The sequence below is a fragment of the Chanos chanos genome, chromosome 5 (assembly GCF_902362185.1).
Source record: "Chanos chanos chromosome 5, fChaCha1.1, whole genome shotgun sequence".
Classification (NCBI taxonomy): domain Eukaryota; kingdom Metazoa; phylum Chordata; class Actinopteri; order Gonorynchiformes; family Chanidae; genus Chanos; species Chanos chanos.
The window spans coordinates 53541666-53613754 of NC_044499.1; the positions used below are offsets into that span (position 1 = coordinate 53541666).

At 43.1% G+C, this 72089-nt stretch overlaps 3 protein-coding genes across 4 annotated transcripts in view; 1 reads left to right on the forward strand and 2 right to left on the reverse strand.

Annotated features, from left to right (window-relative positions):
• nrap (nebulin-related anchoring protein) overlaps positions 1 to 1035 on the forward strand; it is a 35102-nt gene extending 34067 nt beyond the window's left edge. For both annotated transcript variants that reach the window (XM_030773256.1, XM_030773257.1), the window contains 2 exons: positions 286 to 438; positions 748 to 1035. In XM_030773256.1, coding sequence (XP_030629116.1) covers positions 286 to 438; positions 748 to 1035 — 441 coding nt within the window. The remainder of the gene's footprint in view (positions 1 to 285; positions 439 to 747) is intronic.
• Positions 533 to 16604, reverse strand: habp2 (hyaluronan binding protein 2). Its single transcript, XM_030773258.1, has 14 exons — positions 16501 to 16604; positions 16013 to 16031; positions 15734 to 15820; positions 15323 to 15430; positions 15103 to 15219; positions 14539 to 14655; positions 14216 to 14369; positions 14037 to 14125; positions 5998 to 6265; positions 5563 to 5705; positions 5060 to 5194; positions 4360 to 4502; positions 1913 to 2081; positions 533 to 855 (listed from the first exon to the last, which is right to left on the reverse strand). Exons 1-13 carry the CDS (start codon positions 16564 to 16566, stop codon positions 1920 to 1922), a joined length of 1608 nt encoding a protein of 535 aa, XP_030629118.1. The 5' UTR covers positions 16567 to 16604; the 3' UTR covers positions 533 to 855; positions 1913 to 1919.
• A 3481-nt stretch (positions 16605 to 20085) lies between these two features.
• dnmbp (dynamin binding protein) lies at positions 20086 to 53288 on the reverse strand. The gene is made up of 16 exons (XM_030776043.1): positions 53144 to 53288; positions 52928 to 53050; positions 48416 to 50575; positions 30420 to 30616; positions 30217 to 30316; positions 29814 to 29961; positions 27817 to 27834; positions 26708 to 26907; positions 26399 to 26529; positions 25948 to 26052; positions 25590 to 25721; positions 24915 to 25247; positions 24509 to 24685; positions 24189 to 24387; positions 23366 to 24069; positions 20086 to 21614 (listed from the first exon to the last, which is right to left on the reverse strand). Exons 1-16 carry the CDS (start codon positions 53286 to 53288, stop codon positions 21429 to 21431), a joined length of 5058 nt encoding a protein of 1685 aa, XP_030631903.1. The 3' UTR covers positions 20086 to 21428.
• Positions 53289 to 72089: the final 18801 nt, after the last annotated feature.

Consider the following 72089-nt stretch of genomic DNA (forward strand, 5'->3'; position numbering starts at 1 on the left):
CAGCTATGCTGCACATCGAATGGACAGACAACCCAATGCTAGACAGCCAGCTGCCAAATGGGAATCAGTTTCAAGGCTACATTCAGCCCAGCTCTAAAATGTATTATGGTCTGTCTACCATGGTACATCTCTCTACCATGGTTAGGGAAAAATCTTAATGTCTCTTTTGTGACCCCATCTTTGTGGCCTAAAGCTAAACCGTTAGTGTGGTACACCTAGAGTTTTGAGCATTTGCAGTCTTCCTATGGCAGAGTGGAGGTCTTGACTCTGATTGTCTCCTCTCAGGTGAATTACAAGTCAGACTTGAACTGGATCAGGGGAGTGGGCTGGACCCCTCCAGGGTCCCATAAAGTGGAAATGGCTCGCAGGGCTGCGGAGCTAGGCCTTGCTGATGGAGTGGACACAGAGGAAGCTATTGCTCAGTACCAGCAGATGATGGTGAGACACAACAGACCAGACTGAAAAATGATTTGTATATGAAAATCAATAACATGATCATGAACATAGCTTAGACAATTTGCATACACAGAGCTTTAGTAAATCAGACTGAGATACTTTAATAGTGTAAACAGCATTCTAGAAATACCACTGACCATAAACAACCACAGGTGAAAAGATAATGTAAATGCATAGTGTAACTGAGTTGTTGATGTGTTTCGTAATGGCCTCACTAATATTACTGATCTTTGCTTTTTCTGTTTTTGCTAATCCAGCGTCTGCCTGTTCTTCTTCTTTATTCTGTCTCAGATGCTGCAGCGAGAGCAGCAAATGCAGGGGCAGGAGTCATCTTCAGATCACAAGGAGACCCGGGAGGAGGTCCAGCAGCCCGGGGTCAATCCAGATGCCATGGAAATCCTCCAAGTGAAGAGGAAAAAGACAATCCACACTACATTCAAACAGGCCAAAACCACCAAATCCATGATTACTCAATCTACTGTATCTCGATCAACAACAAATCAATCCATTACAAATCAATCTACAGCACACCAGTCTATCACAAGCCAGTCCTCTGCAAATGAGTCTAAAACAATGTAAGCAAATCACTTTTTTATGATATGTGAGTGCCAGGTAGAGCCTGGTGTTTCTACAACAGGATTTCCAAATTTTTCTCATTGATCAAAAATGTGAGGACATGGAAAGGAAGATGAGAGAATTGTGCATGTGTAAAATGGCAAATGAAGGTGAAAGATAAGTGTATAACTGTGAGTGTTGCGAGCAAACATATGTGGCCAGATGGATGGAATTAACATTGTGAAAGCACAAAGAGAGTTTTATGCAGATGTGAGTGTCCTGCATGTGCAATGAGTGCTGAGTGCTGTTTGCTAATTTGGCTAGAACATTAGGTCTGATTAACTGAGTTATTAAACACATGGTAACATTAGGTCTGATTAACCGACTTATTAAACACATGGTAACATTAGGTCTGATTAACCGACTTATTAAACACATGGTAACATTAGGTCTGATTAACCGAGTTAGGGTTAGGGTTATGGTTATGGTTATGGTAACGTTTGTAGATTTTGCTGTAGCTGTGTCAGTGTTTGTTCAGAGTTTTTATAACTTGCCTGGGTTCTTCTTCCCTCTCTTTACTCTTTGGAAATAAATGTGGCAGTGATCCATAGCAATGACCCTGTGACTGGTTGCTTTATTCAGTGGCTGTGGTGATTTTCCCTCTGTTTCTCAAATAGTCTAGTCACGTATCAGAGATATTTATATGCTGTATGTCTGACAGGCTCAGCTTTGTGAGAACATGCTGAAGAGTAAAGGCTTGTCTGTGACGCCTGACCTTAAGATCTAAAAATAAAGGCTTTGTGAAAGTTACAGAGCTCTCTCTACTAGTCTCCTGCTCAGTGTTGACTTCTGTAAGATACTGTCTCACCAACACACAGTTGTTGATCAGTCACACACATACCAACAAGTTATGTAGAGCGTATTTTGGTTTGGATCCAGTCAGTGAACTGACTGACTTTGGTGTAGACTCCTGGTTTGTTCTTCTTCCCACAGCCATCACCCCAGCTCACCACACCATAGACATAATGAGTTCCATTCATATTACAGACCAGCGGGCCTCCAGAGTCACCCTGCAGATACAATATTCCATTACTTTATATTATCTCCAGCATACACTCCCATAAATGACTATCTCTGATGCTGTTCTATCCATGGCTACATTCATTCTGGAATATGCCAAAATTTCTGTCTGGAGATCCATCCCAGCCGGTATTTCAACGTTTACTCAAGGTTGAGTCAACGTCATGGACCAAGGTTGGATCACCGTTGAATTTTGTTTCAATTTTGAAAATCGAACCAACTTTGATATCGCGACGTTGTTTCAACAGCTTACTTTTCAACATTGGTGAATATAAGGTCTTGTGTTGACGCTGAATTACCATTAAATTAAGTATTGATTTTGAAAATCGAATCAACGTTGATATCGCGACGTTTTTTCATCGTTTTACTTTTCAACATGGGTGAAGGTGTTGCGTCAACATTGAATTAAGTGTTGGTACTGAAAATAGAATCAACATTGATATTGCGACGTTGTTTCAACATCTTTCTATTAAGCATTCATTATACTAGAGATTTAATTTTGTTTTCGTTCTGAATTAAACTCATTTGTATATCTAATTACATTGCAGTGTGATAATAACCACATACTCTTAAGAAACAATATAATACAACCTAGAATTCGACACATGAAATTTTACTTACAAGTCCACTGTGTTAGTTAAAAACAGAACAACCAGCCTGACACCTCTGGCTACACTTCACCAAAATGGTGACCTCCCAAATTACTATCTGTGACATAAACACTTAAAACATAGAGACAGATATCCCAAAAACACCAGTAAATATTCCCCATCACACATCTACTTCAAACACATTGTCTCACAACAAACAGTGAAACTTGTCCAGCAGAGCAAAAGGGACGGGGTCAACCACCACTCTCCGACGCTACAATATTATAACCTAGTTTGCAATTGGATCAACATGATAATACTGTCTGAATCACTGGAAAAAGATATTATGGCACTTTCCTGAATAAATATGAGGGAAAGCAGGCGTTACAATTTTCTTTTGCTTGTTGTTGAAGACATTATGTCGATTCAACGTACAGATCTTTCAACGTCGAAATTTCAACGTTGACTTATAAGTATCGAGTTAACATTTCTACAACCATTAGCATTAAACGTTGTTTCAACGTTTATTTTCATTAACATTATTGCAACCACATTTCAGTGTTGAAGGTTGGTCACGTGCCAGCCGGGATGTCTGTAAAATCACCTACAATCACAGATATGCATGCACACTGGTTTGAAAAGGCATACCCAGAAGAATAGCTGTGTTTCGTTAAAATGTCCCCCTAAGTTAGAAAAAACAGGGACGGAAGTACACGCACACAGAAGTATATTCATAAACACATGCAAATTCACACACAGAAATATATGTACAGACGTACAGATCTTTCAACGTCGAAATTTCAACGTTGACTTATAAGTATCGAGTTAACATTTCTACAACCATTAGCATTAAACGTTGTTTCAACGTTTATTTTCATTAACATTATTGCAACCACATTTCAGTGTTGAAGGTTGGTCACGTGCCAGCCGGGATGTCTGTAAAATCACCTACAATCACAGATATGCATGCACACTGGTTTGAAAAGGCATACCCAGAAGAATAGCTGTGTTTCGTTAAAATGTCCCCCTAAGTTAGAAAAAACAGGGACGGAAGTACACGCACACAGAAGTATATTCATAAACACATGCAAATTCACACACAGAAATATATGTATAAACACATGCAAATTCACACACAGAAATATAGACATAAACACATACAAATTCACACACAGAAATAAATAAATAAACACATGCAAATTCACACACAAAAATATATACATAAACACATGCAAATTCACACACAGAAATATATGCATAAACACATGCAAATTCACACACAGAAATATATACATAAACACATGCAAATTCACACACAGAAATAAATACATAAACACATGCAAATTCACATACAGAAATATAGACATAAACACATACAAATTCACATACAGAAATATATGCATAAACACATGCAAATTCACACACAGAAATATATACATAAACACATGCAAATTCACACACAGAAATGTATACATAAACACATGCAAATTCACACACAGAAATGTATACATAAACACATGCAAATTCACACACAGAAATAAATACATAAACACATGCAAATTCACATACAGAAATATATACATAAACACATGCAAATTCACACACAAAAATATATACATAAACACATGCAAATTCACACACAGAAATATATACACAATCCACACATGCTAGGACGCACCTGGCAGGAGTCGACTCCTTGTAGGTTTCCGGCACAGAACATACTGTGATCCAGTGCATTTCCATGGATGTGAGGAGCCATGCAAAGTTTTTGGGAAATCAGAACAACTTTGGCGTCCAGGAGGTGGTCTGAGCCGAACTGATCTGTAAAAGAGAGTTTTCTGTTTTTAAAACAAACTCCAGACTGAAGCCAAAATCGCGCCTTACGTATGAAATCATTATATGAGTCATGTCATTATATGAGTCATGGCATTATATGAGTCATGTCATTATATGACACTGGTGTTTGCATAGAATAGGAAACAACGTTACTCAGTTAAACAGCACTGAGCCAGACTGACTTAGTGGTGGCTCAGATACATGGAGCAAAAATAAAATTTCTTTGTTTAAATTGTCTGTGTGCCCTTTTTCTTCAGCTTTTGAGGAAGTAAACCAGGACTCGGCTCTAAGGTATATATGGATTATTGGTGTTACCGATACTATCAATATAAGAGGTGAAAAAAATATCATAGAACTGTAAAATAAAAAATAAAAAAAAAAATCAAGTGACAGTTTAAGGTTGTGCAGTTCAAGTTATTTAATGTTACTCAAGTTATGTAAATGTTACTTACTTCAGTAAATTACTTCCTTACTTAAATGACAATAAAATATTCTTGCCCATAAACACAGTAATTGTAAAATTAATTTAAGAAGGGGTAGACCTTTCTCTGTTGCTCCCCAGCCTGAGATGGTACACTGTGTGCCATCAGGGAAAGGGCCCATGGGCAGACAGGCCGTCTTCACAAATCTTGTTTCCTGGGCACACTGACCGCGCACAGCTTTAAGCTTCACCAGAGCTGTACACAACAAGAGAGTTAAAAGTAAGAGAAAAATACAATCTGGGAACTGGTTTCCCACCAAATCCAAAAGCCTCTTGTGAACTCAAGGCAGTTGATGACATTAAAGATGTCTGACTCTTTGACGGCAATTTTATCGAGAAATTATCATTTTTATTATAATATTTTATGTTTATCACTATTCACTGAGTTTGAATATGACTCACTGCACTGCTAAGATCAACCCTTATATTATATTAGAGGCTCTTGGTAAATTCTGTTATAGTTTTTGATACTGATGTTTCATCTCAGTGAGTGCTTTTTGTTTTGGTTTGAAAGGGTTAGGGTTAGGGTTAGCATGATGAGGAAAGTGAGAGGGAATAACTGACCGATGTCACTATAGATGGCGTCTGGTGTCAGACTGTAATTCTCATGAATGATAAAATCCTTCACTTCCAGTGTTTGTTCTGATTCTTCTGGCCTCTCTAGGCTTATCCCCCCAAGCACCACCTGCATGTCCTGCATCCTGTCACTGTCGACAAAAAAGGACACACACGTGAGAAGGATGTAACAGTTAACACTGTTTCTGTGAGTAATTGGGGTCCTAAAACCATTTCTCTGCTCTGCATAGTGAACCAATGCAAACAGAGAAAACACATGAAGTAGACTTTATTACACACAGTATAGATAATAGTGACTGAAAGTTTTAAATTGTTTTAAATGTATTATTTCAAATACTATCATCTATCAAACATTTTGAGTCATTTCCCTTAATCTTGTGTGATTCCAGTGCTGAGACAGCATCCCACAGAGGATAAACATACAAACAGTGAGCTGCTGTGAGGACCCAGCATGAGTCGATAAGAATTCCTCCACAGACGTGGCTAAAAGGCTCAGATGTGCGTTTGCGGCGGGCCTGTAGGGAAGCCTGCCAGGGATGGGCAGCTGGGATGGATTTCCGCCCACCAAAGATCTTAGGGAGGACACGGCCTGGCTGGGGCTTCCCACACGCTGCAAAGTGCTGCTTTGGAGGGGCTGCGCTGCCCATTGGAGTATCTGTTTCCCTAGAGACTTCTGCGGAGGTTGGAGCAACTGTGAGACGGGTTAGAAAAAAAGAACTAATAAGGTGAAAGAGACATTACTTAGAAAGAGGAACATGGAGAAAATATAACAATGCGTTGATGTGTTAAAAACAAAGCTTTCAGATGATGATGAAGCCAAAGCAAATGTTCAATACTTGTCTGAACCATCTCTCAGGCCCCTCACTGTTTTCAACTCAAAAAGCCATCCAAATTACTCTCCTTAGACATGCAAAGACTGGAACAAACTCTCCATTTTAAATGGCAGCTCCCGTATGTTTCTTTCTTATTGAGAACCCAGGGATAAGCACCTCCCCCTGATACCCTCAGCTCAATCCAAAGCCTCTCTACTTGGCCCTTTATAGCTGCTCCTTCTGCCTTTTGGGACACTGCAGCAACACACAGTAAGCTTTCTTACAGAATCTCTATCCTTGTGACTGGCTTTCTCAGAGCTTGCTCCTGCTCAAAACAGGATCTCCTCTCTTCTTATGGGACATAACCTTCCCCATGGCAGTGATACTACAAGGTCAACAGTTTATTTCTATCTTATTCCTTGCCACATCTTTCATATAATTTCTAATGGATAATGTAACTTTGGACCAGCATGGCCTTGTGTGCTACTGGCCTCCATTTCTCCAAAGCTTGTCTTTCTTTTACAAAGATTTATGTAGCAAGGTCTATGGACAATATCAGGATATAAAAGCAACGTTTCCTCTATGGTGAGCACTGATGCTTCTCTCCCTAACAATCTTAACTCTTTCTTTGCGTGGTTTGATGCTAATGATGCTAATGTTAGCGTAGAGACTAGTGCCTGGGAATCAAACCCTGCTGCAGGAAGTGAGCACGCACTCACTGTCTCAGAGCATGACGTCAGGAGAACTCTGAGACAGGTAAACACTAAGAAGGCTGCGGGTCCTAACAGCATTCCTGCATGTGTCCAAAAACTTGCGCAGATCAGCTAACCCCTTTGTTAACACCCATCTTCAACCTCTGCTTGGCCCAGTCCATAGTGCCCACATGTTCCAAAAGATCTGTTATTGTTCCTGTGCCCAAAAAGACTGCCCCAATGGAATTGAACGATTACTGCCCTGTAGCCCTCACATCTGAAATAATGGAGTGCTTTGAGAGGATTATGAAGAACTACATCTGCTCCTCTCTGCCATGCACTCTGGACCCCCTTTGGTTCGCTTACCGTCCCAACCGCTCAACTGATGATGCAGAGCCTTGCTGATGATTCATGTTGGCAGTGATGAAATGCCTTGGGTGTTGTGTCCTTTCAGTCAATACAGATAATATAATTGGTCTAATTACAAATAGACGAGTCGGAGTCGGTGGTATAATAAATTGAGGAGTTGGAGTTGAAGTCGGAGTCAGAGTCGAAGGTTTTGTGTACCGACTCCACAGCCCTGGAGGGAACTATGTTGGAATGCTGTTCACTGACTACAGTTCAGCTTTTAACAGTACAGTCCCCCCCTTACTAGTCAGTAGGCTTCTGGACCTTGGAACCGCATAGATCCTAAATTTCCTGACTGGTAGACCACAGGTGGTTAGGGTTGGCAGCCTCACTTCCACCTCTCTCACCCTCAGCACCGGTGCTCCTTAGGGGTGTGTCCTCAGTCCCCTGCTGTACTCTTTGTACACACATGACAAAGAGCAGCTCCAACACCATAATACAGTTTACAGATGATACTGTGGTGGCGGGCCTCATCACCAACAACAGCGAGAAAGCCTGTCTGGAAGAGGTGGAGGACCTGACAAAATGGTGCCACAGCAGCTACACAGGAGCTGGTAATGGACTTCTGCAAGATGTGACAGAGGAGCTACACCTCACTCTCCATCAACGGAGCCCCAGTGGAGAGGGTGACCAGCTTCCGATACCTCGGCGCACTGATCACCGAGGACCTGGCATGGACCACTCACACTACCACCCTGGTGAAAAAGGCACGGAAGCACCTCTATCACCTCAGACTGTTAAAGAAATTCAGAGTGCCAAAACAGATTTTAAAAACCCTCTTCTCTGGTGATGTCCCTGTACTCTAAATGGTATCTCAGTCATTTCTCCTGCAGTGTGGTATAATTCTGACCTAATTGTCTATGTAACTTTTCCCTTTTTGTTTCTTCCTTAAGTTATTTCTTTAAATTATTTCTACTTCTTTAGTGTGAGTTTTGCACAGTCATCATGGTGGGGCTACTGTACATCATACCTTGGCATGTGACAAATAAAACTTGAAACTTAAAACTTTGAAACTTGAAACCAGACCTGAGCCCTGAAATGGATATTCTGAAAGGTGGAACAGAAGTGATGAGTGACTGAATTGAAGGTATTTTATATTGCTTTCAAAGAAAGTCTCTTGGAATAAAGTCAGTACAGCTAGGTTATCATAACTGTCTAATCTGATTGAGCACAATCAGAATAACCCTAGGTACTTATTCAACACAGTGTCAGAACTAAGCAGGAATCAGATGACAGCTGAGCCTTTTGCTCCGTTTGGATTTAGCAGCAATGATTTTCTGGATTTTATTTATGTGAAAAAAGAGAAGAGAAAAAAGTCTTAGTTCTTCTTGTCAGTACTGCCTCAGGAACTTTGTGTTTTGTCTCCCCCTGTCTGCCAGTGTTGACACTGTGTTGTAGCTTTGTTTAGTTTTGTCATGTGCTCCTGACTCCACCCCTCAGTCAATACCCCTTACCTTACACACCTGTTCCATGTTTCCTGATTGCCTTCTGCCTATTTAGGAATGCCAGTTTTTCTCCCGTGTTTGTTAGTTTGTCTCACTGTTTTCTGTGCTGAGGTGTTTTGTAATAAACCTCCGTTGAAAGAGAAATTTGTACAAACTGACCAAGAAGATGGACTCAGCAGGTCCGGATCAGTTCAAGACCATCCTGGAGCATCAGGGAATAACGATTGGCAGGCAACAGGGCCAACTGAACTCTGTCCACAAGTCCCTGGAGGCTATGACAACCAGTTTAGCTGACATGGCAGCAAGATTACAACACCTCCAGTGGGTTCAGGAGAACCCACCTCCTCAGCCTGTCCAGCCAACCTTGCCTGTCTGTGAACCCCGTCTGCCAACTCCCGAAAGTTATGGAGGAGAACCGGGAACCTGCAAGTCTTTTCTGTCCCAGTGCTCCCTAGCGTTTGAGCTCCAGCCTTCCACCTTTCCAACAGATCGGTCCCGGGTTGCCTATGTGATAATTTTGTTGACTGGCCGTGCGAGAGAGTGGGGAACAGCAGTCTGGGATGCAGGATCCCTGGTCTGCAACACCTATGCGACCTTCGCCGAGGAGATGAGGAAGGTCTTCGACAGGTCGGTGCATGGGAGAGAGGCTGCTCGGGAGATGCTGCAGATTCGCTAGGGGGGTAGGTCAGTCTCTGATTTCGCCATTGAGTTCCGCACCCTCGCCACTACCAGTGGCTGGAATCAGGAGGCGCAATACGATGCCTTCCTCAACAGCCTATCTGAGGTCATCAAGGATGAGCTTTCCACCTGTGAGCTTCCGGCCACCTTTGATGCTCTAGTGGACCTAGCCATCCGCCTAGACAGCTGTCTGAGACTACGTCACAGAGAGCGAGGACTCTGCAAAAGACCAAGGTTCCTCAATGAGATCTCCCCTCTGACCTCACCAGCACCTGCATCTGCCAGCACCCCTGAGCCTATGGAGTTGGGTCGAGCCCACCTGTCCCCCGCAGAGAAACAAAGGAGGAGAGACTGTATTGTGGTCAACTTGGTCATTATGTCGCCCGTTGCCCAGTAAAAGGCAGCGCTCACCCGTAAAGGGGGAGTTATTGGTGAGCGTCACTCCTTTTTGTTCCTCCCCTACCTTAAGCACCCTTCTGCCTGCGATTCTCCTCACCGACAATCATCACCATGCTGTGTCTGTTCTGATTGACTCCGGGGCTGACGGGAACTTCATGGACACTTACCTAGCCTCCCAACTACATCTTTCCCCAACCGTGTTACAGAATCCCCTTGAAGCTAATGCCCTAACCGGAGTGAAGCTCGCTAGGATCACACACGTTACCCCATTGGTGAGTTTACTTATTTCCGGAAACCGTCGGGAGACCATAGTGTTTTATTTGCTAGATTCACCCCAAGCCCCAATCGTTCTTGGACACCCCTGGCTGGTTAAGCATAATCCCCACATAGACTGGGCTAATAACAAGATTCTAAGCTGGAGTCCATTCTGCCTTACTCACTGCCTCCGCAATGCCCTGGTTCCTTTGCCTGTAGGCCTTCCTGCTCAGGAGGAGCCTCTTGATCTGTCTGACGTTCCCTCCGAATACCTGGATTTCAAGGCGGTGTTCAGCAAGTCCCGGGCGACCTCCCTGCCTCCGCATCGCCCCTATGACTGTGCCATTGACCTCCTGCCTGGTACATCACCTCCTAGAGGTCGTCTGTTCTCCCTGTCCCCTCCTGAGACCGAGGCCATGAACAAGTACATTCAGGAATCCCTGGCTGCAGGCATCATTCGGCCCTCCTCATCTCCGGCTGGTGCTGGGTTTTTTTTCGTGGCAAAGAAGGACGGTTCGCTGTGCCCCTGTATTGACTATAGGGGTCTCAACGACATAACGGTGAAGAACAGATACCCTCTTCCCCTAATGTCCTCTGCCTTTGAGCTGTTGCAGGGTGCTAAGGTCTTTACAAAACTCAATCTCCGTAATGCCTACCATCTAGTCCGTATAAGGGAGGGCGACGAGTAGAAGATGGCCTTCAACACCCCCTCTGGTCATTATGAATATTTGGTTATGCCCTTCGGCCTTACTAACAGCCCTGCAGCATTCCAGTGTCTGATCAATGATGTTTTGAGAGATATGCTTAACAAGTTTGTGTTTGTCTACCTTGACGACATTTTAATTTTCTCTCGTTCTATCCCTGAGCACCGTGAGCATGTCCGCAGAGTCCTGCAGCGCCTTCTGGAGAATCAGCTGTTTGTTAAGGCAGAGAAGTGTGAGTTCCACCAGCATTCAGTGTCTTTCCTGGGCTATGTCATCACTACTGATGGCATACAAATGGATGACCAGAAGGTCAAGGCAGTCACTGATTGGCCGACGCCAGCCTCTCCCCGTGAACTTCAGCGATTCCTGGGCTTTGCAAACTTCTACCGGTGCTTCATTCGCAATTATGGTACTGTAGCGGCTCCCCTCACCTCTCTGACCTCTGTGAAAGTGAGATTTTCATGGTCTGCTGCTGCCGAGGAGGCGTTCTCTGAATTGAAGAGACGCTTCACTTCAGCCTCTGTTCTGCGCCGGCCTGATCCTGCACTCCAATTTGTTGTGGAAGTGGATGCTTCTGACGTAGGGGTGGGTGCAGTTCTTTCCCAGCGTTCTCCTGAGGATCAGAAACTTCACCCCTGCGCCTTCTTTTCTCACAGACTCATCCCTACTGAGTGTAATTATGACATTGGTGACCGAGAGCTGCTGGCGATCAAACTAGCCCTGGAAGAGTGGAGACATTGGCTTGAAGGAGCCAATACACCATTCTTAGTTTGGACAGACCACAAGAACTTAGAATATGTCCGCTCAGCTAAGCGTCTTAACTCCAGACAAGCCCGTTGGTCTCTGTTCTTTTCCCGATTTAATTTCAGTCTGTCCTACCGTCCCAGTTCTAAGAATGGAAAACCAGACGCTTTCTCTCGTCAGTTCTCTGCTTCTGATCCCGCTCCAGTACCTAGCGCCATCCTGCCCACTCGTTGTCCCAGCACCTGTCCTACTAACCTCCTTTTTGTGCCCCAGCCTGTGCGTTCACAGGTCCTGCAGTGGGGGCATTCCTCTAAGCTGTCTTGCCATCCTGGTGCTAGACGTACAGCCGCGTTCATCAGGCGGCGGTTCTGGTGGCCCTCCATGGACGATGACATCCGCAGCTTCGTGAGGGCCTGCTCAGTGTACGCCCAGAATAAGACCTCCAGTCAACCTCCTGCTGGCCTGTTGAGACCCTTACCAGTTCCCAAGAGACCCTGGTCCCACATAGCGCTGGACTTCGTTACTGGTCTGCCCCTCTCTCAGGGTAATACCACTATTCTCACTGTTGTTGATCGCTTTTCTAAGTCTGTTCACCTGATTCCACTGCCCAAGTTACCTACTGCTAAGGAGACTGCAGAATTACTGGTACAACATGTTTTCAGATTACATGGACTCCCAGTGGATGTAGTCTCTGACAGGGGTCCTCAATTCACCTCTCATTTTTGGCATGCATTCTGCAGACTTCTGGGTGCCAAGATCAGTCTTACTTCAGGTTTTCACCAACAGTCCAATGGCCAGTCAGAACGGGCAAACCAACAAATGAAGACAGTGCTGCGCTGTCTGACTTCTCAGGACCCCTCCTCCTGGAGTCAGCAGCTGTCAGTACTGCCTCAGGAACTTTGTGTTTTGTCTCCCCCTGTCTGCCAGTGTTGACACTGTGTTGTAGCTTTGTTTAGTTTTGTCATGTGCTCCTGACTCCACCCCTCAGTCAATACCCCTTACCTTACACACCTGTTCCATGTTTCCTGATTGCCCTCTGCCTATTTAGGAATGCCAGTTTTTCTCTTGTGTTTGTTAGTTTGTCTCACCGTTTTCTGTGCTGAGGTGTTTTGTAATAAACCTCGGTTGAAAGAGAAATTTGTCTGGATCTGCGTTTGAGTCCCTACCTGTGTCCTGACACTTCTGGATACCATCATGACTCTCTGCCTATTGAGTCATTGACAGAGTCTATTTGATTGTTTCTCTCAACTTAGTCTCACAGAATTTAGCAGACTGATCACATCCTCAAAGTCTTCAGTTTGTATCCTTGATCTCATCCTGACAAAACTATTAAAAAACTGCAACCATCAATTAGCAACAACCCATCACTGCATATGGTTAACTCATTCCCAGCCCTCGGGCATGTGCCCACAGTGCTTCAAGTGGCTGTTATTAAACCACTTATTAAGAAAGCAGATCTTGATCCACATCGTTTGTCTAGCTACAGGCCTATTTCTAACCTTCCTTTTGATTCTAAAATCTTAAAGGTTGAGGCCTACCAGATATGTTCATTCTTGCAGCAGAATAATGTTTACAATTTTTTTCAATCAGGTTATAGACCACACCATAGCACAGAAACTGCTCTAGTTTGCAAAACAGCCTGGAAAGCCTTGTTGGCACAAATGGACAAACACTCTCCTGGTTTATATCATTCCAAACTGATAATTACCAATTTCTTTATGTAAATGCTAAGTACTCTGAGCACATTCAAGCAAAATTTAATGTTCCTCAAGACTCGGTGCTTGGGCCGCTGCTTTTCTCACTGTATATGCTGTCTCTTGCTAACATTACATGCAGACATACAATAAATGTCCATTTTATGCTGATGACAAACAGCTGTATTGATCAGTCAAACCAAATGAAGTCTCTGAGTTCTCCAGGACAGAAAACTGCTTCAAGGATGTTAGAAGTTGGTTGACTTGTAACTTTCCCCTGTTAAATTCTTAAAATACAGAAGTACTGCTACTCAGTCTTAGGGCTATTGGAAGTAAAGAAACTTAACCTTGTTGGTTTCACTGTTATGCCTGCCACATCTGTTAAGGGCCCATTAAGAGATTCCAGATACTGCTTCCAGCACCTGCTTTGTAACCTCACTGGCCAAATTATTGCTACTAGAAAAACAACTTATTTAGCCACTCACTATATAATTTAATCAAATGCTGGAAGTGACTCATGACTGTAAATGTCCTTGACAAATGTAACATTGCTTTGTGGGGAGAGACCAAGTGGTGTTAACCTTGGATATACCACTTTTGAATTTTACTGGTGTTTGTATGTTCGTTGTACCAGAGCATCGTGTTACATTGCAGTGATTCCAGCGTAGCTTGCCCTTATGTTTGATAAAGCACCAAGGTCGGTCTTCGCCATCAGGGTTTCTGAAGTGAGAGAAGAGTCGAGAGTGACCACGTTATGTCTGATACAGATTTCTAGAAATGTTTCTTTGTCACACACACACACACACACACCTGCAGTAGTTATGAGGACCTATGCCACGATCTCCTTCATACTCAGCCAGAGGTATGAGGTGAGAGTTCCAAAACAGGCACTCATCTCCATCCTCTGTCTGACTCACAAAGCCACCATATGTCTCCCCATCACCCACATAACAATCACTAGGACCTGAACATACCATTAAACACACACAGAGAACACAGTGTTCATATGGCCAGTTTCACTGGCAGAGATAACAGCAGAGACATCTTAATTCTTCGACAAATCAGAGACAGTGCAATTAAACTCAGTTGGTGATGACTGCCATTGACTGAGTTTGCTGGCTGTGTGACTTTACCGACTTGACAGAACTTTCCACTATAGTTTTCAGGACAGACACACTGGAAGCTGGCTCTCGTACGGCCCTTAAGGCAGGTGGCTCCATTCAAACAGGGGCTGGGGTTACAGGCCGAAGCTACTTAGACAACAAAACATTTATCAAAGTTAAAATGCTATGGAGAGACTGAAGTTCCTTAAGGGAAATACACATCTACAGCCAATGGAATCAGTTCTAGATACAACTTGTTCTGCCAATGATATAGATAAATTCTAGTTAATGGTTGACCATTAGTACTAGAATGAACGCTAATATTATTCAGCTACAATGATACACTTACTTGATAATCTGAGCCCATTTAGTGAAACAATCAGGAAAAGTAAAGAAATAAATACATGTAAAAATTCTCTCTCCCAACTGCCTTCCGACAAGCTACAATTTTTTTGTTATGACAATCTCTAAAAGGATATTTTATGACCATCTCTAAAACAATATTTGGATACTGCATACAGTATATTCATTCTGTTGATGACCTTAATCAGTGCTGATGAGTCTAATCTCATGAGATCAGTGCTGGCTACTCACCTTGCTTGCAGTTGGGGGGTTGGTAGGGGGCTTTGCATTTGCATTCATAAAATGGATGAGTTTGGGTACGAACGCAGTCGCCATGACCACACTTGACTGTTTTACAGACATTCTTCACTAGGAAATAAAACAGAAACTAATACTGATGGGCTCTGTTTTCTGTTGATTTTTTATTTATTCGCTTTATTGATTTTATTTTGGACATGTTTCAGTACCTTACCATTTTGACACTTTCTGCCAGTATAAGGCTTAGGACATAAGCATCTGTAGTGACCATCTTCAATTTCACATACACCATTGTTGAGACAGGGGTTTGGCTCACACTCATCTAACAGAAGACTAAAATTAGACACGATCACCCTCTGCATGTATTCAGCACGACTATCATCAGCATTTTTAAGAATTATATATCAAGGACTGGTCTCACTGACAATGACTGAATCTAGTTCTGCAAATGTATTTGAATAGAAAATTTACCTCAGAATCCATAAGTTTCATTTAATCATTACTGTTGTAGATAGGCAGAGTCATCATTCTTGTATAACTGGACTGTGACCATTTGTGCTTTTCACTGAATTACATCAACGACACACATAGCAGAGAGAGTAATCTGTTTGCTCTAGGACCTTACTTGTCTCATCAATTAGGTCAAACAGCCAGTCAATGCTGTGGTAATAATCTGGTGTTGCCGTGTGCTCATCATAAGAAGCGTAAATTACTGTGAAATGAATAGATGCCAGTCATTGTTAGTCCGTGAGTTTGAATGGCTACAAAAAACAGCAGGCTCTATCTACAACAATGAGCAATGAGAAGAATAAATGCATCCATTGTTAGGGTTAGGGTTTGAAAGTAAACCATAAAAAAGAACCTATCCAAAACCACAACTGAGCTGACATGTGAAAGAGCCCACCTTCAGTATTTCCATAGTCCTGCAACAGTGTGGACAGATTTCATTGTCATCAGTCATCAGTTCACGTTAATCCATTACAATGGAAAGTACAGAAAAAACAGCTGATCAGTAAATCAGTAAGGACAGAAAAAGAAAATATCTATGGAGACACACACACACACACACACACTCACAGACACACACACACACACACACATTTCTGCCTAAAGCAGTTTCCAAAATATGTTTTATATAGAGGTTCAATTTATTGACAAATCTGAATCTCTAGGAGAGTTTGCTTACAGAGTTCTGTACTGACACTCGATTATCCAGAATCAACACACACTGCCTCAAGCCTAGGTTTAGTTTTAGTATCATTTATAACAGTTGCCCTTTGTCTATTAGGTGTAACCTGTTATTAATTGTGCAACTGATTACATTTCAGCATCAGTGTGATTCTAAATTGTTTTATACAGAGAGCAGAGGAAATAAATTAGATTCCTACTTACAAGCACTGCCAATGCTGGATGACTGAGACCACACAGGCCCAGGAGAAGCAGCACTTCTGAAACCATAACACAGGAAGCACTGGGAATGTGAAATGAGCAGCAAAACTCAGTGAGAAATCCATAATCTCTGATTAAACTCCTGAACTTTGTATCTGCCTTGTCTCTGACAATCATTACCTCCCAGCCTTCATCACTGCATTCGCAATTCACTCTGCCCTCTGACCATCTACAGTTCTCCAACCTCACTTTATAAACACAAACCAATGGACTTAGGATAGCAGAGACAGCACAACAACATGAATCCGTTTCTTTATGTCTTGTCCACTGTGTACAATTAAGACTGCTAAAACTTTCTGTAATGGGAAAGACTCACCATGTATTGTGAAGCCATCTTCATTAGTCTCTATATGTGTAAGTTTAGTACACCATACATGCTGCTATGTGCTGCATATATTAGAAACATTACTGGATGTCTGGATACTCTCACTCTGAAGTTATGAGACCTAAAACCTTATCCTTTGTTCCTCTGTGCAAGTGAAAAATATTTTTCTCCACATCCTGAGTGCAAGGAACCACATTCTGACGTGCTGTCTCTAACTACTCTTATAAAACAGCATCTCTAAAGGGGAAGCACACAGGACCTTTTAGTTTATTGTATGCTGAGATTGTATGCTTGCATATAGATCCGATTTTAGTGATCCAATCACAAGTGGACAGCTCTAAAGTACGTCTGTTTGGACCTGGCTTTATCCGATTCCACGTGTGTCTCGAGTGACCACTTGGGATCGGATCTCACTTCCCCGCTCTGTATGCAAATAAACACGTACATCATTTTTGTTTGCAGAGACCAAATGCGTTATTGTTTTTGACAGTTTTCGTATGAAATATGTGATGGCATGGAACATGCAGCATTTTCAAAGGAAATGCGTCAAAATATGTCGACAGTTACTAATGTAAACTATCACGTTCGGAGCCATCAAACTGTGAAACAGCTGCAAAAGATACTACGTACTTTTAAAAAAAGAAGGTAATGCAAGAATGAAAGAATGAAATTCCTGTTTTGTGGTGTAGCTAACCCCTCTACCTAAGTTTGGCTAACCAAGCCTAATAGAGATAAGGATGCCTTGTCCGTATACCTCGGCCCCATAAACTGATTGTAGTCCACATGATGATATGAGATGTATATTAAATTTCTATCCGAACAGAATTATTGTCGTAAATTTTTACTGTGGTGTACTAGCGATTTGGTATCATGTGTTTTTCAGGGGTGATTCATTTAAGAAGTGTTTTGTTTAACCCGTAGACTCGTAACATGATTTATTTACCTCAGCATCACTTGATTAGGTCGTTCAATGTGGTTGAGATCGCATTAGGATTTACACTGCTGAAAGAATGTGGTCGTATGCAGTCCAGACCACTTTCGAATGTGGTCTGAGCGATCGGATCTCGATGTGCATTGGATGCGTTTACACCTCTACTTTTGAGCTGTCCACTTGTGATCAGATCAAATTGGATGTTAATGCAAGGTGTAAACAGGGCCAATTACACATCAGACCACCTGCAGTGCACGTGCCTCCTTGAATGCCACCAGTTAACCTGCATGTCAGGTCCATATAAATACAGCAAATATAAATGACTATATGTAGTCAGGGATGAAAAGTCAGCATAATTATACCTTTCCTCACTGTAATGTGACATTACTGCTCATCTGTCCAGTTCTCCCTCTTTATTCTGTCTCAGATGCTGCAGCGAGAGCAGCAAATGCAGGAGCAGGAGTCGTCTTCAGATCACAAGGAGACCCGGGAGGAGGTCCAGCAGCCCGGGGTCAATCCAGATGCCATGGAAATCCTCCAAGTGAAGAGGAAAAAGACAATCCACACTACATTCAAACAGGCCAAAACCACCAAATCCATGATTACTCAATCTACTGTATCTCGATCAACAACAAATCAATCCATTACAAATCAATCTACAGCACACCAGTCTATCACAAGCCAGTCCTCTGCAAATAAGTCTAAAACAATGTAAGCAAATCACTTTTTTATGATATGTGAGTGCCAGGTAGAGCCTGGTGTTTCTACAACAGGATTTCCAAATTTTTCTCATTGATCAAAAATGTGAGGACATGGAAAGGAAGATGAGAGAATTGTGCATGTGTAAAATGGCAAATGAAGGTGAAAGATAAGTGCCAAACCATGGTGTGGAGATGCGCACTCTTGTGTCCACTCAGACCTGGCACCTCACTGAACCTGGATTGACATGCTATTTTACTGAATGGTCATATATGATTTTCTCATTTCTGTTTACAGGCTTTGCTACAGCCTGGCTGAATGAAGCTAAATGAAGCTTAATAAGCCCAGGAGTGGACCTTCCCTTTGGACATCTAAGTTCCTGCACTGATCGTGAAACAGCTGAAACGCCTGGACTTCTTGTCCCTCCTTTTCCCATCAATCATTAACTCCCAGCATCAGCTCTCATGCTCTTATCCAGTATCTGTGTGTCTGTGTGTGTTTCTTCAGACTGGAAGAGCTCACTGCATTCTGTGACATTTCCCAGGCACAGAGTGACAGCATGCCCTCATTCTGTAACCAATCAGTGAGAACATTAATGAAGCTTTCACTTTATACGAAGAACCGCATAAGATCAGATATCTCTGGATTTCAAACTCTCCCCTTCTGCAAGATGCAACTTTGGAGAGGAGGTGGCGATGGAATTTGTCCATGGTACACTGATATAAGGCTCTGTCAGTATCAAATCAGAGGATGAAGTTGTCAGATAGTATAAAATGTATATGCACCTGCCAAAAAAAGACCACCACTCACCTGTTTTCAAGAGAGGTATGAGGTACATTTCCATATATTGATGTATCCAGCAGTTCATAGACCTTATTATGTTTGCAGTAAATGTTTACTTTGGATCAGGATTTAGAAGTTAAAAACCATTTGTTTACTTTGTAGACTCGAACTAGGCATGTTTTTTGATATGTAATGGTGTCTTATTGTGATTTGTTTTATATGTATTTCAGATTTTCACACGACTAAAAAAGGGACCAAGTACTACCACAGTTGATGAAAACTGGGAGGACAAATAAGGAAACATTTATGTGAGCATGGCAGCACCTGGAACCTTAAAATTTAATCTGTAGCATTAATCTAGCTTTAATCTGCCCCCAGCCCAGCCTTAAAATGTAATCTCTTTAATCTCTCTGTTCCCATATAACTAATTTAGCTTCATTACTAGGATTTGAGGTTAAACAGTTAAAACGTAGACTAAAAGGTTAATTCATATAAATGTTAGACACTGCAAAACACAAACAAAAAAACAAACTAAAAACATAAACCAAAAACAAAACAATGATGTTTCATTAAGAATGTCTGCTACCCATATACATGCTACCCTATTATAAGTGTTCATTTAGAAGCCTGGATGTGTGTGTGTGTGTGAAAGAGAGAGACAGAGAAACAGAGGGAGAGAGAGAGAGAGAGAGAGAGAGATATTAATGAATCTTGGAATGGAAATTAAGTCAAAGAGTCAATGTGTTTTCAGCTCTGTCTGTTTTTTTATTCAAAGGAAAAAAAAAGAAAACAGATCACTTAACACAGGAGTGCAAAAACAGATCACTTAACACAGGAGTGCAAAAACACACTCTCGACAGATGAATGTGATCACAGAGAGATCACACTGTGGCACAGATGAATGTGATCACAGAGAGATCATACTGTAGCACAGATGAATGTGATCACAGAGAGATCATACTGTAGCACAGATGAATGTGATCACAGAGAGATCATACTGTAGCACAGATGAATGTGATCACAGAGAGATCATACTGTAGCACAGATGAATGTGATCACAGAGAGATCATACTGTAGCACAGATGAATGTGATCACAGAGAGATCATACTGTAGCACAGATGAATGTGATCACAGAGAGATCACACTGTGGCACTGGGTGGCCTTGTGAAACTGAAGAAACAATGCAATCAGAAAGTAAAAAAGTATAAACAAAAACAAAACATAGAAATATTGTAGTTAGAAATGTGTTCTGTTTAGTTTTTTAGGTAAATCAAATTGTGTCCAGTGGTAACAGGACTGCTTTGTTGCACAGTGGCTCAAAAAACATTACTCTCCTTTAATGTTCAGAATTTTCTGTAGGTAAACCTGTGTGTTTTAAACAATGTGACCAAGGCTGTTTGTGGGATTTACAGCTATCAAAAAACCAACAATTGGTCTCTCTAAAAAGATTGTCAAGGCAGGACATCACTTCTTCACCCCATTCAAACCCAATGCAGTTTCTGATCACACACACCTCCCTCACACGCGCCTCCCTCACACGCGCCTCCCTCACACACGCCTCCCTCACACGCGCCTCCCTCACACACGCCTCCCTCACACACGCCTCCCTCACACACGCCTCCCTCACACACGCCTCCCTCACACACGCCTCAAGATCCTTCATGTTTGAGGCTTCATCGCATACACTTCAACAACACTGTTCTCACTCTTGTTATTGACAGCAAGGGTCTTGTAGTTAAGCACATAGATAATCTGTCCTATCATGATACTCTAGTATATGAGTCAAACTCAGTGTTCACTCAGTCAAACACACTCTCTTCCTGCATAACTGTGAGAGTCACAAACAGAGCTGCTCCAATGCTCCCTGTCCTGCTTGGCAGTGCAGTAGCCATGTGCCGAACAGGAGAACAGCAAAAAGTCTATAAATACAGCCAAGTATAATAATGCTCCCTTTCAATCAGCTGCAATGAAGAACAGTTCCCAAACGTGTCTCTACCGAAGCTCAACACACCCGCACATCTCCCGTAAGGTTAAGGCACCGTTTTCTTCAGTCACTTGTGTGTCTCCTTTAGTTGACCTAACTGATGGGGTTTGAGTGGTGGAGGGTTACAGTGCCCCCTTGTGGTAGTGTCTCAGGTGTACTCAGACTTGCGAATGTAGTTGGAGGGGACGTAACCTCGACGACCTCCGGCCTCCCCCAGCCACCACTCTTGGTTTCCGTTCATGTCCTGGAACTCTAGGATCCTGACCCGCTGGTTGGCCATGATGCTGAGCTCATTAGCACAGCGTGCGTTGAATGAATACAGGGCGTAGTATATCTGAAACAAAGGAAAAAAGTCCCTCTTCTTCAGCAATTCAGGAGCTCATCAATGGGTATGTCTGTTTAACGTATTAATCAGCTCACTTCCTGCCCAATTTTTCATCAACTATGAGGTGAAAGGATGGGTGTTCGTGATGTGCCATGGTAAGTGAAAGAGGTCTGATTTTGACTGTATGTTCAAATGCATGTCGAATAGACTAGCTTTCTCAACACTTTTGCATATGCTGATTAAACTGATTATTAATCTGGTTCCTTTCTTTTCTCAAGCAACTGTTTTTCTCCATACTTTGCAATTTTTTTTCAATTTTGTATTTAAAAAGTTACCTCTCATACTCATATTCCCACATAAAGATTTTTGGAAGCACAGTTGTGGTTGAAATAGTTGTAGCATTGTGCTTTCTCATGTGTAATATTACCACACTCTCTGAATGTGACTCATATTTAGAAAAATTCATATAAAACTTCACAAATTTTACAAAAATCAGTCCCTCCAGGATTTCACGGGCCTTTTTTAGGATTGTCGCAGGCTTTTTTTAGGATTGTCGCGGGCTTTTTTTAGGATTGTCGCGTGCCTTTTTTGGGATTGTCGCGTGCCTTTTTTGGGATTGTCGCGTGCCTTTTTTGGGATTGTGGCGGGCCTTTTTTAGGATTGTGGCGGGCCTTTTTTAGGATTGTGGCGGGCCTTTTTTAGGATTGTGGCGGGCCTTTTTTAGGATTGTGGCGGGCCTTTTTTAGGATTGTGGCGGGGCCTAAAATGCCTGATTTTGCCACAGTTTTTTTTTAATTAAATTGCGGGAGCAAGTGAAAATTGCAAGTGAAAATTGCAAAAATAGTAGCGATTTTTTTTCTTTTGAATTATAATTGAATCTGTCACCAGAGTTTGCTCCCCTGAAGTAGGCTGCAACAGTGATACTTCCCGCTTGTAGCCACTGCTTATGTTTGGCCGTCTTTTGTGTCTGCATTTCGACCGTGCGCGACCAAGAATGTACTCCTGCAGTGTGTGCAGAACGCAGCATTTTCGTTCCCGGCTACTTCATGAAGACACGGGTGGCTTTCTGGAGGTCTTCAGAAAAGACTCACTTTCTCCTCTGCATGATGCCAACCGTTAGCGTACTGACAGATTCTGTCAGACAGAGCCACAAGCGTCATAGCAAAAACTTTGACACACATACAGACAAATCACTGCTGAATTCAAATAGGTGGCGCACTGTTGTTTGTGTTTTTTGATTGGGTTAGGTAATAAGGAGTGGGACAGAACATGATAAACGTCTATGTAAGTGCTGAAAACAAGTATAGTATTATAATTTGAATTGTGGTGAAAACCGGGACATTAGTGTTTTACAGATATTTGTCGGGACTCGGGCCACCCGGCTTAAAACCGGGACAATCCCTGACCCGGGGGCGTCTGGTTGCCGTACCTTTACTTATTTGTGTTGGTAAGTGTAAGACGTTCGTGACGCACCTGTCAGCATTTTCACAACATAAAACAAGTGAGTTTGGTGACGTATGGCTCAACGTTAGGGTTAGGGTTAGGCACTGCTATGGTTGGTGAAATTCACAGGAAAACTACTATGGTTGGTGAAATTCGCAGGAAAACTACTATGGTTGGTCAAATTTGCAGAAAAGTTGCGATGATTGGACAAAATTGCAAGGGCGCGCAGAATTCACGGGGATTGGTTTAATTTGCGTTAATTGGTTGTATTTGTGAAATCCTGGGGGGACTGAAAAATACTGGTGTATGTCTGATACCTGGTGGCCATCCAGATCTGTCTCACATTCTGTCTCATGTTCCGTCTCACGTTCTGTGTACTCCTCAGGAAGGTGGTGAGACCTCTGCAGTCCAGAAAATTGTTCATTCCATCTCTGCTGGGGGCCAGAGGCAGCATGTGAGTGGTTGAATTTCTGAGAGAACTCAAGTCTAGAATGCTTATGGGAGCCCCCTCTGGCAGAACAAGAATCCGTCTCAGAGGAGTCTGACAGATCCTTATGATTGTTTGGTGCGGAGTGGCCAGAGCTCATGGAGTCTCTGTGATTAGCTGGATTCTGGTGTGAAGGCTCTGGGTAGTCACTGTTATTGGTAGCATTCTGGTTTGCGGTGTCAGAAAGGTCTTTATGATTGAAAGAATTCTTGTGAGAAGAATCTGGAAGATTTTTCTGATTGGTGGAATTGTAGCTTGGCAAAGAGGCATCTCTGTGAAAATTTCTGCGGGAGGGGGCAGAGTCCTGAGGTGAACGTGATACTGAGCTGTTTGGGGGTGGGACTGGGTTGAAGCTCACAGTTGATGTCTCGTGGTTGAAGGTCAAAGTACTGCTGCTGTTCTGACGTGAGAACACAGGGGAGGAGCCACCGTAACCTGATTCATTGGATGACTGGCTCTCAATGGAGACATCTGATTGGCTCCTACGTGGATTGTAGGGCTTCAAAAAGGAGCTATACACAAAACCTTTTGTGACTGTAACGACAGGAAAAATGAAAACACCGTTCCAATAAACTACAGTATAAAAGGAATATAACTTCTTAAAAATGATAAAACCCATAAATATTCAGGAGGTTTCTGGTATTAACACTCACGTCCATTGTCGATAAGCCAGCGGTTCTGGCTACCCATCGGGTCCTGCTGTTTGATGACTCCTACGAGGTCCCCTTCTAGCAGTGAAACATCCAGGTCCTGAGCTGCATTAAAGTTTCGCTCAGCCTGGTAAAGCTTCTCAGGCCCGTACTGCACCAGCAGCCCAGCACGCTGTTCATCTGTCTGATTCACGCAGTTCGGCTACAGAGAAGGAGACAGAGTTAAAAGGATGCACGTACGCGGCTTGAAATTCATGCGAGTCTCCCTGTATAGAGACGGGAGGAGCAGACACTAAAATGTCAAAAAGAGAAGTGTGACTAACTGGGACTTGAATGTGTTTCTTGAGGGTCTGTTTCTCCAGGGTCTTCTTGTCAAAGGGCTTGCGCACGGTGGGCAGATTCTCCGGGAAAAAGCTAAAGCTCTGTAGGAGCTGCAGAACGCGGCTGTGCTCCTCCTGGAAGAGGGCCACCAGGTTTCCCTCAGTCTCACCAATCCCACGCTGTGAGACAGAGATGAGACAGCAGCTAAACGTAAACTACACCACTCTGACCACACTCTGAGAATATAAACTAAATACGTTCCTCAGAACTTTGAAAAAATTATAAGACACCAAAATCAAGTAAAAACGAACCATTAACTATTCGCAGTGCATTTTATGAGCTTTACTTTAACTCACTCTTCCATTATTCCCTCATCCTAACCCTACCATTCTCCCTCTCTCTCTTCACCTGTAATAGAGGTTTCAGCTCCCCTAAGGAGTGTCTGATGAAGTCTCTCTGAGCCTCGGCAAAACCCCTCACACAGCTCATGAACAGCTCCTCTGCCGAGCGGTGGAATTTGGGCAGTTCGTCCAGCAGCTGGGCGTTCAGAGCCTCATAGTTGTTGCGTGCTGTCTGAAGCTCCTCCTGCACACGTTTGTCCTTCAGCCGATCTGCACGCTCTTTGCAGTTGTCATAGTCCAGTAGCTTGTCAAAACGTTTCTGTATGAGCTTGTGTGGTCCAGTGAACATGGACAGCAGCTGATTCAGAGGAGTAATAACCAGAGCCTCTGTTCTCTCCTTCTGCTCAGATACAAAGACAGAGAAAGAAAATGCTGAAAGAGAGTGCTGTTACTACAATTCTCATTTTTCATGATAAATAAGAAATATGAATAAAATTAGACTAAAAAAACATATCAAAATAAAAAACGATATCCTCTGTGTCATATTATCGACAGGATCTTTTTAAGACAAATCATAATGTCTGACTGTCACAGTCAGAGCTGCTGTCTGTGGTCTGTCTGTCTGTGTGCACTCTGCGGCCTGTGGTCTGTCTGTCTGTGTGCACTCTGCGGCCTGTGGTCTGTCTGTGTGCTGTCTGCTGACTTTGCAGAAGTGTCTGGTTGTGCTGTGCTCTGTACTCACAAATTCAGTGAACTGTCTGTCACTGATACAGCGGTGTGCCCTCTGGAAGGCCTCTGGATCCAGGCACGACTGACGGTCGGAGTAAACATCACAGAAACTAATAGCGGCCAGAACCTTCACTGAGGCTGACTCCTATTGGAGAACAGATCTTTTAGTTACTACAGGGTGTGGCACTAATAAATTATAAACAAACTTATGATCTAAAGAAATCTATCTAATCTATTATGATCAACTGATGGAATAATTATACAAATGAATGAATGAGAGGGAGAGAAGATGCTCTAATAAGTGACAGAGGAAAGCTGACAGCTGACGCATGCTTTAGTGAAGAGAAAAGAACAGTTTATCATGACCATACCCGTATATGCTGTAGATACAGAGAGATGTCCCTGATAAACGACTTAATGAGTCGCTCCTGCAGTCGGAAACGTTTCTCTGCTTCGTCAAAAGCCTCGTCTTTGATCTGAGGAAAACGAGGTGGGTCAGCCCGACTAAACATCACAGAGCGTGGTGACAGTGACATCACAGAGTGTGGTGACAATGAAGAGTGTGGTGACAGTGACATCACAGAGCGTGGTGACAGTGACATCACAGAGTGTGGTGACAGTGACATCACAAAGTGTGGTGACAGTGACATCACTGAGTGTGGTGACAGTGACATCACTGAGTGTGGTGACAGTGACATCACTGAGTGTGGTGACAGTGACATCACTGAGTGTGGTGACAGTGACATCACAGAGTCTGGTGACAGTGACATCACTGAGTGTGGTGACAGTGTGACGATTCTTACTGTATCTGCATGACTGTACCTGGGGTGAGATCCCTGTGAGGTGTTTGAGATGGCTGCTCACTCTGTTTGACTTCTTGATGATGGAGTGCATACTCAACTTGGAGATTTTGTCAATCAACCTGTCCTCATCTCCTTTACGGTACTTCACCACTGCAGACAACAGAGGGCGCTCTCACATTAGCATGTGCACAAGTGGCTGATATTCATGGTATGACCTCCAACATTCTCAAACAAATCTAAAGGAATAGCTAACACACTGTAATATCAGCTGCCCCTATGCAGATGCACACAAGCATTCAGATGCACGCAAACACATATGCACACGCACCCAGGTCCTTCCTCCTCTTGTACTCATTAATATTGGCATTGATCTCTTTAACAGAGAGCACTGCCTCCATAAGCTCCTTCCTGTCATGGTGTGACTCCGGTGTAGCATTAAGCAGCTCCATCAGCAGAAGAGGGTAACGCATAACTCTCTGCACAGGCTTTATCAGAAAAGAACCAAGGTTTATGTAGTTGGTCTTCCCCCTGAGAGAGAGAGAGAGAGAGAGAGAGAGAGAGAGAGAGAGAGAGAGAGAGACAGAGACAGAGACTGAGTGGAGTACAATATTGCTCCTCTGTGTGACTGTCACTTGACAAACTCCCAGTCATTTTCTCTTTGATATTATTAAACCATACTCTCTGAAGTCACAGTCCAGGATCCTCTGAGAGTCCTTTGTTGAAAGGAAAAGGGAAAACACTCTAGCTTGTGTGAGAAAATGTGCCTGTGCACAGAGAGACAGATAAACATTTTAATAAAACAGTGAATGATCAGCAAACCCTCACTGCATCAGCTCAGTGCAGGCCAAGTTAGATCCCTGCTGTTGATTGCTGAAGAAAATACTTTTAAACAATACACATAAAATTTTGATTTGGTTTGGGTTAGTTAAAAGTTTCCCTCTTCACATATGGATAACAGATGTTGGGCATCTGCATTGAAAGACTATTCTTCCGTTACTCATTAAACTGATATTAAATAACTTGTTCCTCCATAAACTTGCTGTTCACCCCAAAACCCCAATACATTAATCAACTTACAGAAAATATGTTTGTGTCACAGTGAGTAACTAGTGCACACAAGCCAAATGTCCACTGAAGATCATATTCTGACTTGACACACCTTCTGTTTGCATTTGCTTGAGACAAAGCTTTGCACAAATCTGTCGAGACATCTTTGTAATTTTCAGTCAAGTCAGAGTATCATCCCGTGTGTAACAAGAGGGCAGCCACCACGACACAAAACAGACTCACACACAAACAGGTTCACACACCAAGCACCAGAGAACACAGAAGCCCTGTATGGCACAGGTGGACAGAGAGAAGTTAACTGGTTAATGAGCACCGAGCATGCAGTCAGGAGCCTCTCATGCAGATGCTTTGGGATTACTATACACTTACCACTCACGGTATATCGCTCTGTCAGGAGAGAGAGAGAGAGAGAGAGAGAGAGAGAGAGAGAGATGATTTGTGGTTAAATGGCCGTTCCTGATACTATGGGCACGGCCAACTCTCAGCTACCGCGGTCTTTCTAACATGTGGACACGCACGCATGCACGCACAAATATATCATGCATGATTGGCTACTGATTCAGAAAACTTCTATAAAAATCTTGGAGTCATACATTAGCTAACAGAGCAGAGGTGCACTCTTACAAAAACGAGAAAAATAGTTTTGCTACACAAAGTTACAAAAACAGCGCAGTTTCACAGTCTCATGAAACCTGGCAGCAATTCTGCACTGAGGCCCTGAGAGCCCTCCTCCTAACGGGAAAGATGAAACATCCATCGCCACGCAGCCCACATGGTGAACAAAACCTCCAGAGTGAGACAGAACCACGTCCCACACAAACACAGACACCCTGAACCATCCAACTGAAGTGTGACCGGGGATATGACACTTATACACTAAAGCAGCACTGCACTGGAGCCTTGAAACTACGCGTCTGAGTGAAGGTCTAGATGAGAACTGTGAGAAAACAAAAGAGAGAAAGGGAAAATATATCACTAGACTACACTGCACCGCACTCTCACTAGAAATCACCAGAACTGTGAATGCAGATGGGTTTAAATGAAATGCATCATTCCTAACCCATGAGACTGAAATGTGTCCGGGGTTGAATCGAGGTGTGGCACATTCCTCCCTGTCTGTTCAGAACTAATGGCCTTAACGCTCTCCGAGTCTGAAATCTAAAACCATCAAAACACAATACCTTACTGTACAAAACAGAAAAATCACGTATCACAACTCAATGGCATTTGCATAACAAAAAAAATCACTTCTTTCTGTTCTCAGAATTGATTGCGACAGACAGAATTCTGTGTGTTTCAATGTAAATTCTATTGACACAGTTCAGTAGAATCAGGGCTCCAGACTAACATTTCCCATGGTCGCACGTGATTTAGTCACCTCATGAATTTCACCATACCACTTTTTGCTCTGGGGGCATGGTCGTGAAAACAGCAAGCCTGTCACCTAGCTCAAACATTCAAGTGCTTAAATGAAGGTCCACAGTGGTCTATTTGCCCCAACCAGAGCCGTTGGGAGAGATTTTTTTACCGCTCTGGCCCTGACTAAGGTCACGTGTAACATGTAAACAACAACACATGTAGACACAAACGGTCGCCCATATATCGTTTAATCATACACGTTTTCATGCTACATGTAGCCTTTAGCCTCCGCCATCTTGGTCAGAATTTTCTTGTTACTCCCGCCTCTCAAGAGAACGTCGGGTACCAAACACATCACACGCTGAGCTGATTGGCAAATGAGAACCACACGACAGCCAAATGATCATCATGCACTCGCACGCATGTAACCACGTGAAATTTTAACACGCACACTCTCAAACTCTCTCTCAGTTTTGGTCACAGTCTGGAGCCCTGTGCAATGGACTCTGGTTCCAAATACCATGGATGCTTTTAGAAAGTCACTGTCCAATCTGTCAACAAAAACACACCTACACAAATATGGAAGAACACTGTAAAACAGGTTCTGCTGGTTAGATACACTGACGCAACTTAGGCTCCGTCACTGGCCCTTAAGCAATATCCTTTCATCAAAAGACAAATCGTGATATGTATTTCACTTGGTCCAACCCACACCAGAGTAATCTCAAAAAAAAAAAAGGGCGGATAATGAATGGACCACAGTCAGAGACATCTCTTCATTTATAACTACCAGTTCATACAGAGACATCTCTTCATTTATAACTACCAATTCATACAGAGACATCTCTTCATTTATAACTACCAGTTCATACAGAGACATCTCTTCATTTATAACTACCAGTTCATTTGTTATCACATCTCTGCTGTTATCATGCCGGACATGCTCTGCCAATCACACCGTGCTGCACATTAACCAGACGAGCAGGCCATGTGAGGTCAGCGCTTACCTAAGCTTTTCCAGGCACTCCAGTACATGTTTCTGGATAGTCGCATCCTTCTCGTAGGTTTCCAGCAAAGAGATGGCATCATCATGATTCTGGCAGTAGATCTTATAAACCTCCTCCAGCTCAGCTTTAAAGTCCACAAACACTTTACCTGATACACGCAAGAGAAACACAGCAAGTTGGGACATAATCTAATGCTTGTATCATCTTTCAACAAGTCGTCAAGCCCATGAAATGCAGAACTGGTTGCTGTGGCGTAAGAATGGAATGTGTGTTTGAGGAGGTTTTGCTGAGACACTGGACAGTGTATGAGAGGCACTGGACAGTGTATGAGAGGCAGCTAAATAGGAATAATGTTAAGCAGACAGTTCTGAGAGAACAACAGCTACCAAATTAGTAGACTGACCAACTGAGTCAGAGTCCTGTAGTGCTGTATACAGCCGATGGGAGAGGTCAATGACGGAGCTGATGTTGCCAAAGAGACCATCAAAGTCCACATTCTGGACCTTTAGAAACAGAGGAGTGACTTAATTATTCATGAAGATATTAAAATGAGAAGGCCACAGTGCACTCTATAAAGTGATATCATTCCAGACATAAAGGCCACACCTGTTTTCTCTGCAGTGGCTGGATGACCTCTTTGACACACATCTCCAGGTCTTTGATGTAGTCCCTCTCTGTCTGTAGAAGCTCCTCAATGACCTTTGACCTCTTCTCTAGCATTCTCCGCTCTGGGTCCTCAGAACCGGTGGCAGAAACTGGTGTCGGCTCCAAAGGCTTTGGTTGGGCAGACAGAAGAGTCATTTCTGAACAAAAACACAGGGAGAGAAACGGTCATTAACTCGGGGAAAACACCTAGAACGTGTAAAGGCCAAAATGAGACACAGCCATGCAAGGGAAGATACAGAACTGGAACAGAAAACAGTTTGATCCCCACAAATTGCGACGGCTTATTTATTAAAACCCAGAGAAAGACTTCTCCACTGTGATTTGACTGGCCAGTCTTTCTGTATGACTGGTCTAGTGTCAGAGATTGCAACTTATTTTACAGGTCAGTGTTTCTGACTGATCTAGGGTCAGAGACTTTGGATTTGTAGGAGGGGCTGTGTTCACACAGTGGTGGAGCTAAAAAAACTACAATATTACTTCAAGTTTTGTGTTCAGTACAAACAAATGTAACAGTGTTCTTTCCAACACACGCTCTCACACAGAGAGGGGCTGAACAAGGACTCAAACAGCAAACACAAATACAAGAGCCTGTCTATGAGTATACCCGTCAGACATCTGCACACGATTTGTTGTGAGCGTGTGTGTGCAAGAATTGCAGTAAAGATGTGACACTGCCCCCTGTGGACAGATTGAGAACTGTGGGTAGTTTGACAGTCATTCGTAGTGACCTCGTGCTGTGGGGTAAGTCTCTACATGTTGCTGATTCATTGAAAGAGCTGAAGCAGATTAGTGAGCTAACCAAACATGCCTTCACAGCACAGGACAGCTGACAGCTAAAATAATACCATCTCTCAGGAAAACACAAAAAGCACACATCAGGGCAGATACACACTAAATGTTACCTCATTCTGAACGTGCAGTAAAGCAATCATCTCCTGGTATATTAGAGTGAATGATCTTTTACACTGTTGTTCAGGTGGTTTGGTGGACCATGCTGGGTATTTAGATGGAGCAGGATGTCTGTCTGGCTGTGTGTACCTTGATGCATCTGAAGTTATGACACAATAAACTACATTAAACGCACTCCTAATAAGCCCCTATTTGAAACGTTTAGTCAGCTACTGTATGACAGGTCTTCATATTAAACAAAGCACACAGCAAAGCCTGCTAACGTCTGCCTATTCAAGGAAAAAGAGACATGGATTTCCTGTCAAACTACTGGGCAAAGTGGGAAAGTATCCTGTCAAACTACTGGGCAAAGTGGAAAAGCATTCTGTCAAATTACTGGGCAAAGTGGAAAAGCATTCTGTCAAATTACTGGGCAAAGTGGAAAAGCATTCTGTCACATTACTGGGCAAAGTGGAAAAGTATTCTGTCACATTACTGGGCAAAGTGGAAAAGTATTCTGTCACATTACTGGGCAAAGTGGAAAAGTATTCTCTGTCCAAGTGAACAGGGACATGAGGACCATACAGCACCGTTTCCCCCCCATTCTTCATCCATCACCCAGGCATATTCTGAATGCCCCACTTTCTCTCTCTCTCTCTCTCTCACACACACACACACACACACACACACCACCCTGTTCTGACCCATATTTTAACACATACTGTTTAAAAAAAAATACTCTTAAAATGAAAAAACACACACACAATACGTCTGATGTTTAAACACACACACAATAGGTCTGATGTTTAAACACACACACAATAGGTCTGATGTTTCAACACTGCAGATAAACCTGAACTACATGAATGGAAAACATTGAAAGTAGAGATCCAGACAAGTTGAAATATTCGGTCCATTTAAAATAAAAACAATTTACAGGAAGTCCTTCAAAAGTCATGACTCAGTTGTTATGTACATTCCTTGTCTACCTCAAACACATTTCTCATGCTCATGGCTTACAGTAAACAACAGAACACGGATATGCAGAGCTGCTTGTCACATGCAGGAACCACGCCGGCACCGGCAACGATGAACAGAAGATGAGCAGACTGACATCCGAGTCAGACTGACAGGATTCTGTCCACCGATCCAGCAAAACCAAACAAACAAACAAACAAAAAAACCTAACATACAGACACTCAAACTTTCAACAAAGGAATACCCAGACATACAGTCATGAACTAGTGAAACTTTTTAGGCAAACTATTTAGCTTTAATGGTAAAATGCAGGTGTGAAAGAGAGGGCAGAACTGTGTGAGCAGGTCAAGAGAGATTTGGGGCCGCAGGGGAGGGCGCAGAGACAGACTGACAGAGAGACTATAGAGTTCTCCAGTGGCTGAGTGTATGGGTGACAGAGAGAGACTATAGAGTTCTCCAGTGGCTGAGTGTATGGGTGACAGAGAGACTATGGAGTTCTCCAGTGGCTGAGTGTATGGGTGACAGAGAGAGACTATAGAGTTCTCCAGTGGCTGAGTGTATGGGTGATAGAGAGACTATAGAGTTCTCCAGTGGCTGAGTGTATGGGTGACAGAGAGAGACTATAGAGTTCTCCAGTGGCTGAGTGTATGGGTGACAGAGAGACTATGGAGTTCTCCAGTGGCTGAGTGTATGGGTGACAGAGAGAGACTATAGAGTTCTCCAGTGGCTGAGTGTATGGGTGACAGAGAGACTATAGAGTTCTCCAGTGGCTGAGTGTATGGGTGATAGAGAGACTATAGAGTTCTCCAGTGGCTGAGTGTATGGGTGACAGAGAGAGACTATGGAGTTCTCCAGTGGCTGAGTGTATGGGTGATAGAGAGACTATAGAGTTCTCCAGTGGCTGAGTGTATGGGTGACAGAGAGACTATAGAGTTCTCCAGTGGCTGAGTGTATGGGTGACAGAGAGAGACTATAGAGTTCTCCAGTGGCTGAGTGTATGGGTGATAGAGAGACTATAGAGTTCTCCAGTGGCTGAGTGTATGGGTGACAGAGAGACTATAGAGTTCTCCAGTGGCTGAGTGTATGGGTGACAGAGAGAGACTATAGAGTTCTCCAGTGGCTGAGTGTATGGGTGACAGAGAGAGACTATGGAGTTCTCCAGTGGCTGAGTGTATGGGTGATAGAGAGACTATAGAGTTCTCCAGTGGCTGAGTGTATGGGTGACAGAGAGAGACTATAGAGTTCTCCAGTGGCTGAGTGTATGGGTGATAGAGAGACTATAGAGTTCTCCAGTGGCTGAGTGTATGGGTGACAGAGAGAGACTATAGAGTTCTCCAGTGGCTGAGTGTATGGGTGTGAGAGTAGTCAGGGGTGCACACACACAAAAGCCTCTCTTTCTCTCAGGGCTGACATGCAGTGGAAGTAATTGGTTGTGACATGTGTTTGGTCTCCTTCCACATCCGCGCGCCCATCAGCCCTCCCCTGTGGCCCACATACCTCCCCTCAAGAGGGAGAAAGGCCAACACACAGTGGGGGTTTAGGAGGTACCCCTTCAAACGAGTGGTCACGCAACATGTAATGTTCTGAGAATGAAGAATTACTATTATCTCATCAAACAGGGGTAACCAGAGACAATTACTACGAGAACTTTACACATGAAATCAACATGTTACTCAGATGCCGAATATTGATAGAGTAAAACACTCTTACTCTGGGGTTCTATGTGAATTGAGTCTGACCCCTAATTCAAAACCTGAAATTAGAGATAAAAACTGCTAGTCCTCCATGCAATTTCAAATCGATCATATATACAAAAAAAACAGGAAGGCAGACAGAACAATCACACACTGAGAGCAAACATTATGATCTTGGCCAAGATCACACAAACACCTTAAACAGCCTTAAATTTGAATCCACACATCATGAAAACTGGCTTTGAAACACATCATCATGATACATCCTTGTAAAAACACATGAAATTCTATGAATTTCTATGAATTTCTGTGTGTCACTGTTGACAATGACCTGGTCCTTGGATCAAATAGACTGGTGCATAACCAAACCATAACCCAAGCATAACCTAAACCATTCCACACTAAACCAGTCCCTAACGGTTACAGGAGGCCTGACTATTTTTTTAGCATGGTAACACATACAGCCCATACTAACGCATACACACTAACACATACAACTCAGACTAACGCATACAGCTCACAATAACGCATACACACTAACGCATACAGCCCACACTAACGCATACAGCCCACACTAACGCATACAGCCAATGAAAAGAGCGAAAAAACATTTCCTAAAGGAAAATAGAGACACATGGTTACTTCTGAAACACTGACAGCGTTCAGTGCGAGGCAAACACATACGTAAATAATGTGTTTCTTTTCCACAAATGGAACGGTACTAAGCAAATACATCAGAACAAACGACCCAATGGAAACAGAGTGCAAGACAAGAACTCCATGCCTTTACTCACCTCTGACCTTCCTCTACACACTCACACACACATACACACACACTTCTGCAGGCTGCTCAAAGGCGCTGCTTTCTTCTAGAGAGGGGCGACTGGGTTTGTCCCACTGAAGTCTCCAGGGCTCGGATTCCCTCACCCATTACCATGTGAATGCATGGGAACCTCCACAATTACTCACAGCTCAAAGCACATACTAAACCCTGCAACACACACACAGTCCACGGCCCTTAGGTTGATTCTGGTTGATCTGCTGTGTAATTTCAGATTGGCCAATCACTGCCTTGGCCCCACCCCTACCACCCTGAATCTCATTAGAACCTTTTGAAATGCCTGACCTCGCCACTCTCTGTGTTGACTTGACAACAGGTTTACCTATAAGCAGGTGGAGTTTCCATCTTTGTATTACTGCAAACATAAAACAGGACCACCTTGAATGGTATTCCATTTAGAGCAGAACCTTACGCATATGGCATTGGTGACACAAAACTGAAAATGTAAATTTTTGACTGTGTTTGAAAAATAAATTATTGTGCGTAAAAGTAAACATCTACAAAAGGTATGTAAACAGTTTGTGCAACATACTAATTTTATGCCAACAGTGTTGCTATATTAAACTACAGTACACTGTGTAGGCATGCACACTGACTTCACCTTTGATTTGTTTATCACTGTGTCTAAAGTCACACACAGCCTGAGCTGTGTGTGCGGCACAAAGTTCACAGAACATTCCGTTGCTATGGAAACCTTTCATAGCGGCCCCCAGACACCACGCTAAGCCTGAGACTGGGAGAGAGGCCTGTGGACAGCAGTTTTTTGTGTGGGTGTTTAGTTTGAATATGACTTAGTTCAGACAATGCCAATATAAAATCCTATAATCCCTGAAACATATCTTTAATCTTAAATGATATGGGTCTAGGATTGCAGCCTAGTGTACAAATCATCTGGTCAATTCCAAAAACCATGTGTTAAATGTCGCAAACCTGGCAGCATCTATGCAAACTGTACGAGTGGATTAATGCTTGACTCTCTCAATTCTCGCGTGAATATTAAAACTCTTCCTGGAATGTAGAAGTCTTTGTTTCCTCTGGATTTGGCTGTGAGGAGTAAATATGACTCTGCCATTGTTTGCAAGGCTGCTCAGTCACATTCCACCTGTGCCTTTGGTCTCAGTCAAACCCTTTATCAGATGTTTGGTTTCTGTGGGCCGAAGGCTTGTACACACCCAAACCAAAGGCATTCTTCAATGTCCACATGACGTCCACTGTTACACCATCTGTCTAACAACACCCTCATTAAAAGCTCATTCTTTACACTGCTATCAGGGGGGAGTATTTACCATAATGCAAAAATACCAAATCTAGGAGACCTCCCCCTGGCTCATCTCCACAAAAGAGGGAAAAGGTCTGTTTCCTGAGTGAAGGGAGGTGCTGTTATGAAATCAATTCACTGTCTCTTCAGCTACTTAGCTCTATACACTGGAACACAAACATATTTTTATTAAGAGACTGAGTGAATATCAATCAAACCTCCTCTTGGTTTAGTTGTCTCCTTCCTTGTGTGACCAAGGATATGAGGTTTAGGGACAAGGGCAGTATTCTTTTTCCCTCTGAGTTCCACTGTTCACCACCCCCTAACCCTAACCCTAACCCTAACCACATTATCAAGCCCCTGAGTCCTCAGCTGGAATATAAACCACATTATCAAGCCCCTGAGTCCTCAGCTGGAATATAAACCACAATATCAAGCCCCTGAGTCCTCAGCTGGAATATAAACCACATTATCAAGCCCCTGAGTCCTCAGCTGGAATATAAACCACATTATCAAGCCCCTGAGTCCTCAGCTGGAATATAAACCACAATATCAAGCCCCTGAGTCCTCAGCTGGAATATAAACCACATTATCAAGCCCCTGAGTCCTCAGCTGGAATATAAACCACATTATCAAGCCCCTGAGTCCTCAGTCACCATCTCTCCAGTACAGCTCCGTCCAGCTCTGTTCTACTCTACTCTACTCCACTCCTGTCCGTACCTATGGGCCTGAAGATACCACACGACGTTTCTCCAACATTAGAACAGCACACTGGTGTTGCTTAAATATAATCTATATAAACTGAAAAAGCCAATTATTATAATGACATACCTACATATAAGATATACCTACATTATCTGGTCACTCTCAGCCCCCTCATTAGGGGTCCACCTGGGACAAAAAGCATTTCAACAACAGAAAAGAAAAGTTATATGCAGTTCCATTTGAATTCTTAAAGCAGGCTGCCTGACCACTGACCACTGACGTGCTCTCTGGCAGCTACTGAGGGAAAAAAAACACCCCTAACATTCCTAATAAAATGACAGTGTAACTATTTTGCCTAACACTGTAATATAATATTTGGAAAAATGGCCAAGAACTGGAGAATTTGTCACCGTACTAAAAGGTACGTTATATGTAAATGTAAATCTAAATATGTAAATGTAAATATTTCCCTCTGTTCCTCAGCTCAGACCACCAGCACTGCGAAAATGACCAAAGAATCAAAGCAACTGTTGGCAAACACGGCGGATTATTTCACACTGCAAAAGGTTAGATACTCCACAAATCCAAACTCAACTGAGTACAATCTGTTTTTCAAGTCTAAATAACAAAACCCCCAAAATTTATCTCAGTTCATCTCAGTGCATGTTAACAGTTTGAATTATAAAATGGATTTAGTTAGGGTTAGGGTTAAAATGTTTACAGTGTTAAAATAATAGGTTACTCCTGTGTATGAAGGTCAAATTTAAACTGCTCATTGTTTTGGGTTGTGGGTACCAGCATTTGTTCTCTGTGTTTCTGACCTACATTAGCTGTCTAATTCCCTCCTTAGCTTGTGACTTGAGGCTTTTGTCTGCTAGGTTAACTCTTTACTCAACGTTACTTTAATGTTGTCTGAGCATTGCCTGAAGGTTTCAAACTAATCCTCCTGACAGCCCACCAGTATCAGCAGCTGCACAGAGATTACCATGGCCAACAACAGGCGTCTAACACACACACACACACACACACGCACACACGCACACACGCACACACACACACACACACAAACACACGCACACACACACGCACGCATGCACGAACACACACGCACACACAAGCACACACACATGCTCGCACGCACACATGCATGCACACACACACACACATGCTTAACACAAGTTGAACACAGGTGGCTGTGTTAGGTCTTTATCTTTGCTAAGTGGCTGAGCCTTTTATATCCTTACACACATACACAAAAAAATCATAAATAAAAAAAAAATTGTACGAAAGCAGTAGAATCAGTTTGTCAAATTCAGATTTTTTAGGTCAGTTTCACACTCAATGGGTGACATTAAATAATCCAGTTCTATTCTCTTTTTTATATTTCTCTATTTTAAAAACACCCATGCATGCCACACAGGTTACTGTTCAAAGCGAAGGCATTAAGGATTATTACAGGGTAAATACTGTAACTTATGATACATCAGTACCATAACTCAAGACTTTTAAAAGTGATGAAAAATAAAAATATCATTCCTGAGTCAGGGAAGACATCCGGAAGGAAATGAAATGAGTCACACTCTGAGTGAGACTGGCTCTGAACACACACACACACACACACACACACACACACACTCACACACACACGTACACGCACACACACACACACACACACTCGCACACACACTCACACACACACGCACACGGACACACACACACACACACGCACACACACTGACTGACTGACTCACTCCCCCCACCTAGCCATGTACATGATAGTACACATTAGCCCAGAGGAGGTTCCATGGTACATGGCACGGCCTGGTCCCAGACAGCACCTATCCTGTTATACCCCCCCACTTCCAAACACCCCCCCTCCCCGTCTCCCCCAACTCCCAACCCCCACGTCCATCTGAGTGCTGACGTTAGCCTGTGTGATAAAGGATTAGTCTGCTATAGCCTGGTCTACTCTCGCCACCTGTTCAGTGTTAAACACAAGGCAGGCTGCGGGTGGCACCTTCCCTCATACATCACCCTAACACATGCATACCCTTTCCTCAGAGCTGCCGAATTTACTCTGCTCCATCACTGTCAGGCCAGGCCTGTGGCATAGGTTTGTTTCACTAGAAACACTTTCAGTACAGGTACATGAATAATTTCCATAATGATGACAAACCCTGCATGGACTGGGGTTCTGTAAAACTGAGGTTAAAATGACATATTCTGCATTTCAAACTTTTAAACTCCTAACTTTTTTTGGTACCAAATGTTCTATGTAAGTCACACTCAATGTCCAGATGCTGCCAGATCCAGTATTTTACTGTTAAATCGAGACCCCATTCCCACTACTCATGTATCCACAGAGACTGAACTCTCTCTGTTACCATAAACATCTGTAAGCATAAATGCTTGAAAAATGCATTGCTTATATGCTGTAAAAATGCATTTGTTTTGTATCAGCTTTTCCCAGGAGGCTCGGTGGGAGAGAGGTAGGATATGAAAACAAAAACTAACTGAACTGGCTGGACCAGTCTCCTCACACTTCAGCCCTGTGAGAGAATCGACGATACTACCTCGCCCACATTCTGGGAGGCAGAATGCCCTGCTCACAGGGTTAGGGTTAACCCTAACCCTAAATGAAAGCATGTTTGCATGCTGCATGTTTAGACACTGACAGCCAACTGTGGTGTTTATTTATGTGTTTATTTATGATGGGCCATAAATAAACACTGCACCACACAAGACTGGAAGACTTGTTTATAGAATATTCTACATTCATTTTTCATTTTAATCCTATTATCTCACTACTAACATATTTTTCCATGAAAATTCATTCAGCTTCTTTGTTTTACCTTGTCTCTGTTTCCTGTTGAGGGCAAATTCAGACTTCCTGAAAGAGCTAGGTGCTGTCTTACGATAGAAACTATTCCGGTCCAGTGAACCCACATACACAGGCTTCCGGCTCCTTCCATAATTCTCCGAATCTGAGTCCAGTTTTCCTGAGGCTTGGGGAAACAGGCCGTCATTTTGAAAGTGGTCATAGCGTAGCGTGACAGGGTCCTCATACGACCTTCGGCCTCTGACTGTCTGTTTGTGGCTAATATTCTCATCACATTTTCTCCTGTGATCATCACTGTAGTCCTGCCACGTCTGCTCAGTGGAAACTGAACGTATATCTCTGAGAAGGCTTTTTTGGTTATAGTGGTCCTTCTCAAAGTGCTCTCCCTCTGTCTGGCGATAGTGGTCCGTTTCTCTGTGGTCATTAAAGTCACCTCTTAAACAGTCCGAAGTCTCTCTCTCCTTGTGGTTAGACTGGTCCATGTCTCTTTCCTTGTGGTTAGACTGGTCAATGTCTCTTTCCTTGTGGTTAGACTGGTTCATGTCTTGACGCTGACAGTGGCCCTTATCCTTAAAATCAGTTTTATGTTGTTCCCTGTGGTCCAGGCTATCACCCTCGATAGGTTCACAACATTCCTTTCCTTTACAGTTATAACCGTCTGTCTTGTTTTCATAGCGTCCCTCTCTCCTGAGGCGCTCCTTAGGGTCAGAGTTGTTCCTTTCTTGGCCCTCAAAATTTCTTTCCTCGTAGCAACTCCCTTCACTGCGGCAGTATTGGTCTTCTCTCCTGCGGTTATTCTGACCTCCTTTCCAGAGTTCAGATCGCATCTTTTCTCTAGGCTCATACCTGTTCTCCGTCCTATAGTCATACCTGTCATAATAACGTCCTTTTTTCTGCTCGCCCCTGTCTCTGTGTTCATAGCATTCATCTCTCCTGTAGTCATACTGGTCTCTTTCCTTACGGTCATAGTAACTGTCTCCCCTTCGGTCATAATTATCTTTCTCTCTGTGGTCATAGTGTTCTGAATCTCTGTGTTTATAGTGGTCTTTTTCTCTATGGTCATACTGCTCTTTCTCTCTGCGGTCATAGTGGTCTTTCTCTCTGCGGTCATACTGCTCTTTCTCTCTGCGGTCGTAGTGGTCTTTCTCTCTGCGGTCGTAGTGGTCTTTCTCTCTGCGGTCATACTGCTCTTTCTCTCTGCGGTCATACTGCTCTTTCTCTCTGCGGTCGTAGTGGTCTTTCTCTCTGCGGTCGTAGTGGTCTCTCTCTCTTCGGCCGTAATAGTCTCTCTCTCTGCGGTCGTAATGGTCTTTCTCTCTGCGGTCGTACTGCTCTGTATCTCTGTAATCCCACCTGTTCTTTCTCCTGTCGTCATAGTACTCTTGGTGTTTGTGGTCATACTCCTCTACATCGCGGTTGTAATAATTCTGGCCTCTGCGATTATAACACTGTCCTTCCCTGTACCTGTCTCTGTCTTTCTCATAACAGTCTCTTTTTTCCTGTTCAGAACTATACTGATCTCGGCCCCTCTGATATCCAGACTCTCTACAGTAAATATCTTCCTCCCAGTCATATCTGTCATGGTCAGTGCAGTCTTCAGGCTCAGAGTAATCTATTCCCTCCCTACCTTCGTAAAAGCAGTGGTTTCCAGCCCATTCCTGAGGTCTCCTGGGCTGCTGATACACTGCGTCTGGAGTGTGGTAGAAGAACTGGTCTCCATGCAGCACCCTGTCCCAGTCCTCATACTCCCAGCTGGTTTGGTGGCAGCCATTGGCCTGCTGGAAGTTAGGCTGGTAATCCCAGGCTGCTCTGAAGCCTTGAGAAATGAGTTGCTGTTGCTGGAAGTGCTGCTGTTGTTGTAGCTGCATTTGGATGCATTTCTCGCTCTCCCAACTCTCACTCACCAGCTCCTCCACACTCTTCCCTCTTCTGGGAGGAGCTCTGGTAAACTCCCAAGGCACTGGAGCAAAGGCCAGTGAATGGCCCATGGCCACCTGGCCTTTCATTCTGTGTGGGAGAGTCACTGCTTTACTAGGGATAGGCTGACAGGCGTTAGCTTCCACAACCCACACATTACAGAAGGACAGACGGCCCCACCTGTCAGACGGATTCTCCTTAAAACTAAATCTCTCTCTTCCTCTAACTCTCTTCCTCTCTGAAGGCTGTCTAAACCACACTGCCCAGCTCAGTCCTGAGAAACTCGATCTCTGTGTCTCTCCCCGCCCACTAAGCCAATAGGAGGAAAGGAGGGAGGGAGGACTTGGGAAAAAGGGGGAGGAGAGAAAAGGAGGGAGGAGGAGGGAAACACTACAGGTTAATTATTGAGAGGAGTCACATGATTGGCAAGAACTGGCCGGCTGTGATTGGCTGCTTTGTGTTTGCAGGAAAACAGGCTTGTTCTTAAAGAATTTCTTACCCTTCCCTCCCTTCCCCCCGTCTTCACGAACCTCTGGCAGACTACAAAACAAGTCACGGCTCTTCCTCCTCTCTGACTAAAACTGTTACGTGGTCTTTGTCTCTGACTGAACAGTGGGGTCTTGTTTAAAAAATATTCTACAACTTCTGTTTAATTTTCTTCATTTCACATTTTCTTTCATTTAATTGTACATATGCTGTATATTTTCAATAAGTGACACCGCAGGATTTTATCTGAAAGAGTATCAGGTCCTCTTATGCCCTGACTTCATTAGCATAAACCAATCAGAACTTGCTGCATAAACAGCATTTCATGATTCAACTGCCCACTATCCAAAGATTCACATGATTTCATGAAAAATGCTTTCATGTTTTAGCAGAATGACCTGGAAAAGTGTTGGACACAAGCTGATTATTCTGGAGAGTATGGTGTGCTGGAGAGAGAGCCTCCATGCTTCACAATGAGCTATTGTTAAGGTTCATGGTTTCAAAGGCAATGGCATCTTTTTGTATGAGAAAAAAGCACAGTCCATTCATGTGCCCCTGTATAGTATATCCCCCCTGACAAACCAAAGAGGCGATTATGAAAGAAATCATTTTAAAGCCCCCTCCAATGAACAACAATAACTGAGGAAAAATGTCAGCCTAGAAAATAAACAACAGAGAAAACAGAGCCTTAAATATGTTTGCGTTTTTCTATTAACACCCTTCACAAGTAACTTCACAAGTAAAAACTTCAAAGACATTGGTAAGGCAGAATGCTGAGTGCTTGTCAGTTCATTGTACAAGTTGTTTTAATCAGAGTGGAGATCTCAGATTACTGCACACGGACCTGACCGAAACTCGGCTGCATTTTTTCACTCGACAGACGTCAGGTGCACAATTCTTGTTGCGCAACTGCAAGAGAAAAATCTTTCTCTTGTTTGCTGTATTTACACAATAAAGTGGCCCTTTTAAACTTAACAAACAGACTTTTCTGATAATGGCAAATATTCCATTCCTTAAAAACACAATGAAACAAAAACAAGTGTGTCATGTACATAGACAAAATCTCACTGCTCAGGACATTTCCATAGTTGCTGATTAGACTGAGGAATGCCCATTCACTACAAGTAAACAAATGTGACAGAGGTTTGATGCTTTGTACGGTTTGCAGGTCTTTTTCTTCATGTCTCACCGCAGATGAGTCTGGCTCTTATGATATTGTATATCACAAGGCCAGGATGTGATTGAATCTTTTTGGGAGGCAGAGACACCAGTCAACGTCTATGACTGCCTCATTCACACTCTCCTCTCCGCACTCTGATTAGTCCAATCACAAAACACAAGAGGACACAAGCACACACAGTAATCCCTGGACTGCACACTGCTCACACTGATGGGGAGACAGTCCTGCAGCTTTGTATTACTGTGTCCCTCTACAACAACCCCACCAGGGCAGCCCCGCTGCTATTTAAAGAGCTCCATCCTCACAGGCCAACAGAGGCATCTGAATAGTGCCTCTCTTCATTCCTGGGACAAGTGCACTGAACTGGGAGGCTGCAATGAACACACTTGATGCTTCATTTTCATAGAGACTGGTTCTAATCAGAAGGTGCTGGTGAAGCAGCAGGCAGCTAATGAGGAGTGTACACACACACACACACACACGCAGCCACACACACACACACACACACACACGCAGCCAAACACATACACACACACACACACACACACACACACAACAACACACACACACACACACATACTCACACACACACACACACACACACACGCACACACACGCAGCCACACACACACACACACACACACACACAACAACAACACACACAACAACAACACACACACACACACAACCACACACACACACACACACAACCACACACACACACACACACGCAGCCACACATGCAGCCACACACACACACACACACACACACAGACACACGCAACCACACACACACACACACAACCACACACACACACATACACACACAACCATACACACACACACAACCATACACACACACACACACATACACACACACACACACACACACACACACACGACCATCAGAATCAGAGAAAGAAACACAGGGTTAGGGTTAGGAGGAGCGGCAGAGGCAGTATGAGAGTTCACACCAATCAGACGTTTCTTTTTAGGGAGGGGCCCTAACTCTGGTCTCTCAGTCTCTCTCTCAATTTCACTCTCTCGCTTTCCTTATCGAACCTACACTGAGAGCAACTCTTTCCAAAAACTACTCAATACCACTATTAACTCTTTAGCCTGGTCTTAGTCTTGTCTGCTTTCTTTCCCTAAAACACACACACATACATACAACCACAAACACTTACACACACACACACACGCAACCACACACACAAACACCCAAAAACACACACACACATACATACAACCATACACACGCACACACACACACACACACAACCATACACACGCACACACACACACACACACTGCTCTTAGTCTTGTCTGCTTTCTTTCCCTAACTCGGTAGTTTCTTTTCTCTCCTCTCTATCCATTGTTCAAATGCTCATTAAAATTCATTACTACCCTCCCAGAAGGACTTTAAAACTCCTGCATAGTGCACTCAAAGTTACACAGATATCCTCACTGACAAATGGACTCATTGGAGAACACAACTATTGCTTGCCTGCCTCAAAGCTGAGACACACATACACAAACACACCCTCTTTACTAGTAAAGGTGAAACACACACACACACACACACACACACACACACACACACACCCTGTTTACTGGTAAAGGTGAAACACACACACACACACACACACACACATACACATCCTCTTTACTAATAAAGGTGAAACACACACACACACACACACACACACACCCTGTTTACTGGTAAAGGTGAATCACACACACACACACACACACACATACACACACTCACACACACATACACACCCTGTTTACTCGTAAAGGTGAAACCTCCAAAGACAGGAAGGGGGAGACAGACTTATCCTTTGCCATCAAAGAGGAAATACTGAGATACAAATTAACCAATCAAATTCAAATGTAAGAGATCAATAAATATAAAACAAATCAAAACTGAAAATTTGTGTGTGTGTGTGTGTTTGTATTTGTCAACAGAACACGAATTACACAAAGAGGACCGTTGCCATGACCAAATATGCATATTTCAGTCGGACAGAAAAAACGAAAATACATTATACACTCCTATGATTACTGCCATTTTGATATATGCAGGTATCCAAACAGAGGATACTTTTCCATAGGGGACAGTCGAGCAGTCAAGCCAAACAGAGGACACTTTTCCATAGGGGACAGTCGAGCAGTCAAGCCAAACAGAGGATACTTTTCTATAGGGGACAGTCGAGCAGTCAAGCCAAATAGAGGACACTTTTCCATAGGGGACAGTCGAGCAGTCAAGCCAAACAGAGGACACTTTTCCATAGGGGACAGTCGAGCAGTCAAAGCCAAACAGAGGACACTTTTCCATAGGGGACAGTCGAGCAGTCAAGCCAAACAGAGGATACTTTTCCATAGGGGACAGTCAAGCAGTCAAGCCAAACAGAGGACACTTTTCCATAGGGGACAGTCGAGCAGTCAAAGCCAAACAGAGGACACTTTTTCATAGGGGACAGTCGAGCAGTCAAGCCAAACAGAGGACACTTTTCCATAGGGGACAGTCGAGCAGTCAAAGCCAAACAGAGGACACTTTTCCATAGGGGACAGTCGAGCAGTCAAGCCAAACAGAGGATACTTTTCTATAGGGGACAGTCGAGCAGTCAAGCCAAACAGAGGACACTTTTCCATAGGGGACAGTCGAGCAGTCAAGCCAAACAGAGGACACTTTTCCATAGGGGACAGTCGAGCAGTCAAAGCCAAAAAGGTCTACAACCTGCCACCTAGCCTGAACAGCTTTGTATTTTCTGGGCCATGAGTCCTACCTGGCAGTGTGGGCCTGCTCTGCAGGACATGAGCAATCACGGCCGTCAGACGCATCATGGGCCGGACCAAAGAGCTCCAAAATCGAGCGCTAATCCCAGTGTGGGCCTCAGTGGTAGTGGCCATGTTCTCCATACAGCCTGTGTGCACTGTACTACCATACTTCCTCATGGGACAAGACGAGCCAAAGAGGGAGGGAGAGAAGGATAGAGGAGAAAGACGAGGACTAAGGAGGAGAGAGAAAGAGAGAGAGAGAGAGAGAGAGAGAGAGCGCGAGAGAGAGAGAGAGAGAGAGAGAGAGAGAGAGCGCGAGAGAGAGAGAGAGAGAGAGAGAGAGAGAGAGAGAGAGAGAGAGAGAGATGTGTCGGTCTCTCTCACTGTGATGCTGGAATGTATTTCGTGAGCATATGAGAAAAGTCTGACCCACACGACTAACATTCCACGCCTCAGAGATATGCACTGGCTAAAGCAATTAAGAAGAAATCAATGAAAATAATATTTTTCTTCCACCTTCGTGTCTCCTCTTGTACCTACTCTTGTACCTCCCTCACACCACAATTAACTCAAAGCTTTGAGCCCTCATTGTGCAAAAACAAAAAATGTGTAATCGTCTGTGGTGGAAGTCATTTACAAACCACTACAACTGAAAACAACTCAAGGATTTGCAACATTGCATTGGTCTGTCAAATTATTTCTGAATAATTTTCTCTCAAATTAGTCCTGGATAATTTTTTGAAAGGGAGCAGAAAGGCAACTGAGAAGTGTGTTAACTCTCTCTTAGCCTGTACAGAGGCTTGTAGCCAGGCTGCAGACTACAGACCATGATCTCATTGCCTGCACAAGGTGCTCTTGCATGCTGAAGGCCGGGCGCAGTGGTCCATGCAGTAAAACCCAATTCAGTTTCACTGGAATCAAAAGAACCTCTGGCACCCAGTGAACTGGGCACTTCCTTGAATGCAGTTATGTTGCGCCAAGGAGAATCATCAGAAGTAAAGACATCTTTACCTATCCACTACCAAACCTACCACTGGCCAAGGCAACCTTCACAATAAAGAGGTCATCCATGTTACACATGTCAACCCAGGGTCAAGACACACTGAGCAGGGACATCTGCGGAGGCATCAGGACTAAAATGGTGAGCTGCTCAGGCTGTGGAATACTGCACAGAGGTGCAGGGAGCCGACAGTGACAGGGCGTCACATCGTTAGGTACAGATGCCGGCTGACGGGCCTGTCAGTGCAGATATATGAACTATATAAATAGGCCATGCTGACTCACACTGATACTTTGAGTCCTCCTACAAGAAATACTATGACCATAAAGGTGTGTGTGTGTGCGCATGTTAGTTAAACACACCCAGTTAAATGAACACTGACTTTTATAACTCACCACCCTAGCAATAATCTATTCTAAATTGTACACTGACATACACACACACACACACGCATATGTATATACATATATATATATTATTTTTTTCTTTATGTATAATAAAAGTATTTGTGTAATTCATTTTTGTTTGTCAGACTATCTATACTGTGATCGACTGGTGACCTGTCCAGGGTGTTTCCCCGCCTTTCGCCCAATGAATGCTGGGATAGAGTCCCAGCAACCCCCGCGACCATAATTAGGATTAGAGAATGACTGCGTGAGTGAGTGAGTGAGTATCTATATAACCTACCTATGAGCACAAAACAACAACACCAACAATAATAATAACAACAACAACAATAATAATAAGGTGAAATCATATCTGAGGACACATACGGGAGCAGTGGGGAGGGGTTTTAGAGGAGGGGCATGACATTATGCCACCAATCCAAGGTAGGACTTTTGACCAATTGAAGGGTACCGAGTGGCCCAATGTCTGAAATGCAAATGTTCACCTGCAAACACCCCCAGGGGATTATTCACCATGGCAACTAATGGCTCTAGGCAGACCCCCAAACCTGGTACATATCCAGGAGTATTCCAGTCCGCGTAACAGGGCAGCAAACTCCTGGTTACGTCTGATTACCTGTGGAGTATCCAGGAGTGGACAGGAGTTTTCCAGTCTGGATACACCTCTTTTCATGCAGTGTTAGGTAATTTGACCAGTTACTTATGATTCATGACAATGCTGAGGATATGTATATATCTGCTGTGGATCTTTTTCCCACAAAGTCTGCTTTTCAAAGGATATATTTACGACTTTGTGTCTGTTTCCAATTTTGGCAAAGCGGCTGCTGAGTTGGCATTACTTAACTAAAGATTTGTAAGATCCAGAAGTGAGATGAGCCAATCAGAAGTGCTTCTAAGTCTGTGTAAGGAATGTGTGTTGACCTGATATGAGAGAGGGAAAAGTCAGTCTGTTCACTCACCTTCCAGCTGCTGCTGCTCCAGTGTTAGTGTCTCCACAGTGTAGGTGCAGAATTCCAGGTTTTCCAGAGCCTGCTGACGAGCCGTCTCGTCCTCCTCCTCTTCAAGCATGCTGTGCAGCTCCTGGGCTGTGTGTGAGTACATCTCAATGTCCCTCTCCACCTCCTGCAGCCTGAGGAGCAATCTGTACTGCTCCTGTTCTCTCTCCCTCTCTACCTCCATCACTTCCTCCCTCTCCAATGCATCCTCTGCCTCCTCTATCTCTCCAACAACTTCATCCTGTTCTTCATCCTGAGGAGCATAAAAGAAGCCTGATGTGGGCTGCATGGGTCGGGGACAAGGAGGAGGTGGGCGGGGAGCTGGGCGGGCAGGTTTATAAGGACGAGGAGCTGCACGCCCATTGGTAGGAGCAGGGTGTGGGTGTTGGCTGGGTCTGCCCTGTGACCGGAGAACCCTGGGACGGGGCGGCGGGGGGCGTAGTGTTTTCTGTCTCTCCAATGAGGAAGAGGAGCCAATGGAGGAAGAGGTGGAGACCATGGGTAACAGGCGCTCCAGCAGGGAGTGGGAGGAGCCTCTTATGATGTCGCTCTCACTGCTGTAGTCAAGGATGGAGAAATGGCGAGACACCTTGTTGCTCCCTACACGACCTGCCACTTCCTCTCTGCGGCTAGGGAGGCTTTGCTCAAACTCCAACAGTTGCTGGGACAGCTTGGCCTCCAGATCCCCCCCTGAAGCCACCAAAGCCTCCACTGCGCCGGAGCTAGAGACACTGTTAGAGCCCTGCCCATGTGATAAAGCCCAGCGGTCACCACGGCTACTAGGCAGCAGGTCAGCTTCACTGACGCTGGCATGACGAGTCAGCTTGTGATGGTGCTTCTCCTCAGAACCAACTGAAGTTCGGTGAAAAGGGTTCCGGCTATCGAAGGAGGCACGAAGACCTCTGTCTCTGGACCAGGCCGAGCGAGGCAGGGGACCAGGTAAGGGTCTACTTGTGGTATCTGGGCTAATGGACTTGGTGCTAGCTACAGGGAGTAAATTAGGCTGGCTGTAGCAGGAGTTGGAGCTGCTGCCACACTGTCTATTACTGAGTGCATGCAGACTAGGTCGTGGAGGCAGCTGGGGTCTCGGGGGAGTTGGGCTGCTTCTGTACATCGCTCTGCTGGTTGAGTTGCTCGCTCTGCTGGCCTGACTCATTGGTGCTGGAGGTCGGTCCTTACTCTGACTTCCTAGCTGGGTCTGAGATTGGCCATGGATCTGGCTTATTTCTCCATTTTTTGGCTGGGTGGTAGAGGGTGTATTATTAACACTGTCCTCCTTCTGATCCTCCCTTTGTTCAAAGAAGTCCAGGTCCCACACTGTGTGATCCTCTTGAATTGGCCACTCCTCACTGAGCTCTGGCACTGTACAGTCCTGTTGATCAGAGCTGTACTGTGAGGGAAACCTCTCCTCCACCTCTCCCTCTGACACAATGGTTTCACTGTTTATAGTCTCAGCCTCAGGGACCAAATGACCCTCCAATTTGACAAATCGATGAGGGAAAACCCCCTGTTTGCCCCCGAGCTGTCCCTCCAACCAACCATCCTCCAATGTCCCAAGTATACGAATCCTGTCCCCAACATCGAAGTCTAGTTCACCGGGCTCCAGAGCCCTGAAGTCATATAATGCAACTCCATATACACCTTGCTCTTCCTCTTTCATCTCTGTTTCCTCTTCTCTCTCCTCCTCCTGCTGTTCCTCCTCATCCTCCTCAGTCCTACAGTGTTTAAGGTACTCCTGGTCCTGAAGTTCAGGCTCCTGAGGTGAACGGAGGGGCCCAAGCAGCTCTACAAACCCTTCAGGAAAAATGCCCGTTCTTCCATCCAGCTCACCTTGGAACCAACCAGGTTCAGGCAGGCCAACGATTGTGATAACGTCCCCTTCACGGAAGTCTAGCTCTTCGTCCAGCTGGGCATGGAGGCTCATGAGGGCACGAGCCTGGCCCAGGGCGTGAGGGGGGAGTTCAGAGGCCTGCGCAGCCGCAGTGCGTGCAGACAACTGCCTGGATCGGCCAGAGAGCTGCAGCTCCCTCACACAGGACACAGGAAAGTGACCCCTTGACCCCCAGGCATCGTGACCCCTCTGCCACACGCTGTCCGTGCTGCTCTCACCTGCGACCACATCACCTGCAGCGGGGGAGGAGACAGAGTGAGATAGTGAGGAAGAGGAGACAGAGTGAGACAGTGAGGAAGAGACAGAGTGAGACAGTGAGGAATAGGAGACAGAGTGAGACAGTGAGGAAGAGGAGACAGAGTGAGACAGTGAGGAAGAGACAGAGTGAGACAGTGAGGAAGAGGAGACAGAGTGAGACAGTGAGGAAGAGGAGACAGAGTGAGACAGTGAGGAAGAGACAGAGTGAGACAGTGAGGAATAGGAGACAGAGTGAGACAGTGAGGAAGAGGAGACAGAGTGAGACAGTGAGGAAGAGACAGAGTGAGACAGTGAGGAAGAGGAGACAGAGTGAGACAGTGAGGAAGAGGAGACAGAGTGAGACAGTGAGGAAGAGACAGAGTGAGACAGTGAGGAAGAGGAGACAGAGTGAGACAGTGAGGAAGAGGAGACAGAGTGAGACAGTGAGGAAGAGACAGAGTGAGACAGTGAGGAAGAGGAGACAGAGTGAGACTGTGAGGAAGAGGAGACAGAGTGAGACAGTGAGGAAGAGGAGACAGAGTGAGACAGTGAGGAAGAGACAGAGTGAGACAGTGAGGAAGAGACAGAGTGAGACAGTGAGGAAGAGACAGAGTGAGACAGTGAGGAGGAGACAGAGTGAGACAGTGAGGAAGAGGTGACAGAGTGAGACAGTGAGGAAGAGGAGACAGAGTGAGACAGTGAGGAAGAGGAGACAGAGTGAGACAGTGAGGAAGAGACAGAGTGAGACAGTGAGGAAGAGACAGAGTGAGACAGTGAGGAATAGGAGACAGAGTGAGACAGTGAGGAAGAGACAGAGTGAGACAGTGAGGAAGAGGAGACAGAGTGAGACAGTGAGGAAGAGACAGAGTGAGACAGTGAGGAAGAGGAGACAGAGTGAGACTGTGAGGAAGAGGAGATAAATGACTTCTCAGAAGAGGGGCAGTTGCTCTGATGGCTAATGTGTGCTGACCTATACCACAACTATTATTTATTTATTTGTCTTTCTTTGCTCTGTCTGGGACTAAAGATAAACACTCTTAACTGCAGAAGCCTAATTAGTCATATATTCTGGGTAAGAATGTGTTGTGCCTTTGTGCCAGACACATATTGTGTAAAATTCCTATTGTCACACACACTAGAAGCTTTAGCTATGCCACTGTTCTCTCAGACTCACCAGTACATTGTTGTTATTAAATTCTATGAAGGTCAGTTAAGCATCCATCAGCATAACCATTAGAGTCCATTACAGAGTAGTACTGGCGCACATATACAGAGACAGGGCGCCAAAAGCTGACAGGCAGTGGGAATGTCCGCTGAAGGTCATAGAGGTAACATTCCACACAGCCCAAATCCCACCTCCCATTGTGTCCAGACCACAGAGTGGAAGTTTATGGCCATTGCAGCGTCTGACAGCGGAAATGTAATTTATCCAAAACATTGTTCATATTAACAACAACACCGTGCCCTGCAGTGGCAGGCTGTCAAACGACACTGAAGCAGAGGAGAGTACTCACTATGCCATGGTCCACTATGGGTAAAGCATGCAAGACAATGCCAAACAGCATTCACCTGCTCAAATTCAAGACAGAGAATGAAATGAACAGAGCAGACGAACAGATTAAGACAGATCAGAACAGTGCCAAAATAGCATCGCAAGTCCGACGCTTTAAAAAAAAAACTCTCACCGTGAGAACCAAAAAAACCCAAAACATTTCTCCACAAACATAACCTCTCTTGCAGAGACATCTAGTGGTAACTGAGAGGTGAAGAACCAACTATGGATTTTTTTTTACTGAAATCAACTGGGGTCACAAATTTAACAATGGAAACAGCAACATATCAGAGATCAGTTCTATAAAGCTGCATGCAGTTATACAAATGCCTTATTTACACCAGTCAGAGAGAGACTAGACTGCCCAGTCTGACGTGGTACTCTGGACACCTGAGAGCGCTGGGTAGCAGACAGACAGGTGTGGACAAACCCAAATCACTGTAAACTTGCCCTCTCAAATAGCAACTCCTCCATTGGTGTTTCCATTTTTTCAGCTCAGTATTCACCGTTTGTGATACACAGCAAACTAATAAGCAGGTGTGACACTAGGGGGCACTAGACAGTACAGAGAACGGCTGCAGCTGGTCCTCTAAAGGGAATTTTTTTTTTTTACCTTGGAAATATATCATTATGTTTCTGTCTGAGATTGGAGCTTATGCTGAAGGAGACAGGGGATAAATATTAGCAATGAAAACAACACTATTACTATGATCTGCATTTCAAACAAAAATATATACACAGACCTTCATTCAACATCAGAATGCACAGATCATGTTAGTTAGGATTTTGTGTTTACCTCTCTTCAGTGGTAAGCTGCCTGGCTGTGCAGAGGTGAAGTCACTGACACACACATAGAGCTCTTCCCCTGGCTTTGTATTGGGAATGGTGACTGACTCCACAAATGTGCTAGGGAACTGGCCTAGGGAAGAGAGGATGAAGAGGAAGGAGTAGAGTTTATAGAAAGAAATGAAGATATAACTCTTCCCACAATGCAACGCCTGTCATAACACACCTGTGATTCCATCTTTGATTCCAAGCAGCCAAAATTCATCGACCACACTGAGGACCTCCACCACATCACCAGCGAAGAGAGGGAGCTCTTCAGAAACACTCGGCAGGAACTCAAACACCGCGCGCACCACCGAGCCAGCCTCCATCACTCCTGACAGAGAGGAAGAGGGGGGGGGACATTAGTGGATACATTCAGTCACACTCGATAAATTCCACAATTTCATCCCAAAAGTCATGTAGTCATATCTTGTCCACTAGGTGTCTCACTGTCTTGTAAAATTAGCAGCAATATCCGATATTCAGTTACTACCCTTGCTATAAAACAGCTTGAAATAATCAAATTTAAAAAAAAAAAAGATTTAATTTACTCAGAGAAGCTACGTCATCAGAAACCCCACCTTTACAGTGACATATTACTTTTTCCACACAAGCTCTGTGTTTCATTCCAGCCAAGGCCAGGGAGACAGACTCTCCAACATGGTCAAACACATTTACACACGTGTGCAAGCACGCACAACGACACACACACGCACACAGATACATACAAACATAAACACAATCAGACAGAGACACACACAGACACACACAGATGCATACAAACACACAGATAAACACAATCGGACAGTAGACCCATATAGACCAAACCCACTCACTCCATTAATGCAGCGTCTACGGTCTGAACAGGACATTAATGAAGCGTGTTTGGTCTGAACAGGACATTAATGAAGCGTGTGTATGGTCTGAACAGGACATTAATGAAGCGTGTGTATGGTCTGAAGAGGACATTAATGAAGCGTGTATGGTCTGAACAGGACATTAATGAAGCGTGTACGGTCTGAACAGGACATTAATGAAGCGTGTGTATGGTCTGAACAGGACATTAATGAAGCGTGTGTATGGTCTGAACAGGACATTACTGAAGCGTGTGTATGGTCTGAACAGGACATGAATGAAGCGTGTGTATGGTCTGAACAGGACATGAATGAAGCGTGTGTATGGTCTGAACAGGACATGAATGAAGCGTGTATGGTCTGAACAGGACATTAATGAAGCGTGTGTATGGTCTGAACAGGACATGAATGAAGCGTGTGTATGGTCTGAACAGGACATTAATGAAGCGTGTACGGTCTGAACAGGACATTAATGAAGCGTGTGTATGGTCTGAACAGGACATGAATGAAGCGTGTGTATGGTCTGAACAGGACATGAATGAAGCGTGTATGGTCTGAACAGGACATTAATGAAGCGTGTGTTTGGTCTGAACAGGACATTAATGAAGCGTGTGTATGGTCTGAACAGGACATTAATGAAGCGTGTGTATGGTCTGAACAGGACATTAATGAAGCGTGTGTATGGTCTGAACAGGACATTAATGAAGCGTGTGTGGTCTGAACAGGACATTAATGAAGCGTGTGTGGTCTGAACAGGACATGAATGAAGCGTGTGTATGGTCTGAACAGGACATGAACGAAGCGTGTGTATGGTCTGAACAGGACATTAATGAAGCGTGTACGGTCTGAACAGGACATTAATGAAGCGTGTGTATGGTCTGAACAGGACATTAATGAAGCGTGTGTATGGTCTGAACAGGACATTACTGAAGCGTGTGTGGTCTGAACAGGACATGAATGAAGCGTGTGTGGTCTGAACAGGACATGAATGAAGCGTGTATGGTCTGAACAGGACATTAATGAAGCGTGTGTATGGTCTGAACAGGACAATACTGAAGCGTGTGTATGGTCTGAACAGGACATTAATGAAGCGTGTGTGGTCTGAACAGGACATGAATGAAGCGTGTGTGGTCTGAACAGGACATGAATGAAGCGTGTATGGTCTGAACAGGACATTAATGAAGCGTGTGTATGGTCTGAACAGGACATTACTGAAGCGTGTGTACGGTCTGAACAGGACATTAATGAAGCGTGTACGGTCTGAACAGGACATTAATGAAGCGTGTATGGTCTGAACAGGACATTAATGAAGCGTGTGTTTGGTCTGAACAGGACATTAATGAAGCGTGTGTTTGGTCTGAACAGGACATTAATGAAGCGTGTGTATGGTCTGAACAGGACATTACTGAAGCGTGTGTATGGTCTGAACAGGACATTAATGAAGCGTGTGTATGGTCTGAACAGGACATTAATGAAGCGTGTACGGTCTGAACAGGACATTACTGAAGCGTGTGTATGGTCTGAACAGGACATTAATGAAGCGTGTGTATGGTCTGAACAGGACATTAATGAAGCGTGTGTATGGTCTGAACAGGACATGAATGAAGCGTGTGTATGGTCTGAACAGGACATTAATGAAGCATGTGTATGGTCTGAACAGGACATGAATGAAGTGTGTATGGTCTGAACAGGACATTAATGAAGCGTGTGTATGGTCTGAACAGGACATTAATGAAGCGTGTGTATGGTCTGAACAGGACATGAATGAAGCGTGTGTATGGTCTGAACAGGACATTACTGAAGCGTGTGTATGGTCTGAACAGGACATTAATGAAGCGTGTGTGGTCTGAACAGGACATTAATGAAGCGTGTATGGTCTGAACAGGACATTAATGAAGCGTGTGTATGGTCTGAACAGGACATTAATGAAGCGTGTGTATGGTCTGAACAGGACATTAATGAAGCGTGTGTATGGTCTGAACAGGACATTAATGAAGCGTGTGTGGTCTGAACAGGACATTAATGAAGCGTGTGTGGTCTGAACAGGACATGAATGAAGCGTGTATGGTCTGAACAGGACATTAATGAAGCGTGTGTATGGTCTGAACAGGACATTAATGAAGTGTGTACGGTCTGAACAGGACATTACTGAAGCGTGTGTATGGTCTGAACAGGACATTAATGAAGCGTGTATGGTCTGAACAGGACATGAATGAAGTGTGTATGGTCTGAACAGGACATTAATGAAGCGTGTGTATGGTCTGAACAGGACATTAATGAAGCGTGTACGGTCTGAACAGGACATTACTGAAGCGTGTGTATGGTCTGAACAGGACATTACTGAAGCGTGTGTATGGTCTGAACAGGACATTAATGAAGCGTGTGTATGGTCTGAACAGGACATTAATGAAGCATGTGTATGGTCTGAACAGGACATGAACGAAGCGTGTGTATGGTCTGAACAGGACATTAATGAAGCATGTGTATGGTCTGAACAGGACATGAATGAAGTGTGTATGGTCTGAACAGGACATGAATGAAGTGTGTATGGTCTGAACAGGACATGAATGAAGCGTGTGTATGGTCTGAACAGGACATTAATGAAGCGTGTGTTTGGTCTGAACAGGACATTAATGAAGCGTGTGTATGGTCTGAACAGGACATTACTGAAGCGTGTGTATGGTCTGAACAGGACATTAATGAAGCGTGTGTATGGTCTGAACAGGACATTAATGAAGCGTGTACGGTCTGAACAGGACATTACTGAAGCGTGTGTATGGTCTGAACAGGACATTAATGAAGCGTGTGTATGGTCTGAACAGGACATTAATGAAGCGTGTGTATGGTCTGAACAGGACATGAATGAAGCGTGTGTATGGTCTGAACAGGACATTAATGAAGCATGTGTATGGTCTGAACAGGACATGAATGAAGCGTGTGTATGGTCTGAACAGGACATTAATGAAGCATGTGTATGGTCTGAACAGGACATGAATGAAGTGTGTATGGTCTGAACAGGACATTAATGAAGCGTGTGTATGGTCTGAACAGGACATTAATGAAGCGTGTGTATGGTCTGAACAGGACATGAATGAAGCGTGTGTATGGTCTGAACAGGACATTACTGAAGCGTGTGTATGGTCTGAACAGGACATTAATGAAGCGTGTGTGGTCTGAACAGGACATTAATGAAGCGTGTATGGTCTGAACAGGACATTAATGAAGCGTGTGTATGGTCTGAACAGGACATTAATGAAGCGTGTGTATGGTCTGAACAGGACATTAATGAAGCGTGTGTATGGTCTGAACAGGACATTAATGAAGCGTGTGTGGTCTGAACAGGACATTAATGAAGCGTGTGTGGTCTGAACAGGACATGAATGAAGCGTGTATGGTCTGAACAGGACATTAATGAAGCGTGTGTATGGTCTGAACAGGACATTAATGAAGTGTGTACGGTCTGAACAGGACATTACTGAAGCGTGTGTATGGTCTGAACAGGACATTAATGAAGCGTGTATGGTCTGAACAGGACATGAATGAAGTGTGTATGGTCTGAACAGGACATTAATGAAGCGTGTGTATGGTCTGAACAGGACATTAATGAAGCGTGTACGGTCTGAACAGGACATTACTGAAGCGTGTGTATGGTCTGAACAGGACATTACTGAAGCGTGTGTATGGTCTGAACAGGACATTAATGAAGCGTGTGTATGGTCTGAACAGGACATTAATGAAGCATGTGTATGGTCTGAACAGGACATGAACGAAGCGTGTGTATGGTCTGAACAGGACATTAATGAAGCATGTGTATGGTCTGAACAGGACATGAATGAAGTGTGTATGGTCTGAACAGGACATGAATGAAGTGTGTATGGTCTGAACAGGACATGAATGAAGCGTGTGTATGGTCTGAACAGGACATTAATGAAGCGTGTACGGTCTGAACAGGACATTAATGAAGCGTGTGTATGGTCTGAACAGGACATTAATGAAGCGTGTGTATGGTCTGAACAGGACATTAGTGAAGCGTGTGTATGGTCTGAACAGGACATTAATGAAGCGTGTGTGGTCTGAACAGGACATGAATGAAGCGTGTATGGTCTGAACAGGACATTAATGAAGCGTGTGTATGGTCTGAACAGGACATTAATGAAGCGTGTGTATGGTCTGAACAGGACATTAATGAAGCGTGTGTATGGTCTGAACAGGACATTAATGAAGCGTGTGTATGGTCTGAACAGGACATTAATGAAGCGTGTGTATGGTCTGAACAGGACATGAATGAAGCGTGTGTATGGTCTGAACAGGACATTAATGAAGCGTGTGTTTGGTCTGAACAGGACATTACTGAAGCGTGTGTTTGGTCTGAACAGGACATTAATGAAGCGTGTACGGTCTGAACAGGACATTAATGAAGCATGTATGGTCTGAACAGGACATTAATGAAGCGTGTGTATGGTCTGAACAGGACATTACTGAAGCGTGTGTGGTCTGAACAGGACATTAATGAAGCATGTATGGTCTGAACAGGACATTAATGAAGCGTGTATGGTCTGAACAGGACAGGCTAAGAGAACAATGGAGATAAAGAGTCATAAACACAGGAAATGAAAGCTAAGAAGGCACTGCTTTCTCAGACTCAGTGGGCTCTCTGTCTGGTGTGTCTGTGTCTGTGTCTGTGTGCGTGTGTGTGTTTGTGAGAGAGAGAGAGCTTAGGGAGTTTCTCTAAAAATCACAAAACTATTCTGGGCAGGCAGAGCTAAGAAACTGCAAAACAAAAGCCTCTTACAATAGCAAATTTTTCTGATCAACAGACATGTTACAACCAATCACATTAATCATGTTATGACCAGTTTCTCACTCTCTCACTCGCTCATTATCTAAGCTGCTTATCCTAATTAGGGTCGCGGGGGGTGCTGGACCCTATCCAGGCATTCATTGAATGAAAGGCGGGAAACACCTTGGGCCGGTTGACCAGTTTCTGTTTCACACAATTTCAACATGTCACTGTCTGTGTTCATGCTTTATAAATCTAAGTAACAGGTGCTAAAATGATAACAGACACACTGAACTTGTGTTACAAGTCATGCGTAATGTGCACTTCTGAACCATTATGAGGGTGTCTGTGGGCTTCAGAGTGAGACAGTGATGGGAATGACAGTCCTGTCACAGTAGAATGATGAGCCTGAGCCTGTCCAATGTTCATTTACACTTCATGTCTGTCATAGCCCTGAGTTCCTCCTCGAAAATGTTCCCAGAACAACAAATAATTGAGAGGGCATTCTTAATTCCAGGGAAGTCTCAACTCAGCCTAGACAGGCAGAAATATGGGCACTCCTCTCTCTCACCACCTTCACTGGTCCAAAGCAGTCCTCTCCTTGAGGGCAGTTACAGAAGGAATGTGCTATCACAACTCAAGGTGTGTTTGTGTGTGTGTGTGTGTGTGTGTGTGTGTGTGGGAGAGAGAGAGAGTGAGAAAGAGCGAGAGAAAGAGAAAGAGCACTTAAACTCTAGGTCTGACAGGACAGTCCAGGATCCATCTGGGTCAGAGACATGGTGTTCATGTAATTAAAATCAAACGAATCCTATGTAGCATTGTAAATGTAAATGTCACACACTCTAGCAACTCTAGTATTACTTTACCAATTGCAATGGATTTACTTAGAGAGAGAGAGAGAGAGAGAGAGAGAGAGTGAGAGAAAGAGAGAGAGAGAGAGAGTGAGAGAAAGAGAGAGAATGAGAGAGAGAGAGAAAGGAGGAAAAGACTAACTGTGATCCTAAGATATCCGGAGAACTGACAATCCTTCAAAACCTAAACATGTGTTTGTTTATTGCCAGCTCTCTGCTTTTATCTCACTGCTCTTCTGTTTTTGTTTCCAAGGCAGCTTTGTTTTATCAGAACAACAAGGACAACAGCTGTTCAGCTACAATCCTGGTCAGAATTATTGGCACACCTGACATAATTCAGAATATCTTCAGAGATAAATGCAAATGAACCAATTTTGTATAATCAGAATATTTTGATAAAATGTCCAAGGTTACTGTACAAAAGAAAAAAAACCTTGCATAATAGTGAAATAATACAAACAGAAAATATGCCCCGGACACAGTTATTGGCACCCTTCACTAATAATTGGTTGCAGAACCTTTGGCAACAATGACAATCTATAAACATTTCTTGTAGCCATGAAGAAACTTCTTGCACCCATCTGCGGGTAGTTTCTGGTCTGGTAGTTTCTGCCACTCTTCCATTGCTGTGTTCAAGCTCTTTTAGGTTTGCAGGAGTCCTTTTTACAATGGCAGATTTCAGCTCTCTGCAAAGGTTTTCAATGGGATTTAGGTTAAGACTCATTGCTGAAAACAGTCCATCTTTAGGTCGTCCTGCTGAAAGACCCTAGACACACACCTCAAACCTAGTTTCTCACACTGGGTAACATATTTCGCTCTAAAATGCCTTGGTAATCTTTTGATTTCATCACTCCTTCGAAACATTCAATGCCTCCAGAACCACAGACAGCAAAGCAGCCCCACAGCACGATAGAAGCTCCACCATGTTTTACTGTAGGTAGGCTGTTCTTTTCCTTACGGGCTTCATTTCCTCATCTATAAACAAAGTGATGCACTTCCCAAAGAGCACTACTTTGGTTTCATCTGTCTATAGAACATTATCCCAGAGGGACTGTACCTTCTCTATGAAAGATTTTGCAAACATTAGTCTTGGCTTTTTGTGCCTTTCTTTCAATAGTGCTGTCCTCCTTGGCCTTCGCCCATGGAGCCCTACCTGGCTTAGTGTACAGCCTATGGTACGGGCTGAAACCACCACTCCAGATTGCTCTAGGCCAGCCTGAAGCTCTTTAGATATCTTGCGTGGTGTTTTTTCCACAATCTGCACCAACCTTCTCTCAGTGAGTTCCTTCTTAGCGCCACGTTCTGGAAGCATCTTCACCGTTTTATGACTATGTGACTTCTTGATAACATTATGAACTGTTGAAACAGGGGTTTGAGGATCTTTAGTGATTGCCTTGTAGCCTTTGAAACTGTTGTGTTTTTAGATAATACCATTTCTGATGCTCTCAGACAGCTCTCTTGTCTTCTCCATTATGAAGAAAAAAAAACCTGAAAACAATCAGCCCCTTTTTATGCAGTAAAACCATCGTTCATTGGTTAATCCAGGTGACGTGAACACTGAAAATTAAGCACTGGCAATTCAGGGATGCCAATAATTCTGACCAGGACTGTATGTGTCTGTATGTTTTGTCTGATTATCTCAGTTTTTCATATTTTCTTTGTATTTATATTTTAAATTCCTTCTATGCAGCTCGGTACCACACACTGAATATCCTTGTACATGTACAATGACGATAAAAGTATTTGCATTCGTCCAACTTCATAATAAGAGAGAAGCATGTGAGAACAGAGCCCCAGGTCTACATGGTGTTAGAACATGAATAGGGCAAATCATTTTAGATGCTGCCAGATCTCTAATATTCACAATATTCCACTGTCATGTTTCACCCATCAGTCAGCCAGACACAGGCTTAGACTTAAACACAGGCTTAGACTTAAACACAGGCTTAGACTTAAACACAGGCTTAAACTTAAACATAGGCTTAGACTTAAACACAGGCTTAGACTTAAACATAGGCTTAGACTTAAACACAGGCTTAAACTTAAACATAGGCTTAGACTTAAACACAGGCTTAGACTTAAACACAGGCTTAGACTTAAACACAGGTTTAGACTTAAACATAGGCTTCGACTTAAACACAGGCTTAGACTTAAACACAGGCTTAAACTTAAACACAGGTTTAGACTTAAACACAGGCTTAGACTTAAACACAGGCTTAGACCTAGCCTCTGAATGTCGACATTATCTGAGGGAGAGAGACTGCTCCCTCTGCCATGTCTCAACATGACTGTGTCCAACTATCTGCTGGCATTCTCTGTCTCACTCCACCCGACAGGAAACAACACCTGCTCCAGGGAATGAAAAGCTCATTCCAGTAATAAACTAGTCATCTTAATTCCACTTGATGCAGCTTCAGAAATATACATTACTCTGAACAGAGATATATAAAATATTTTGAATTCATGATACTGTTTAAACAGGATTAGAAAAAGACAGCAGGTCATGGATCAATTTTTAAACACTCATAATAAACTGAATTTGTCATGGTCAGTAAACAGTTTGCAAACCATTGGATTTCTTTATAATATATAAAATCTTGTTGTTGTTCAATGGCTGTTCATCAGACATAGACCACTGTTCATGACAGCGATGACAGAACATGTCAACAATAAATGTCCAAGGACTGTGGGATCAAACTGGATTTTTCTCCATAATGTCTGAACAGTGACTTTAGATAAAAGCTTTCCCACATCTTGCTTCTGAAGGTACAGTCTCAAGCTGATTTTTGCTCTCACATCACAATCAGAACTTGGTTTTTACCTGGGAACAAGGCATGTGTACTTGGCTGATCTGAGATCACAGGGTTTAGAACTTGAAAACTATATATGTATATATATGTATGGGTTATTCCATGTCAAGGAATGCCAGACAGAATCAAGGAAAGTGGTTGCAGCATAGTCTCAGATTTTGTTTAAAGTTTGTCTATATAATGATTCAGTCCCAAAACCAAGGCCTGTAAAATATTTCTGTTCAATTCCAATGTTTTTATATTTTTTTGGCCCTTGATATTTTTTTTCATGTTTACACTTTCAAAAACGCCTTATCTGGGAAGCTTGTTTGGGCATTAATATCTTGAAAATCCTAGTCTCATTCCTAGTCTCACCAAACTTTGTTGGATGGAAGACAAACATGTTCTCAGCATGACTGAACCATTAAAAGTTTATACTGCATGCCTATTGATTTTCTATAAGGCCTTAGTTTTGGGGAAAAAAGTGCAAAATTCCTAAACGAGTGATATTGAGGGTATTATAAGCCCATTTTTTTTTGTACCCACATGGTATCAGTCTTTATTTTTTCTTCAAATACAATCTTTTATTAATTTTGTGCCAATATTTGCGGTCTACCACTCTACCACTAATGGATATGAAGTTATTAAGAATAAAACAAGGCGTGGTAGCATTTTTCGGTCATTTTCATAGGACCACAATGGTATGTGGGGTAGCTCTTAGGAACATGAAAATGCATGTGGAAATAGCTTAATGTATGGTCATTTAGTGTACAAAGTGCCAATGCCCTTCCATGTTCCCATAGATAAATACACACAGTTAAAGGCATTGTTTTCCCTCTTGGAAAAAAAACCCCCATCCATAATGAAGAAGCTTATTATCTGCACCTATGTGTGTCCCAGCCTCTGAGATATTGATTGGAATAGACAAATACATTCTTTCCATAGGCTCATTTTACTATAGGTCATTAATGCAAGCTATATTCTTGACTATCAGGGCCTCGTCATAGAAAAAGTCATTAACTTTGATAGATGCTATATTCAACGTGGTTAAATTTTATATCCCATTTTATATCCCATATTTAAAAAGGAATAAGATACTCAATAAAAAAATCGAATAAGGTTATTGAAAATGATGTGCAATGTAGCAAACTGTGTACTAGACAATACATGTGATGTAATAACATGTAATAACATATAACTTGAACAATAGAACCGAATGGGGTACATGCTTGGTGTTTTCTTGATAAGTGGAGTCCCTCTGTTGCATTATTCACTGATTCATGGAGATACTGAGGCAAAAAACTGTGATCCTGAAATGGATGTTTTTCTGCCATAGGTAAAATATCTCTCAAATCTGTGTCTATTTTTTGTATGAAGGAAAAACAGAAGGACATTGGCACTTTGTACCCTTAATGACCAAACATCAAGCCCATGTTCCATGTACATTTTTATGTTCCTACTAGCTACCCCACATACCATTATGGTCCTATGAAAATGACTGACAAAATGCTACCAGGCCTTGTTTTATTCATATATCTTCATATCCACTGGTGATAGAGACCTCAAATATTGTCTCAAAATTATTAAAAGACTGGATATGCAAAAAAAACAAAAAAAAACTGATATCATATTGGTGCAGAACGTGGGTTTGTAGTACCCTCAATGTCCCTATCGTTTAGGAATTTTGCACTTTCTTCCAAATCTAGAGTCTTATAAAAATAAAATGGCATGCAGTACAGGCTTTTAATGGTTTTGACACACAAACATGTTTGTCCTCCATCCTACAAAGTTTGGTGAGGCCAGGAACAATGCTAGTCAGGATATTAATGCCCAACCATGGCTTCCCAGATAAGGCGTTTCTGAGGCTATAAAAATGAAATAATATCAAGGGCTGAAAAAATATGAAAACATTGAAATATTTCTGTTCAAATTCTCAGGCCTTGGTTTTGGGACCCATTCATGATATAGATAAGGTTTGAACAAAATCTGAGATGGTGTTGCAACAACCTTATCTGATTGACACATATACAGTATATATATACACAGTCGGCCCTCCTTCTCCGCGGGTTCCGGATCCGTGGATTTAACCAACCACGGACCGAAAATATTGGAAAAAAAATCCAGAAAGTTCAAAAAGACAAAACTTGAATTTGCCATGTGCCGAGCACCACGCTGAATCCACCTGAATAAAGTGGTGTGTAGGCATACCCTGCTGTGACCTCCCGCAGTTCCACAGATCCTCAGTCTGTCTCCAGCACTCGTTCTTAAGCACTGTTCGCCTCTCCTCTCGTTCCTTCACTACTTGTGTTGTCAAATATTTCGCCTATATTTTCTCTATTCATAATTATATTTTCTATATGTACTTGTGTTTTAAACATTCTGAGTTTTATTCTGTGTATCTCTCTTTTAGGTCGTTAAATGAAAGCAATCAAGTGTTGAAAGAAAGAAAATGTTACTCTGCTGCTGACGTGTACTATGTAGTTGGGCCTACGATGGGTGCGTCCGTACTGAACATGTACAGACTTTTTTTCTTGTCATTATTCTCTAAACAGTACAGTATAACAACTATTTACATAGTATTTACATTGCATTGGGTATTATAAGTAATCTATAAATGATTTAAAGTATACGGGAGGATGTGCGTAGGTTATATGCAAATACTACACTATTTTATATAAGGGACTTAAGCATCTGTGGATTTTTGTATCTGCGGCAAGTCCTGGAACCAATCCCCAGTGGGTACGGAGGGCAGACTGTATATATGTGTGTGTGTGTGTGTGTGTGTGTGTGTGTGTGTGTGTGTACTGCTTTTGACACAGTCTGGCTGCACTCTTCCTGGAGTGGAGAGCAAAGAGCCTAATACCAGTCCCTCTCTAAAAGGCCACAGAGAGACAGCAGTCCAGCCACAGCTGACCATATGGCAAAGCAACAGGTGAGGGCGAGGGAGACAGAGAGAATCCCACCAGATGACCTAGGAAACAATTTGTTTGTCTATTAACAATGGCTTCTCTAGCTCCTTTAAAACCAGACTCTTGCAGGCATCTCCAGAGAAACAGTATTTAGTCCAGCTCTTTCAGTACTTGTTAAAAGAATGAATGGAATGCTCAGACTGGCTCAATATTTAACATGCATTCTTTAAAGAGAAGTCACTGAACAGAGCGTTGCAATGAGCGGCCACTGAGAAAAGATTGAAAATTACCATCAAGTGGTGATAGCTAGTTCATTCAGTGCAATTATCTAAGACAGTCATTTCATTTAGTGTACTCAACTGGGATTGCTGACTCATTCAGTGTACTTAACTGGGATTGCTAACTTTGATAGTTAGTTCATTTACTGTATACAGCTGTGATCAGAATCAGAATCACCTTATTGCCAAGTATGACATGCATAAAAGGAATTTGTTTTCGTCCACAGTGCAGCAACAATCGACATGAAAGATATTACACATAACAACTTTAGTGCAATAAGATACTGCTGGACAAACATACCTTCCGACGTACAGATAGGTGCAGCTATGCAGCGATGACACAGACATGCAGAAATCATCAACATGCAGATGTAAAATAAACGTGCAGACATAGGTGCCTTTGTAAAATGCATGGTGGTCGATACAATAAGAGAAACTAGCGGCATGTAACTGAGTACAGTGACAGTGTGCAAATGAGCGATGACAGTTTTAAGTGTGAGAGGGACAGAGGTCTTAGAGGTATGTGGGGTCAAGAAGATGGGGGCGTGTTGTACACACACTCATCCAGCATTTGCCAAGTGCTGGGCACTCTGGAGCAAGAGTGGTTCATCCACCAAAGCTCTAGCTCCTCCACCCCAACGACACCAGGCGGAACTCTCTGTTTCTGGTGATGGAACGTATTCTGAGGAGCATCAAAGACAATGGAGAGGGAGCCATCAGAGTGGTTTCCATTGCACTTAAAGCCCCCACGTAAGTGGCACATAATCTTAAATTTGGATTTTTTCAGTGATCAAGATATGACCATTATTGATACTAGTGCTGTTGTCAATTCATGAAAAATTCAACCTACATGCACCCTCCACTAATAACATTAAACTACTAAAGTACTCTAATTAAAATATAACTCTAATTCGTATGTTTTATGCAAATCTTTGTGATCAGGCACATTTACTTGTGAATTTTAAATAACATGTTGATAGTATCATGATAAAGGTATGAAAATCTGCATCCTGTGGCCATTAGCTGGCCAGTTTTATTGACATGCACACTAGGGATGTGCATTTCCATCACCGAGGCCGATGCGATACACACCTCGATGCATTGCCAATGATCCGATACATTAAGGATACATATGACGCAACTACTAATGTTATACAATATGATTCACCCCTATGGATGCAGTGCGAATCAACACGATTTGACTGAAGATAATACGATTCAACGCGATACGATGCGATGCATAAGAATGCGGTGCAATGCAATTCAGTATGGTACAGATAGTTTGATTTTATTTCTCTGGTTCTTCTTAAACAGACAGCAAGTCTTAAATTCACTGAAAAATGTCATTTTTACTTCACACATGTGTCCCTAGTACTGCAATTCTGCATTCCCAGTCAGAGCATGACGCTGCTTCGGGTGAGTGCGTAAGTTAGTCATGTTACCTGTGCACTTTATAGCGGCACGGCATATTTTGCTAATTGCATGCTTCTAGTCAAAATTGTCCGTCTCACTTGGAAAATCCAAAGTGTCGCCAAACATTTGATATGTAGCAATTCGGTGGAATGTGTATAGCTCTTCCTCCTCCATGATAATCTGTGACTCGCCCAGACACGCCTCCGACTCGCGTGAGACTTGGCCACTGACAGCCGTGGACATGAGAAACGAGAAACACTTAGAGAGGAGGAATCAATCTAAATATAAAATTATTGGTCACATTTGTAAAAAATAAAGGCACAGGGTCTCTACTATTAATTATACATAAATCAGATTTTGCCCATGCAAAGATGTTAGAAATGATGCATCCAAAACTGTATCCGGTGCACACTTTTTAACTGGGGCAATCGCATTGTGAACTTTTATGCCGGTGCACCGCTGCGGTGAACTTACCATCCCTAATGCAAACACATCTAAGTGCTAGGATTATTGTTTACGTGTGTGGCTGAGAGCACATGTTCAGTGTCACAAATCACCAATCATGATACGATCTAATTTCACAGAAAATCCAAGAGACGATATCCAAATGAGCAGGAAAGAGAATCAAAAAACCAGGATAGTCAAAATTATAACAAGGCTCAGTAATGCTTCCAGAAGAGAACACAAGACTTCGCAAACACCAGGGAGAAAACAAGAGACAGGTGGGCAAAGGTCAATAAAACAAACCAGGAAGTAATCACACATACACAAGACTACTATTAAAATAAAAGTCCATTAGAATTCTGGGGAAGGGGAGCATTGGGTTGTGACAGTCAGCTGTAGTGTATTTATTATCAATAATTATTGTAGCTGGTTAACTATGTAAACCTAAAATCAGTCTATAGGGTATTATTATATTTCAATTCAGAGTTCTAAACTACTATAGTTCCAAGGCTCTTTTTATAAAGCATTTCATGTTTTAAATGTTTTTTACTAGCAAACACATTAAAATGCATAACATTATGTAAAAATTTAATCACAAGTCATTTATGATGTTTGTGGGAATGGTGGTTTCTAGCTAGACAATAGAATGAAATCTCCTCGCATGTATTTTTCGGAACAGTTGAACATAACCTAAATCTAATCATTTAATATTAAATACTCTCTTCTCAGCTATTCAAATAACCAAGCCAAAAACACCATTCATATTAACTTGTGAAACAGTTCATGCTGACATATATGACGTGGATATCTGAGATCATTTATTGCTGTTTGACTGTGTAACAGGTTCACTCCTGCCGAGCTTGCTTTCCCGACTGAATATGTTGCGACCATGAGCCTGATCTCCATGCAGACAGAGGCAGATGTACATACACTCAAAAAAATTAAACATTTACTATAATTAAAAAAAAAAAAACCAACCTACAAACCTTGTCCCTAGTCTTGTGTTTATCGTTTACTGTCACAGAAAAGAACAGCTCCTGATCACAACAAAATCTTACATTTGACGCAAAGACTAAATGTATTGTACAGTGTACAGTGGTGTATTAGCCTATCTGATGAAACAATGTGTTATAGAAGGACAGGGTTTCGCCTTGCCTAAAACTACCTTTCCTAAGAAAAAACACAACATGGGAATGGGAGGGAATGGCAGGTATTCTTTCGGGATTGGGCGAGACAGGAATTTTTTTTTTAATTCTGTCATGGGATTGGGACGGGACAGGAGTATTTTTGTGGGAGTGGGACGGGACAGGAGTGAAAATCCACTCCCGTGTCACCCTCTAGTGTGTAGGCCTGGACTATAGCAAGGCCTACTTAGAACAGGAGCCAATGCAGCTCCCAGGTAACAACTCAAGAGGAGGAGGACTACTTCAGTGTCATGAAGGGCAACATTCAAGAGAGCACCAGACAGCTGGATGGATACTTGATACTTAAATTCCTTTACTCTAAGATACCTTTGTCTTAATTACACTAAAATGGAATTTAAAAGTCAGACTGTCAACCCTGCTTGGCATGCTTATATTGAACCAAACCAAATTTCCAGCTCCTGTAAGAGCAGTCAGGCAAAAATATAACTTGTTTAACAGATAACATGCTGAAATCCTGTGTTAGGATAAGTGCCTTTTCCTGTGTTGTAAGGTGGGGTGTTTAATGCCCCTTTTTTCAAGCAGGAAATTTTGACTTGTATGTGTTTACTGCAATCAGTAGAGCACAATGTTTTTGCACTAGATGGCTGTTTTCACAATTAAATAAAAACTTTTAAAGGTATAATAAGTATTTTTTTGTTATTTTGCTTAATGGCATTTAACCCTGCAGATTCACAGAATCATAAGTCCAAGTGTGAACTGTGTCACAGAGGGTAGACACAATAAGAACAATAACATCTCAAATAACTGATATGAGAATGTTTGCCAGTGTTACCAGTAGCATCATCTGCAGCATTCTTAATTAAAATGGCACAGGCCGTACTATTGTTGTATTAAACAAAATATACGTACAGTGGCCACACCTAATGATATAGTAGACCACTGCATTAGGGAACACATTCGGCCAGGACCTTTACTTTTAATATCTAAAGTACATTTAAAAGCAAGTACTTTAAAAATAACTGTTCAAATTCACACTGCCAATTTTTTTCTACATCAACTACAATAATCAACAGTAACACTAAACAAACAGTCCAAGCAAATGAACTGGCTGAAAAAGAGAGGGTTTCTCTTTTTTGTCTTCCTGTGTGTGTGCGCGTGTTAGGGGTGTGCAATATGTATCGTCTACAATAATATCTTAATTGCTGTTTTAACGACGTGTGAGCTGACATTATCGAATATGTCACTCACTTTGTGAAAACCAATCAAAAATACGCCTTGAGAGTCCAGGCATTCACTGCGTCAGGTAGCCTAGTAGCATAAACTAGGATAAAATAAGTGCATGCAGTGTGCTAGTACAGGTGTACATGGTCACCGCACCACAAATTAAGCTAGTATGGCTGCCAAAAAATGCATGACTGAAGTTAAAAATGAGTGAACATAAAGCGCCAGGAGACAAAAAATACAGACGCCACCAGCCTTGTGATCTAGGTCATTAGATTTAATTTTTAGAAGTGGATCATCCTCACTCGCATGGAGGTGGTTTGGCTTTGAAAAGACGGACGTTGCTCAAAAGATGGCAATCTGCAAACTATGTCGGAAACCGGTTGCCGTTAGAGACAGCTTGACAACTAACTCACCATCTGCGAACTGTTTGATGTTAGTCAGAGCCAGCCCTGACCAATCTATTGCCCTATGCAAGATTTTAGCTGGTGTCCCTTGCATTGCAGCCAAGTCCACCACCAATCATCGTGTTCATATACCCACACAGAAACTGCCAAGTCACATTATAACCTATAACATTCTAAACACAAACAGCAAGAGTAACTACGCCTGTGTATTCAATGAGAAATTCTGCATGCTGTTTGCTATACATATAAGAGTAATCAATAATGAAAACGCAAAGGCTTACAACTATTAATTCCAATAGGGAATGGAAAAGGAAAAGCATTTTAATTGACTATTATAAGCAGAGTATTTCTCAAAATTATGCTGAGGGTTATTCCCAAAACACCTGAACAGTCTTTCCAACTTTCCCTAATGAATTTAAGGGGGGAGTAACAGATGATAACTCTATTTATTAAGTTAGCCAACGTCACTATCGTCCAAAGTAAGCTAGTAACACTCTGCTCCAATGGTAACTACTATGCAATGGATAAAATATTCATTCATCACATTACCTCTGTAATGACAAACTATTCATTGGTCACACTACCTCTGTGATGATAAACTATTCATTCATCACATTTTATATATATATATATATATATATATATATATATATGAATGTATGCATGTATGTATGTATGTATATACATACTTTCACTGCGTGAAAAGTGGTGTATTCGGAAATATCCGGACAAAGTAAACTTCCGCTAAACCTGCTGTTTTCCGGAGGTATTCGGATGCCCGCAGAACTTTGTCATGCGGACCTGAAAACTCCCGCAAATGTCCGAATACAGCTGTTAGACGGCAGTTTTCAGGCATCCGCGTGACCACAGTCGTTAGCTGATGGCTTGGCCTTTCAAATGCTAATAACAGTCAGTGGTCTAGGTGGGACTGGGTATAGAAGCCTGCCCCCCTTCCTCACTGTAACTTTCTATCAGTTAGCCTATATGTAATATTTAGCCGATATTTTGATAACCACACAAACTTCTTAGGTGTTGCATGGTGTATAATACAGCAGTGTTAGGCCCATGTAGCCTTTAATGTCATTGCTCTGTCGTGCAGCTAAATTACAATGGACACTTCAAATGGAGCATACAAAAACACACTGAAAACATAATTTAAAAAAAGTCTAAATGAGAGGTTCATTAATTACATATTTGATGGTTATGCAACTGTCCTTTACTTGGGGTCAAAGGTACAGGGTGACCAGATGCAAACAGACCAAATGGGGGACAAGTAGTAAGTTTGTGTGGGACAATATGGGACATGTTACTAATGCTGAGAGATGATGTAAAACTTAGATATAATGTCTGTCTAACTGTATAAGAAACACTTGTATACACTTGCATTGATAGACATCCAACATGCATTGGCCATTACAGGCTCATCAAAGGCAACTGTACTTAAGCAAAGCAGCAGGCATCATACAGCTCAAGTCTTTCAAGTTAAACCCCTGACCAAATCCAACTATAAGAATAAATAAGGCTCAAAATAAAATATTACATAAAATAAAACAATTTCAACGCAAATCTTTATATCAAGCCAAAATCTCTATTGGATGAGAAGCATGGTCAGAAGGGATAAAAGAACTTTTTCCTTTCTTTTTGACCATGACGTCGGCTGACAGCGTTTATCTTCATATCTGTAAAGTTTTACTAAGTTTGGTTTTTGTGTCGTAGCAAAGAAATTCGTCGGCCCCACAGCTGCACAGTTTGATTGACCGCCCTCAACGCTCTCCTCTCAGTCATTTGGTGAAAGCAAGGCTTTTAAAAAAACTCGCCTATGTTGCATTTTTACTGCTTGTGGCATAGCGCTATTAAAATAGATTAGAAACTATGCTCATGTGCGGGCGGGTAAAATAATGGATCCATATATTTTTTATTTCTGACAGTTAAAAATCAAACGACCAGCGAAAATGCGGGACATTATCTCAGTATGAGGGATGCGGGACAAAGGATACAGGACTTTAAAAAAAAAAAAAAAGTTTACAGGGCATAGGAGT

Excerpts from the sequence above, each read along its gene's own strand:
- habp2 (XM_030773258.1), bottom strand. The coding sequence starts at position 16,566 with ATGGTTTCAGAAGTGCTGCTTCTCCTGGGCCTGTGTGGTCTCAGTCAT. Across the intron at positions 15,220-15,322 it reads TGGCAGAAAGTGTCAAAATG|TGAAGAATGTCTGTAAAACA; the intron begins GTAAGGTACTGA and ends TTTATTTCCTAG. Across the intron at positions 14,126-14,215 it reads GGTCCTCATAACTACTGCAG|AAACCCTGATGGCGAAGACC; the intron begins GTGTGTGTGTGT and ends CTCTCACTTCAG.
- dnmbp (XM_030776043.1), bottom strand. The coding sequence starts at position 53,288 with ATGGAGGCTGGCTCGGTGGTGCGCGCGGTGTTTGAGTTCCTGCCGAGT. Across the intron at positions 26,053-26,398 it reads TCACAGGGATCTCACCCCAG|ATCAAAGACGAGGCTTTTGA; the intron begins GTACAGTCATGC and ends CGTTTTCCTCAG. Across the intron at positions 24,070-24,188 it reads CTGGCTTATCGACAATGGAC|TCACAAAAGGTTTTGTGTAT; the intron begins GTGAGTGTTAAT and ends CTGTCGTTACAG.